This window comes from Neovison vison, chromosome 4, assembly GCF_020171115.1.
Source record: "Neovison vison isolate M4711 chromosome 4, ASM_NN_V1, whole genome shotgun sequence".
NCBI classification, from domain to species: Eukaryota; Metazoa; Chordata; class Mammalia; order Carnivora; family Mustelidae; genus Neogale; species Neogale vison.
This window is the reverse complement of record NC_058094.1, coordinates 54,079,514-54,151,602: the sequence shown is the minus strand read 5'-3', so window position 1 is coordinate 54,151,602 and position 72,089 is coordinate 54,079,514. Positions and strand designations below refer to the sequence as shown.

Here is a 72,089-nt window from a genome sequence, read left to right as displayed (position 1 = left end):
TAACATCATCAAATATCCAGCCAATGTTAAAGTTTCTTGTTGTTTCACAACTTGTTTTTTTCTATAGGTGCTTAATTTGCTTTGGGATCCAAATGGTACCCAAACATTACATTTGATTGCCATATCTCTTAAGTCTCTCTCTTTTGAAGAGCCGACACTTTATTAGGTTAGATAAGACCTACATAGTTACATTTGAAGTAGAAATTGACATATGACAAAAGACATGGAGAACTAAAGTAAAATAGGAATTCAGAAATAACTTTTGGTGAGAGTCACCAAGAATAATATTGTTCTGAAAAGAAAATACAGTGGAATAGTACATGATACCTATTACATCCCTTGTAAATGACAAAGGATTCTTAAACTTCTAAGCACTCAAATATCTTCCTGTATCTAGGAGATCCAATGCCCAAATATACACAAAAAGATGAAAATACATTTTTACCTACCTTGTTTACAAATTCCTAAAAACTTGATTATGGTAAATTTTAAACATATAACAGTAAACATAGTACCCTAGATAAGCTTCAACAATAATCATGACTAATCTTGTTTCATATATAGCCCCACTCATTTATCCTCTCCCGTATTATTTTGAAGCAATTCCAGACATGCTACCATTTGATCTGTAAATATTTTAGTATTTATCTCTAAAAAAGATAAGCATTTAAAAAAAATATAACAAAAGTCCCATTATCACACCTAAACTATTAACAACAAAACCTACATATCATTAACAATCTAGTGTTCAAATTTCCAGTTGTCATAATAGGGCTTCTTTCATACAGTATGTTTGTTTGACTGAAGATCCCAGTAAGGCCTACAAATTATAATCAGTTGATAGTTTCTTAAGCCTCTTTTACCGCAGAGGTTCTCCCTCCATTTCTCTTTCCCTCCCTTTTAATATACATATTTATGGAAAAAAACTGGATCCTACAGTATATTCTTGACATATTGGACTTTGCTGACTATAGCCCTATGATGTCATGTAACATGTTCTTCTGCCTTCTGTATTTCCTATTAACCCAGTAATTATCCTAAAGGATTGATCTTGTACAAGGTTGGTTCTTTAAAAAGATTGCTTCATAGGTGGTGTTATATACTTCCACCAGGAGTCACATAATAACTGATTATCTATCTACCTGGTATGTAGGCACTTAGTGATGATCACTGTCCACAGCAGCACTACCCAAGATGAATATAACATGAGCTACACATGTAATTTAGAATGTTCTAGTACTCTTATTTTTAAAAAGTGAAATTAATTTAATAATATATTTTATTTAACTCAATATATCCAAAATATTATCATTTCAACACTTACTAAAAATGATTGGTATATTTTATAGTCTTATTTTCAGATTAATTTTTCAAAGTCCTGTGCATTTTTTCCACTCATAGCTGGTGGGTGTTGGAAGCTGCTTGTGCCAGCCCATGAAGGCTGAGCATCTCATTCCAGCTTTATGGGATGGGATTCATGACATCCCACTGGGTGGCTAAAAACTGGCCACAGTGGTAGTATTTATATCACAGCAAATATCACAAAGCAGACTTTTTTTCTCCATCTCAGAGAGCCAGTTATTAGATGTTTACCAGCACAGCACTGCTTATAACACATATCACCTTGGACCAGCCTCATTTCAAGTGCTCAATGACCATGGGTAGCTAGTGGATATTGTACCTGCATAGCTCATTATGGCGCCTGCGGCTGAGTGTAATATGTTCTATCATTACTTCTCTGTTCATTAGCTGGAATAATTCTATAGATTAAAATTTTCCTCATTAACTATTTAACTATCTTTATGTATTGTAAATTTAAATTCTTTTCCTCTATTAATTAGTGTTCAAAATAATGAGTTGATTCCCTAGCAAAAGTACCCAATTCGTATTTTTTGGTAGTGTTATGAACTCATAGATTCTAACATATTTGACTGTTTCAATCCGTTGCATTTACTATTCTTATTGATGTCCATATTGTCCCACCTTTGGCCACTGGAAGCTTCCTGAAGTTCAGAGCCCACATTTCAGACTGCTAAGCTACCACTAACACCAGTCAGACTGTACATCTCATAATTTCAACCACTAGAAAGCGACTGACCTTATTTTCTAGACAAAAAGTTCAAAAAGCCTGGGATTTATCGGTCCAGCTTGTTTCAAGTGCATACCACTATGTCCAGCAGTGACACATGGGAACTTGGCAGCTCTGTTAGGAATCAAGGGAGGGGCTATCCAAGAACCATCGCTTGGTAGACAAAATAATAGATGTCCACAATAACGTATTTTAAAAATGACACAGAAAATTTTAAAGCACGTCGTCCTTTCCATGTGCACCGACTGGCTGCCTTGTTTATTCATTCATCACATATCTAACAAGAACCTTTGACAGGCCTGGAACTATTATTCCAACTGTAAAAGTTAATTTTAAAAAACATACACCTATATGAGATTCTTGAATCCCTAAAGGTTTTTACTTTCTCTAACTGAAAGAGAATGAGTGTTAAAAACACTGAAATGTTTCAGAAAGTAGGTATAGGTCCTTTGGAAAGTAGCAAAGAAGGCATAATTGCACATAGTTAAGACAAAGAGCATCCTTTTTGTTTCATATGAATCAAGGAAAAGGCATTTTTGACTCAGATTGCCCCTTGGACATGAAAACTAAATTTTACATTAAATGATCTCATTTTAAATTTATCTATGGTAAAAATTAAATGGGACAATAAAACAGCTCTAATGGAGAAACTGTGGCCCCTCAGACTTCTTAGTATCCTCCCACTGAAATCTCTGAAGGCACTAACATTCATCCAACATCCCTACTAATCAACTGAAGATTGGACAGTTGGGTATTTTAGTCATGGTCATATGCTTGTATAATTTTCTGAGAGCAAAATATGAAGAATTTATTTTCTAGTAAAAACAGAATGCACAATAACCAAAACATTCAAAGAATGAATTGTTAAAATTCACCAGGTACTCCAAAATAAGCAAAGAAGTATTTTCATGATTTCCTTTTTAAAAACAAAAATATCAGTAAGGTTTCAAAACTTAACTGACCTTAAAGTTGCAGTTGTCTTTAAAACAAAATTATAGTTGTCTTGTAATATTTAAGGTTTTTCAATAAACTTATTGCACAAGTACATTTGTAGATGATTTAACAAACACACACAACCATAAAACATGCTGGCAGGGAAAATAATTACCCTGGGGGAATAAACAGGGAAAATTAACCAGGCAAGGGAAGGCCTAGATTCCAAGACCTCCATAAACAAGAAATTGTTCATAAAATAAAATAAAATAAAATGGTTCATTTTATTCTAGAAACTTGGTTCTTTTTTGTGGTTGAGGGGAGGCCTAGGAGATAATGTAGGGAGCATAAAAATGACTATATTTACAATTTTTCATTCAAAATGGAAATACTATTTTTGGGAAAAATATATATACCTTTAGAACTCAAATGATGTATTTTATTGAAGACTAGCAATGAAGGAAAGAATAGAGCATAACTAGCCATTCTTTCTAATTTTGTAATACTGATTATTCTAATTGTCTTGTGTTTTGAATAACAGTAATACATGTGTATGCAAATAAAATTTCTTAGACTTTCTCAAAAAATTAATTAATAGATAAACAGTAATACATTTTTGCAGATTTCCCTTGTAAGAGGGGCTTGTACTTCTACAGGAAAATTGTTTCGGTTTTTTCTTTTTTCTTTTGGTCTAAATACTTTCATTTAGAAAAGTGTTATTTAATAGTTCTGATTTGGTTTGCAACCTTTAAATATCCTACTTAGTCATTTATGATAATTTGGCATTAAAGATGAATAATTATTTATATTTGCTATACTCATTTGAATTATAGGTTTCAGTGATTTCTAGGGGATTTAAAAGTACAAATAAGAGTTATTATCCTTGCTTAGTCACACATTTTATACTCTCCATATCAACATAATCTGTTGCAAATTCAAATTAATGATATTACTGCTTCTAATTGTGTTCTACTGCATGAACTAATAATGATACACTGTTATTTTTTCAATCAATATCTACAGAAAGACTGCCAATATAAGACACTATGTTAGTCTGTTATGAATCCAAAAGTAAATATGACATGATGTTCCTTTAGAGAATTCATAGTGTGGTGGTATAGGCAAATCGTATATAGTCATGTTAATCTAATATGGGAAGGGCAAAGATAAGTAGGGGTCCTGGGTATTACAAAGGCACAAAGGGATGTGTGTGTGGGTGGGTGGGTATGTGTGTAGGTAGATAGGTAGGTAGGCAGAAAAGACTTTTTTAGAAAGAGATAACTGAGGTAGGTTTTATCAAAGAATAATTAGTAATTAATCAAATGATGAGAAAGAGGGTAGAAAGGAAGGTGTTCCAATAGCACCACTGTTAGAGAGCAAAGTGAAAGATAAGAAGTGGAGGGAGATGGTAAGAGATTAAAACAGAAAGTCTGAGAGAGGCCAGATCATAGAAATATTGAATTCCATGGTAAGGAGCTTGAACTTTATCTCACAATGATGATGATTTACTAGAATGGTTAAACAGGGAGACAAAAGTGTAAGATAATGACAGGGCCAGAGCAGAGACTTAAAAGACTAGTTAAGAGGATGTTAGTATTCAGGATGAGAGAAGATGAAAGCCTAAACTAGGACAGTGACAGCAGAAGTGGGGAGTAGGAAAAGGATTCAAGAACTCATTAGGAAGTAAAATGCATTAACAGCTGAGGATTGATTGAATGTGGGAAATACAGAAAATGGAAGAGTCAAAGACAATTGTGAAACATAACACCAAACCCAGTACAACAGAGAATACAGGAGAAGGAGTAGTCTTCAGAGGAAGTGAGGACTTCAATAATTTTAGATTTGTTGAGTCTGAGGTATAACTGAAACACTGATGTAGCAGCCAATCAGCAGCTCTGCAGAAAGTTTTGAGGTATAGCTGTAGACTTGGTGCCATTACCAAGTGATAGCTAAAGTCATATCAACGGGTCAAGCAACTCAGAAAGATTGTAGAGGATTTTGCCCTCTCAACTCATGGTGAAGTTATACTTTTAGAGTGCTTGTCTCCACAATTAATTACAGACTTTATCTTTAATACCTACCATGACTGGATCAATCTACTTGATATATCTTGGAGGCTGTCTTCTGAGTCCAGACTTGGAGGCTCATGTTAAGTGAAGAACCACAGAACAACAGAGACAAGCAAACAAAATATATAAATTAAATGTATTGACAGTTCTTCATGACTATTTCTTACATTCCAAAGGCTCAACAATATTCCCCAACATACTAATTACTCAGTTTGTTCTACCTCTTAGTCCAGTTTTCTCATCAAACTCTATCTGGCAAAGATACCACTAAATTTTTAGTGAGTCAATTCTTTTGTCTATTAATACGTCATTGGACAATATGCTATCAAAGTAACAAACAGGAATAGTACCATAAGATTTCTTGTGGAAATTTCAAAGTAGCAACTGAATTCTTTGATTAGTTTAAAAAAAAACACTATTATTTTTGTTGACTTTTAAGTTAAATCAAAACTATTTCCTGAGCAGCTCCAAGGAAAGAACCATGAATAAAACTCTTATAATGACATTTCATAATCATGTGTGGCAATCATGCAGATTAACACTGACACAATTTCCAAGAGCTACTAAAGATAGACCTTATGCAATTGGGCAAAATAAGTGGGTGGATAGTGGATAATTTTTTTTAAGTAGGGCCATGACCTCTGAGATCTTCTGTTGTTTTCACTATGATCTATAAACTGAACAAAGTGCTATTTTCTTTCTCAGAGAAAAAGTCCATTACTTGTCTGGGACCAAGGCATTGTATAGGAATGAAGGTATAACTTCTGTTGTTTTTAGTGGCAAATATGGACTACCTATGCCTCCTCTCCTATGCCTCATGTCCAGCCAAGGTAAACAATTGCTATGGCAATTCATATTTCTAATTTTGGACAATTCTAATTTGCCACAACATTTTTTGATGATCTAGGACTCTGTTGCAGAATCCTTTTAATCACATTGCTCAGCAATAATTAAATTGCTACCAATCAATTGAACTGACAAGCAAGGTGGAACTTGACTGCCACTGCTGGTCAAGACCTTCCTTTTTCACACTTGATTTAAGGCAGGCATCAAATGTGATTTCCCTTGAGATGAAAAAGTGAACTGAGAATACAAAGATAACCAGAATTGCATTCTTCCTTCAAGGAGCTCACAAGGGAGTGGGGGTACAGACATGCAGAATAAGTGACATTCTTTCACATTCATGTTTTAATCTAATTCCACAATTTAAACCAGAAAGGGGAGATGGAAAAGAACACATACTTAATCTATGTCATCCTATGCAAGTACATGGGAGTACAAAGCTTTTACCTCCCACCCAAAACCGAGACCAGGGCAGATAAATGTATTTCATTCAGTCACGGTATTGAGAATGATCTCTAGGAAATGTCACTATCAAAAGGGATTTAATGTTAACAATAAATAAGAAAAAATAGTTAGTTAGGCATAAATAGCCAAAATAGCTGGTTTACTAGAGATCTGTATTTGACATGGAGCAAATCCAAGCACAACACTGGGATACGTGAAGTTACCACACAAAAAATTTAAGAAAAGTCTTCCATGATCCTCAAAGTGAATCTGAAAAGTACAACGTCCAGCAATGGACTCTGTAAGTTAAAGAGAGATGTGGAGAAAGTGGAAAGGATTCAACAGAGAGTCATAGAGATGATTAAAGGGTTGGGGAAATGGGAGCTAGAAATTATTTAGCCTAAGTTAGAGAAGACTACCAGGTTTCTTAATAACAGTATTCAAGCCTAGGAAGGGTTGTTATATACAAGATGATGAACAGTTGCTTTCTATCTCAACTGAAGAGTGGACAGAAGAAACAGACTTTGATTACAGCATGAAATATCTAAGTTAGACATAAGGAAGAACTTTCAAGAATGAGGGTTATTGGATAAGAGACCTTAGGGTCCTCTTATTACACCTGTTTCATAAATGATGCTATTTCACATGGTCCTTTTAAAATTATTCTTCTTTTCACTTTGTCCTTCATTTATTTCACTTACACTGATTTAAATTACCTATTATAACTGATAATCCCCAAACACATATTATGTTTGGGGTATTTATATATAATATATATTAGTGTATATCTAGTATATACACAGTATGCAGTATATTATAGTGCATAGTATATACAATATACACTATGGTATAGTATAGTTTATATATAGTATAGTACAGTAAAATTTAGTATAGCATATATACTATATATTTCTCCAATCCAGATTACTTTCCGAATGCCTCCTGGACATCAGGCTTCTATCCTTTACCTGTTCTACTGCAGTAGCATTGTAACTGATAACTGTCTCTCCAGTGTTCAATTCCACTCTCTGGTCTAGGTAATGGTCTCAACCCTTCTATTTACAAGCTAACCCAATCATTTCCCGGCTTACAATTTTCTGATAGATTCCCATCATTTACTTGTCTTCCATCATTTGGTCCCTAAACCTTTCCAATATCAACCCTGTCTTTCCCCCAAAAGTTATTAATTACAAGATAATTTCACTCCTTTTATCCCATTGTGCTTTTACAGGTCTGTACTTTTTAAAGTCTTGGTATGCTTTACCCCTCCTAGAACACACCTTCTGCCTTACTTCTGTGTCCAACTTCTACTCTTCTGTTCCAGAAATCCTCCAATGTGAGGATCACATTGGATTAGTGATCCTCAATAAATGCTTATGAATTTCCATGAAAAGTTGCCTTGAATACTCTAATGTCATAGTTAGTATTAGCAGGAGCTTTCCAGACTTCAGATTCAGTAACTGCTCATTTAGAAAACATCTAGGGAGCTTGCTGAAAGAATCTAGTGATTAACCTTCAAAAGTGGCATATATATCAGAGTCTTGTGTTTATCACACCTGATTCCAGCTGCTGCTTATCTGACACTCCTTGCACCATTTCCTCGGGCATTTCCACCTCACTGCCACTACTGGACCCAGTGCCTCTTCTTCCATCTCTTGGCCTGGTACAATTATGGATACATGCTTGGGCACTTTATGTGCATCCTCTCCAACTCATTTCTTACAATCACCCATTTTACAGGTGAAAAAGTCACCACCTACCCACAGATGATATCTATATCTATATCTATATATAATATATATATTATATATATATATGCATGTGTATATATACATCTATTTATGAGACATATGTATCCTATGAGCTGTAGCCTACTGAATATGCTTCATAAAGATCTCAAAAGAAACTCAAAATGAAATTTCCAAACGTGATTTCATAACCTTATCCCCAAACTTCGCTCTTCTGATGTTACCTGTTTTAGCGACTGGTGCCGGATACTTAAGAGTCATCCTCTGCGCTTCACTCTTTTTAATCCCCACATCCAATCCATCACCACTTTATAAAACTTTCCCTCCCAGATAGCTCTTAAATTTGTGCAGTTCTCTCCACCTTTACCCTTATTAATCTGGCTGAAGTTTTCATCATCTCTTATAATAGCCTCTATTTCCTTTGTCCTCATCTTTTTTTTTTTTAAAGATTTTATTTATTTATTTGACAGAGAGAGATCACAAGTAGGCAGAGAGGCAGGCAGAGAGAGAGGAAGGGAAGCAGGCTCCCTGCTTAGCAGAGAGCCCGACGCGGGACTCGATCCCAGGACCCTGAGATCATGACCTGAGCCGAAGGCAGCGGCTTAACACACTGAGCCACCCAGGCGCCCCATCCTTTGTCCTCATCTTATCTGTTATCAGCAGCCAAGATGATCTGAAAATCCAAATCTGATCATGCTACTTTATGCTGTCCCTTCTTCCTACTGCATTCAAAAGCCCCTTAGCAGCTTCCCATTGCTCTTATCAAAAAGACAAACTGAAAACTGCTATTCAATGGATCACATCCACTTCATCTTAAACCCACCTTTTCTTACATCTTGCTCCCACTCCCTCAACTACTCCTTACTTCTGGTGCTTGCCTTTTATCCTTCAAACCTGTGATGGCCCATGCTTCTGCGGGCCTCTGCACAGGCTGGAAAGCCATCTCTCTCGTCTCTACTTCACCAAGTTAACTCTTAATCATCCTTCAGATGCCACTTTCCTGGAGAAATCTTCTCTGATCACCCTCAAAAGCCAAGTCTTACCTATTACAAGCTCCAAAACCATGTTTTTTCTCCTTCTTTCTCTTCCTCCTGCTTTACATTTGCTTTTGTGATATTTGATTGTCAACCTCCTTTTAAGTGTCATGAGAGCAAGAACTGTCTATTCTTGCTTTTATCTCTAGTCCTTCTCTTTGCTATCTGGCATGTAGTGTTTGAAGAATTGAATAAATTAACCTGTTGGTTTGTATTTGCTAGGCATGAGCTAAGTGCTTTATGTGTATAATTTCATTAAATTTTCACAACAGACTTAGAAGGTTACTGTCTTTCTATTATTAGTTCTATTTTAGAAATGAGAAAACCAGGGTATAGAGATATTTGGTAATTTCCCCAAGTGTCGCAGGTTGAAAACTGAAGTCTTCTACAGTAAAACCATAAACCCATCCCCCGTGGATACCTTTGTAGACGTAAGTGTATTAACTAATGGGACATTCAGCACATGAGCAGGAAGAAGTCTCTGAATTACAAATTGATCATTTGTGTCTCTTCAGCAAACCTGAAAATCCTGAAATATTTAAGAGTCAACAACAGAATCCCACGGTTATTAGGTCAGGTTACTTAAACAGAAGAAAAAAGTAGGCTGGACCTGAATTGTACTTGTTCAGTGAGCCTAACTGTTCCACTGACCAGTGAGGCATAATAACTTAGCACAGTACAACACTGACTGTGACTGGCCTGGGGGAATGGATCTCAAAGCCGCCAAAAAACTTACCAAGCCAAAATGATTGAATTCTCATTTCACCAAAAGGAAAACAACTCACCTCACTCGTGTCAACTATCCTTGTTCATACAGAAGACTCTGCTGAGCCCTTCTAAGGAGTGCAACTCCTTTGCGCAGTTTATCCGAAGGTGATTATGAATTTTTCCTTTTCCAACCACACTGTCTGGTCCACTCATTTTGAGAACAGAAGGATGATGGCACAGCCATTCTTTATGACTCTTGTGGCAGGAGTATTATCTCAAAGGTTGAGGCAAATTTTATGTTGGTTGATCACGAATGCTTGGAAGAGCTTCATCTTCATTTCTGGAAGTTGTGTTAAGGATTTCTAAACTATCATTATCATCTTTTATGAAATTACTTTCATCGTTGACTACTGAATTCTCAATAGAACTGAGAAGCTGATGGATATGTAATCTTTAGGTTAGGATGGAGAAAATCTTTAGACATCCCACTAGCTTTTTCAGCTGAACTTCAAGAAGTAGAAATAATTTGTAGATCTCAGTAACAGTGTCTTAGATCTGCAACTCACTTGGAGCATCTCCAAACTGGGCTTGTTCACTATATTTAAAACATGTTAGATTTTGGACATGATCTCAAACCGATTTAGAAGAGATTGGCAATTCATTATTTTTCAGTAGAACATTTACCTGGCAGGGTAACCTACTTTGTTTATGTTTACTAAAAGAATTTCTTCCTATGGATGAATCTATATAGGAGGCCAAGTTAAAGATCAAATTGTTGAATGAGCATATAATTAGGAATTAGATGTTATTAAGAAGTGTCTGATTTACTTATTTCCTTGCTTAAAATGTCTTTTAGTCTTCCCATCACTTTCAGGATAAAAAAAAAAACCCAACTCTTTATTCATGTCTCCTTGTTCTTTCTTCATAAATCTCACCTTGAGCAGTTGGGAGTCTAAACATTCTGAACTACTTAAAATGGCCTTACTTTTAGGATAAATGCACTTTTATTTTGGCTAAATTCTTATGTTCATCTATATTCTCCAGCAATTCAATTTTTAAAACCAGAAACAATCATTCTATCCTCCATGTTTCCACAGAAATTTTATGTATCTCTATCAACACTTAACCATTATAATTATTAATTCACTTACTCCTCTCCCTCACTGAAAGATAAGTTTCTTGGAGGTTGGGACAATCATATTAATCTGCTAAATCCAGATGTTTAGTACACAGTAGAAACTCAATGTCTTTAAAGTGCTTGTTGGCTATGTCCACCACACTAGGTAGTAAACTGGCTATCTCCATTCCTAAGTAATTCCAGAATATTCTGTTTTATAAAATAAACATTCCTCTTTACATTCTATTAGACCAGTGATTCTCTCAGGGTTTTGAATTTTGTGCATTAGTAAAAATAACTTTTAAAAAACATTTTAGGGAGTATTGAAGAAAAGAACATTAAAAATAAAGCTACTGTCCATTAACACCATAATTTCAAAATATATCTTAAGTCTAAGCCATAACAAAGGATATCATTTAAAATAATAATCTTTTAAACTGAACAAATTTAACTTTATGAAAATTTTTCCTTATGAAAGTTTTTTTCTCATTTCACTATCAGCTTATGAAAAACAGGTCATGTCTTCCCCAAAATAATTTTGAAATACTATGTATTTTACACATTTTTAAGGTAGCATCTGAGATATTTTCATAGTAAGTTCAAGTTGTTGTAATGAATGTCATTTCTGGCATGTTATAAATACTGACACTACAAAATACCTTAGAAAACCTATCCATTGGATTCTATATACCATAGTTATTTAATACCCACCATTATTCATTTAAAAATATGAATAAGGGCACCTGGGTGGCTCAGTGGGTTAAAGCCTCTGCCTTCGGCTTGGGTCATGGTCCCAGGATCCTGGGAGGTCCTGGGATGGAGCCCTACATCTGGCTCTCTGCTTGGCAGGGAGCCTGCTTCCCCCTCTCTCTTCCTGCCTCTCTGCCTACTTGTGATCTCTGTCTATCAAATGAATGGATAGAATCTTAAAATATATATATATATATGAACAAGTAGTTGAAAAATTTACATAATTCCTTTTTATTTCCATTCCACTTCCAGAGTTTTATAATACAACATTTATACTTAGAAGTCAATTATCAACTGAAATCTAATTTAAAAAATTTCTGTAACCTTAAATGTTATAAAATATCCTGAAATGAGTTAGCATTATAATTACTAGCGCACATTTGGTCAAAGCAACATAAATAGATTGATATTAAACATGATATAAACACTTACTGAAAATACATTTCTTAGCTAAGTTTCTTCAACTAATTAATGTGGTCAGAATTTGTTTGCTAGGCTCAGAAAGGGTTTGTAAAATAAAATACATTTTATTCCTTTTTTTCCTCTTTTAGAAGATGAGCTGAGACTACTTGTTCATGAAAAATTATGAATGATGGAAATAGAAGGGGTTTTGTTTTAGCTACGTCCCCAAATTCTTTAAACGCCTTCCAAGCTATGTGCAAAAAAGCCTTAGTGATTTATTGTTGAAAACTATTTTTAATGATTAACTGATACTTAACTGATACTTTGGTTAAGTCCTTCTTCAGTTTCATTGAAAGGAAAAGCTGAAAACCATTTGCAAAAGGGTTGCTAGGAAGTAATGAGGGACATTTTACTTCTGTCTCTGGTGCCCCTTTTCCATCCTGGGGCAATGTTAACACAGTAAGATTAGGAGTGGGTGAAAGGTGTGCCTCTTTTTGGTGAAAAGAAAAAAGGATGATTGGGCAAGGTGAGGCAGATTCTTTAGCAGCTCAGTTTTAGAAAAACAGTGCATATGGAAGTTGAAAGCCTAACCACTAATTCTCTTAAAAAATATCTATGCACAGCTTACACATCTCTTAGAAATTCCTGGTATACCTCCCGAGCTGAGTATACCCCATTTTGAGGAGCACTGGACTAGAACTGAAAGAATACTAATTCCATTAGCTTTAGTTTCAAAGTGTGGTATTTTCTTTTTCCTTCTTTCTTTTATTTTTTTTAGATTTTATTTATTTGAGAGCAGCAGCACAAGTAGGGGGAGCTGGCAGAGGGAAAGGGAGAAGCAGATTCCCCGCTGAACAGGGAGTCTGATATGGATCCCAAGACCCTGAGATCATGACCTGAGCAAAAGGCAGACGCTTAAAGACTGAGCCACCTAGTGCCCCCAAAGTGTGGTATTTTCGGACTTTGACATTACCTCCAAATTCTGGGGGAAGTTAACTTATTTGGAATTTAAGCCCCCTATGAAATTATTGCATGAAGTTGTACAGAAAGTCCCACTTCAGGACATTTCTTCATAGCACTGGACCTTTATGTCCCTGACATCTTTCTCCCGTGTTTTCTCACATGGTCCTTCTGAAGGTAAATGGTTTGTATTTGTAAACTTATAAAAGAGGATGGGCATGAAATCTGTGGCTATGGATCAGAGCCTAGTTCATCAACTGATCAGGAAAATGAATTTGTGAGCCAAACAGTATCTGTAAGCTAAATATTGATCTCCTATAAAAATTGATATTGTATACGTGGTTTTAGTAATTGAATTTTCAATAAAAATAAATATTAAACCTCTACCCCTACTTCATTGTTCTCATTCTTTACAGCCAATATAAAAAATTCATATTGTAAAAATAGGCTACTTTTTTACAACTCACATACATGAAGAAGGCATTTTACTTTTTACTTTAACTTTCTCAGAAAACAGAGAGCTAACTCCTACTTGTGATTAATTAAAATGCAGAAATCACCTGAACTTAAAAAAAGAAGACATTCTAAAAAAATTAAAATGAAAAATAAAATGCAAAGTGCAAACACAACATGGTTAGCTATCATTAAATTCTGAATTTTCAAATATTTTTAAAATGCTACTCACCTAATTTTTAATTTTTTAAAAAAATTTTAAATTTTAAGTAGGCTCCACACTCAACATGGGACTTGAACTTATAACCATGAGATCAAGAGTCACATGCTCTACCAACTAAGCCAGTCAAAGCACCCCTGGATTTTCAAATACTTTTGATTAAAACCATAACTTCACAAGGACGCCTGGGTGATTCAGTTGATTAAACGTCTGCCTCAGGCTTAGGTCAGGACCCTTAGGTCAGAGATCCATCTGGCATCGGGCTCCCTGCTTGGCGGGGAACCTGCTTCTCCTGCTGCCTGCGGCTCCCCCTGCTTATGCTCTCTCTCTGACAAATACATACATAAAATCTTTAAAAATAAATAAAACCATAACTTCACACATAAAGTAACATTTCATTTTTGTATATTTTTAATGACCTAGTGTAGTAGCTATAATTCAATTATTTTTATTCAATTATAATTACTCTATAATTCAATTTATTTTTATACTACACTAGCTTTAGTTCTTAAAAACTTTGAAACAATCTTCCTACAATATATTTTATAGAAATGCCTTACATTGTACAGCATGCAAATTATTATCAATACCTAATCCCTACAGCATTTTTGCTCTACTAGTTTATTCTGTTCTGACCAATTTACTCTATGATTTAGCCTTTTGTTGAAAGTCCAAGGTTGTGTATACCTAGTATTTGCAAATTTGCTCATTCATATATTGATTCATTTGACCAATCCTTACTGATTGCCTGTGATGTCATAGTCCCTGTTTCTTGATGATGGAAATACAAATATTAAGCAAAACCATATATAGTCCTTGCCCTCATGGAATTTTGGTTTATCGGGGGAGCATGCAATAATCAAATAATTATGTATGTTTACAAACTACAATAATGACAAGTCTGTAAAAGAGAATTAAAAAAATGCTAGGAGACTCTGCAACAGGATATTTGAATAATGGTGGGTATGAGTGGTTAGGAAAATTCAACTAAAGATGAATGTGAATTAATTAGGAGAAAGGAGGGAAAAACATTACTGAGGGGGAACAGCCTGTACAAAGGCCAGGAAGGTAGGTAACAAAGCAAACACAAAGGAAAGAAAAAGGCTAGCTTTAGGAGGAGAGTGTCAGAGGCAGGGAGAAACCAGGCATGAGATGGAGCTTGAGTAGGAAAGTCAGCCAGACCTTGCTGGCCTGTACAGGCTGGCGAATAGAAAGTGTTTTGGGGGCGCCTGGTTGGCTCAGTGGGTTAAAAAGCCTCTGCCTTCGGCTCAGGTCAGGATCCTGGGATCCTTGGATGGAGCCCAGCATTGGGCTCTCTGCTCAGCGGGAAGCCTGCTTTCCCCTTTCTCTCTCTGCCTGCCTCTCTGCCTACTTGTGATCTCTGTCAAATAAATAAATAAAATTAAAAAAAAAAAAAAAAAAGAAAGTGTTTTGATGTGCACACCAACAGAAAATAATTGAGACCTTTGCAGGGTTTTAAGCATGAGTGTGGGTGGGGAGATAGGATCAGATTTGCATTTTGAAAAGATTACTGGCTTTGCTGTAGGAATGGATTAGAGGGCAGGGTGAGAATGTATGGTTTACTGAGATAGATGCTTCTCTGAACAAATGCATGTAAACTTGAGAGTTTGAAACATCGGGTTTTAAGGAAATTGAGATTTTCTAAGAAAAGAAACCCTGGTTTTTGTCTTTTAAATCTTTCATGTTTATTTTTTAGGGGCAAGGCAAAATTGGTTCACAGTGAGTAGAGAAAAGGAAGAATGAATAAAATTCCTTCCCAGAAGTCCTGGGATAAAGCATGTCATCGATTATCAAAGTTAACTTTTCCTCCCAAAATGAAAATTGCTGTATTTTTTTGGAGCATATACCTAATATAAATTATATTCTCAATAAACAGCAGTATAGAAAATGTGTCAAAAAATTTTTTTAAAAACTGAAATTCAACTACTGAGAAAATTAACGGCCCCATTCTGGTGACTATCCTTTTAAACTACTTCCATGCTAGTATTCACATATGAACTTATGTATATATTCTAGGGACCATGGTTATCAATAAACTTTAATAGAATGAATTAATTTTCTTATTATATATGTTAATACATTGCTTTTTTTTCACTCAACGATAAGCCATGGACTCATAAAATGCCACATTGTCCTTCCTAATGGTCAGTAATTCATTACAAACAAGTACCACAATTTAAGTAAATAACCCCACATTGATAGAAGCTCAAGTTTTTTAGGCACATAAACAGTGCTCAATGAACACCCTTGCACAGACATCTTAATATACCTGTCTAGGATAAATTTCTAGATAGGAAATTGCTGGATAAAAAGATATATACATACATACATTTTTTTTTCTATTTGGATACATATAGCCAAACAGCCTACCAGATAAGTTATTGTACATTCCCAATTATATTTATTTTACTATACCTCTGGTGGATTAAAAATTTACTTATCCACTGGTGTTTTTTATGCAACAGTCCTCTGGTTACTGGCCAACATATCTTCCCACATGTAATAATTTGTATTCTTTCTTATATGGTTTATTATGTCTTTTGCACATTTTTTTTTCTACTAGGTATGTGGTTGACCTACTGATTTATAAGAGACATCTGTATATTAGTGATATTGAACCTTTCTCATATATACCCCAGATTTCTTTTTCCTGGTACACCTAAAAAAATCTTTATTATGTCTCTGAAAAACAAGTTTTATAATTTTATATAGTCAATTATGTCAGAGTTTTTTCTTTAATGCTCTTGTTTATGTGTTCTACTTAGAACTAGGTCTTTCACAGAGAAATACTTCTCTAATTGTATTTTCTTTCTGTACTACTTACACTTTTGAGAGCATTTCTGGAGGGCAAGAAATAATACTAATGACTTTATTAAAATGTTTATAACTTTTGCAAGAAATTCCCCCTTTTGGATTTATCCAAAAGAAATAATAGAGACAAAGTTTTAGTTTCAAGAATATTCACTAAAGAATTATTTATGATGAACAAAAAATCTATAAACAATGATAAGCCCAACAATAGAAGACTGGTTAATCAATTATGGTATTCTCCATAGCCATTAAAATGACACTAAAAATATTAATAACTATAAACACAAATATCCTAAGACCCAATTCATAAATACCAAAAAACAATTTCAGCTAGGTACAGAAAAAATGACTGTATTTACACAACAGTAGTTAGTTTTGTTACCAGAAAAAATGAGTGATCTTTTTTTATTTTTTTCCCTTATGAGCTTGTTTAAAGTATGAAAAAAGTTTAAAATTTAGCGTAGCCTATAATTATGCAGATAAAGTGCAGCACGTGTGTTTTAGTAGGAAAGGGTGCCTTAGACTAGAGGTTGTCTTCAACCTTACAAGCATAACTTCTGCCTCATCCGATAATCCTGAGCAAGTTGGTTAACCCTTTTGTACTTGAGTTTCCTCATCTGTTAAATGAGGATAATAATACTACCTTAATTTAATTTAGAAGGCAGGGTGTAAACTGTAATTCACTGTAAGCTACATAGAAAATGGTATTCATAATATGATATTATTTATATTCAACTACATGATTATCATTGCTTTTTTGGCTTAAACCCTTTTCTTGAGGTAGGACTGACTACAAAAAAATATACAAACCTTTTATTTCTTTTATTATTTCCTCAAGGGTTTTTTCTTTTTCTTTTTTCTTTTTTAGTAATCTCTATACCCAACATGGGGCTCAAACTCACAACCCTGAGATCAAGAGTAGCATGCTCTTCTGGCTGAGCCAGCCAGGACCCCTGCTGCACCCATTTAACGTACACAAACTAATGAATATGGAAATAAGTACACATCTGTGAAACCATCATCACTTCCTATGCCATGAACATATCATCTATCGTCTTCAAAAGTTTTCTACTGCCCACTTTATTTTTACTTTTTTTGTGAAGGACACTTAATACCCACATCCTTAGCAAAATTTTATACAGTACAGTATCATTAAATAGGCATGATGCTATATAGTAGATGTCTAAGACTATTCACAGGGCATAGCTGAAGCTTTGTACCCTTTGACTGTCAGCTCTCATTTCCCCCTCCCCACCCCCAACCCCTAGCAACCATTACTCCACTTTCTGCTTCTAGGAGTTTGACTAAATACCTCATAAAATAGTATCATGCAGTATTTTTCCTTTTGTGTCTGGCTTATTTCACTTGCCATAATGTTCTCCAGTTTTATCCATGTTGTTGCAAATGGCAAGATTTCCTTCCTTTTTTTTTTTTAGGACAGAATAATATTCCATTGTATATGTATTTTTTTAAAACATAATTCAGTGGAAACATAAGCTCAGTACTTTAAAAAATAACATCTCTTACTTAATAAGGAAAGAAAAAAGAAGAAACAGAAGAAAAAGTTGCCTACCAAAACACACTGCAAGGAAAGATAAATTATTCAACAAACATTTCCTAATTGCCTAATATGTGCTAAGCTGGGATTGGGGTAGGGGATTACAAGAGTGAGTAACACACAGTTACCATTCTCAAGTACTTCATTCTGGCAGATGACACATGTCAATCCCACAGACAGAATCATACGCCATTGTTCCTAGAACCTAAAGAGTCCAAGTGTCTCTACCAAGGCAGTAAATGACAGTCATGTTGGCCATCAAATATCAGCTGACCAAGGTATAGGATCTCAGCCTCAGAGCAGTTCTAGTGGGCCAGTATCAAGATAACCTACAACACTTTTACATAGGCTCAAGTGAATTTAGGGGATAAATTGGTTGGGGAATGCCCCATTCTTGAGGGGTTCCCCTGGTAAGCATAAGGGGGAATCCCCTTAAATATGGTAGAACCCTCAACTGCAAATTTAGGGGCTAAGGGGAGAACAGATCCCTGCTTGCTAGCAGGAGACTGGAAGGGGTGGGGGAATTCTTAAAAACTCCATTTACACAACAGGAGATCCCCTGTTACTCAAAGTTCCCTCGTAGGGCTGTTTTTGAGACATTTGTGAGCACTGTCTTCTACTTTGCTTCTGATCCATCCTCCTTAGGGTTCAGAGAAAGACAACTGAATATATATTCATACAGAAAAAATGATAAAAATATAAACACATACAAACACCACACAGTCACACTATTTGGCTGTTAGGAGTTCAGTAGTCCTAGAATTTAAGTCATTCATTTGTACCATTTTAATCTAGTGTTCATTCCTAATTAGTTCATGTTTAAATATAATTCCAGACAGAAAACAAGATGGATTTCACAAAATATAAGGTAAGATATAAGTCTGAGAAAAACACAGTCCCGACACAGTTCACACCATTAAGGGATTCAAACACTTTCGGTGACTCTGGTGCTGCCTGAAAGCAAAAATAGTAATACTAGCATAAACTTTCAGAGCGCCTATTAGGTACTAGACATATAAGATGAATGAAAGCAAAGACATGCATTTTACAGTTTGGGAATGAAAACAATTTGTAAAGTTGAAATAAAAATTCGTAAGTCCATTTTCACTTACCATTACCTTAATCCTTAATCCTAGATAAGCAATTACCTTCAGTAATTCTTCTCTCTTTTTATAGTGGAGGCAGTGGTGGTCAAAATACAATAAATAATGCATTTATTTGCAAAGTGCCTGGAATTGAAAAAATGCATTAAGGACAAAGTACAATATTATTATAGCATTCTCCCATATATAAATATGGAAACACATATTATATGTGCCCAAGCAGGCAGAATCCTTTTTCTTCAATGTACAAATTAGGTCAGTGTCATGATTCTACTGTCTTAGATTTCCCAACTACTAAAACAAAGCAGGACAAAATGAGGAGAAAAAAAAAACCCACAAACAGTAACAATCTGAGGATTTATATCAGAATTTCAAGCTGTTGATCACTGGTAGGCAGATAACAATATGATTATTACTGGAAAAATAACTCAAAGCCAATACCTTTTTGTGGCAGGTTATCAGCAGCATTCTTTACATTAAAATTATATTTCATCTATAATATAAAACTAACATTTTCTTGATATATAATACTGTTTATTTTCATAGATACTAAAATTATAATGAATTAGGCAGAAGTTGCTTTGTATAAATCTGTACAATCAACAGTAATATGAGTCTCGATGTGCATGAATGTGCTTATCCATTGAAAAATATTACTACTAATGGTACTTTATGTCTGAGAAAAATGTTTGTTAAAATTAATCTTGAGAAACACACCATATTCCACACTCCACATTATATACTCAAAGCTATACTATCTATCTCGTTTTAGAAATAGAAATTTCAAGAGAACAGAATCATAAAACTAGAGGGCCTAAAAATTGTAACACATGCTCTTTATTAAACATATTACTTTCCTTTAATGCATAATGCAGCCTCTAACAATAATCTGTAGGTGTAAAAAGTTTGTGCATATTTTTTTTTCTTTGCACATCCCAAAGTATTTAACGTAAAAAGTATACCCTGTCATATAAACGTCCTTTTCCCCTTTTTCAACAGTAATTATCTTGAATATATTTCGCATTAGTTTGATTTAAAATATTAACATATTTCTTTAAAAAGTTAAAAGCCTCGCCATAGGTTGAAAACATCTTTTTTAAACCTGAAATAGGTTTGAATAACAAGAACTTAAGATTATTTCACATTTTAAAATAGTAAAACGAGTCCAAACACATTAGAATTTTCTAAATTTAGCCTACTGAAATTTCAGGAATAGGAGTATAAGGGGCTCTAAGTTGGACAACCTTTTTCTGAAAAACTCGACCAAGATTAGGAGTTTCATTTCCAGATCAGTCTGTTCTTCTAATCATTCTGAATTCCATATGCAATGTAAACAATTAAAAAATAAATCTCAATAACTAATTCTTGTTTTTAGATACACAGTCCTTGGAGTCGCACACAACGTCCGTAGAAACAGACTCCTCCCCGCTCCTGGGGAAAACCCTGCCTAATATTTATAACGTTATGACATACTGTAATACTCACAAGGTGGTTGTAGAAGTATAAACACGACTGGAGTTATCTGATTGGCTGGTGGTGATGTAACACCCATGTCAATACTTCCCAGTGAACGCACGTGTTCGACCTTTTATTTAAATTTCCATTTCATCACAGCAATAAGACACTCGGGGCGGTGCATTTTCTGTGAAATGATTATTGCCTTGGGCCCGAGGTGCTGCCTCGCACACACAATGCTGCAGACGAGGAGGTGTCGGTGGTTGTAACCTCCTCGCGTGAAAGGCACCGCCTGGTCCAGTCTTTGTGAAGGAACAAAATAAGTTCACTTCCTTGGGCACCGCCACCCACCCCTAGCAAATGACAAGGCTGGAGCGCAGCAGCTCCCACCGCACAGTTATTTCCAAAGTCCCAGGTGAACTCGTGGCGAGAGAAGGAAAATGTGCGTCCCGGGCGCGGGTAGGTGCTTGTGGGCAGCGGGGAGGCGGCCAGACCCTGACACTCGCCAGCTGTTTGTCCTCCGCGTAGCCCGGCCCCGGCCGCACACGCCCGCCCCCTCCCCGAGACCCCCAGCCAGACGCTCGGCCTTTTGTCCCCCGCCCCTCCGCCGACTTCCTTCCCCCCTGGCCGCACCCCCGCCCCCAGGCCGGAGGCGCGGCCCAGCCCCTTTCCTGGTCCCCTGGCGCCCCCACCCCACCCCAGCCCAGCCCCAAGCCCAGCCCCCCTCCCCCAGCCCGGCCCCCACCCTTTCCCCCTCCAGCGGTTACTGCTACCCCGGTGCATTGTGGGCGCACGGTCCGTTGTTCATTTGCCATTCGACCTCCGCCAGGGCCTGGTCGGACGGAAACGCTCCGCCGGCTTTATTGTCGGTTCGTTATGTGGCGGAGCCCAGCAGTTTAACGTGCCTCTCGCCCTCAGCGCCTGGGAAGCGGGCGACGGCGTCGGGACTCCTCGGCGCACCGGAGGAAGGATATCTGTTTGGAGGGTCGGTGTGTGCGCGCGGCTTTAAAGAGGGGCAGCGGAGGGTCTCCCCGCACTCCGCCTCTCAACTTCGAAGGCCCCACGCGCCCCCGGCTCGCTGCTCACCTCTCCGCCGCCCGCCCCCTTCTCCGCGCGGGACGCTGCCCGGAGCACAGCGGGGCGGGGGTGGAGGACAAGGAGGCGGCCGGAGGCGGCGGCCCGGCGGGCGGCGGTGGACGCGTGAGGCAGCCCCGGGAGCGAGCACGAGCCGGGCTGCCGGGCGGGAGGGCGAGGCCGAGCCCCGCGAGACCGGAACGCCGGGGGTGGGGGCGGGGGCGAAGCCGAGGGGGAGCGGCGGGGAGCGCGCGGGACGCGGCCCGAGGCCGGGCGCGAGCCGGGGCACCGGGCGGCGGCGGCGGCGCGCGCCATGTCGTTCAGTGAAATGAACCGCAGGACGCTGGCGTTCCGAGGAGGCGGGTTGGTCACCGCCAGTGGCGGCGGCGGCGGCGGCAGCTCCACGAACAATAACGCTGGCGGGGAGGCCTCGGCTTGGCCTCAGCAGCCCCAGCCAAGACAGCCCCAGCCGCTAGCGCCTCAGCAGCTCAATGGGCGGGGGGCCGACGAGGAAGTGGAATTGGAGGGCCTGGAGCCCCAAGACCTGGAGGCCTCCGCTGGGGCGGCCGCGGCCGCCGCCGAGGAAACCAAGGAGTTGCTGCTCCCCCAAGACGCGAGCGGCCCCACCTCGCTGGGCGGCGGTGGCGCGGGGGGCCCCCTGCTAGCGGAAAGGAACCGTCGGACTCTGGCCTTCCGAGGAGGCGGCGGCGGCGGGGGTCTCGGCAACAATGGCAGTAGCCGCGGCCGCCCCGAGACCTCGGCGTGGCCCCTGAGGCATTTCAATGGGCGAGGGCCAGCGGCTGTGGATCTGGAGCTGGACGCGCTGGAGGGGAAGGAGTTGATGCAGGACGGCGCGTCCCTGAGCGACAGCACCGAGGACGAGGAGGAGGGGGCGAGCCTGGGCGACGGCAGCGGGGCGGAAGGCGGCAGCTGCAGCAGCAGCAGGCGGTCGGGCGGCGATGGCGGGGACGAAGTGGAGGGCAGCGGTGTGGGAGCTGGCGAAGGAGAGACTGTCCAGCACTTCCCGCTCGCGCGGCCCAAGTCCCTAATGCAGAAGCTACAGTGCTCCTTCCAGACCTCTTGGCTCAAAGATTTTCCCTGGCTGCGGTATTCCAAGGATACTGGCCTTATGTCTTGCGGCTGGTGCCAAAAGACCCCTGAGGACGGGGGAAGCGGGGACCTTCCTCAAGTGGGGCACGATGAGCTTTCGCGAGGGACCCGAAACTACAAGAAAACCCTTCTTCTGAGACACCACGTCTCTAACGAGCACAAACTCCACGAAGCCAACGCCCAGGTACAGTATATCCTGCTCCCTACTTTTTCAGATCTTTTAGGGAGAGATTTATCAGCCAAAAAGCGACACACTCTTGGGTGAAGGCATCGTTCCAGTTGTGGAATTGCAGGGAGCTGTTGCGTGGGGGTTTAGAAAGCCTGGGAACAAGTTTTCAAAAGTAATCTGTGTTGGGAGGGGTGGGGAATGGAATGACAATTTTCTAATCGTGGCGCTGAATTTATTTATTATGAGTCCGTCCTTTGCCCATCAGAATTTTTAAGAAGTATAAGAAGGCAAGGTTGAAGGTTTTAACTCTAAAAAAAGTTGACTTGCGGTCAAAAATTTTATTAGCTGTGATTTTAGAAAAGCTGTCTTGTGTTTCATAGACTTTCAGCATGCTGATGGAAGTCAAATCTGGCATTTAAAGAATGAGTTAAACAATTTCCTTAAGCTTTGATGCAGACCCTTTCAGAAAAACATTCAGCTGAGAAAATTCTATATATCAGGTCTGGATAATGTGAAATGTGAGCGCAGTATGTAAATGTAGAGGAAGCTATTTGGATAACACTCCTTGTGAATAATATTACTAAATTCATCTCTCTTGAACTTTCTCTTACCAAAGGCATGGCTTTGGTAAACTACTGTAGTTTTTACTTGTTTCTTTCTACCCAGATTTTTGCGCTGAGATTTTCTGTAATCCTCCCTTTTAAGAAAAAAGTTTCTTGATGCAGTTTACTTTAAACTTTGTATATTAAGGATGTTTCGTGTGATTTTACTTTTATCAGGTAGTAGGCTGGTAGAGAGTATTTCCTAAACTCCTTGAAAACAGAAGTCCTTAGTTAGAAAACAGGCTATACTTCAGTTCCTACTTCTTGATTTAGTATTTCCAATTTAAAGATAGTAGGCTTACCATTTTGGTAAATCCTTTCTTAAGCTGAAAGAGATGTTGAGCCAGTTCTTGTTTTAAGTCTTTTCAGACAACCTGTATGGTAGATGGAATTGTATTGGTAACAAGTCACTGATTATAGAATGTCAACTTTCAGATGTTGTGATACCCTCTGCATGTTTATTGGAGTGATCTTGCTGTTCAAAACACTTATGCTGGAGTTAATTAGGTGCTATCCAATAACTCCATTGCACAGTAGTTTCTCAGAAGTTAACTTTAAAGCATAAGGTTATTTTTCCCATGGGAGAGTGGTAATAGTTTTTGCACAAATTTGAGTTGCCTAAGCTCTAGAAGGAAGGTCACTTAAAGATGTACAATCCCAAAAGGTTAAGTAAATTGTCCTAAGTCTTAGAGTCCCTGATGACAACTGAGACCAGAGCCTATAGGGAATGTTGTAATGGAAAAAGAATGGCTTTTGGAGTAAATCTGGGTTCAGATCTCAAGCTTTCTGCAATTACTAGCTTTGCGAGCTTGGGTAATGGAGTGATATAACTAACGTTTCCTTGTGTTCTGTATGCCAAGCACACATTACCTTACTCTGCAAAGTAATTATTTTATTTTATAGGCGTAGAGTTGGGGACTTTAAAGAGTTAAGTAAAACATTGTAAGATGATGGAGGTGGGGGACTTGTGAAAATGAAAGTGTACTTTCCTAAATAGGTTGGTTATTCAGAAAATTCTAAAAAGAAATATTCTTAATATACAGTGGACCAGTTACTCTTATCAGCATAGTCTGTCCCTGTAGGCAAATCTGAGTGGGAATGCAAAATATAATTAGCTGCTTAGTGAACCTGAAATCAGAGGAAGGGGAATTAGTTGGATAACCTTATGATAGACTTAGAGTGGTGTATCGTTCTCCCCTAGGCTTATCTGGATCAGGGAATTCGGTCCCTAGGTAAAACGTTTTCTAAACTTGATCTCCGAATTATTCCTCCTTTTCTCTTTGCCCCCCTCAGAAGTCCCCTTTTTAAGATATCATGTGCATGCCATCTTTCTCCTAGGACATTCTCTCATTAGGCTGAAGACAATACAATTTAGTAAGTCGTGTGTCTAAGGTTATATATTGGTTTCCTTGATTAGATTCTGGAGGTTTCTACTCTGAATTGATCCTAATTTCTCTGTTTTCATTGCAATGTCGGTTTGGGGTGTTAACCTTGCTGTTGACCCCAGGTACTACCAGCATATCTTTATCTTGTTGATTCGAGTGACCTTTTCAAGAATGGACTTATTCATATGGGCAGAATTCAATTAGGTGTGTTTTTTTTTTTTCCCCCCCCACTTTGCCCTGTAGCGTTTGACTACCTGTAGGAGGCAGTATAACACAGTCTGTAAGAGCATTCTGGGGTTGGTTTAAGGTTAGGGGGACTGAATCCTAATCCTCTACTTTCTGGGCAGGCAAATGAGTTTAACTTCTAGTTCCCCTATGTATGCAAAGTATATGTGCCAGCATGTAATCACTTAAATGCTAGCCATTATTATTTATCACGAATAACTACAAGTTTTGGGTAGCCTGGTACCTCGTGTGTCTCAGTGTTAAACCAATTTTTTTTTTTTTTAAAGATTTTATTTATTTATTTGACAGAAATCACAAGTAGATGGAGAGGCAGGCAGAGAGAGAGAGAGAGAGAGAAGCAGGCTCCCTGCTGAGCAGAGAGCCCAGTGTTAAACCAATTTTGATAGTTTTGCCCACTTCATCTTACGGGATCAATCCTGATTTTAGAGAATCCTAAATTTTCCTTTTCATACTTTCAGAGACTTTGACCATCCTGTTCTTTAAACATTCTGAGACTTTCTCATACATGCACATTTTTTCACTACTTCATAAGAATATCTTGCATTAGCTTTGTTCTATCTTGAAAATGAAATGAGAGTTCTGTAGTTCTTCAGGCAAGAATTCAGTTTGAGGCTAAGGGTCATTCACACCCTTTATTCCCCTCAACTCCTCTAGCTTTTTAAAAAGAGGGATGCTTTTTGAGAGGAGGTTGGCCAAATCTTAAAGTATCACAAGTGTTACTTTTCTTTCTTACACGTTCTGAAAGTAAGAAAAGTTCTTTTTCATTAAGTCCAGGGTGGCCAAAGAATTAAAACACATTTCTAGAAAGTTTGCTGTTCTGTAATATTGTTCATGGGAGAGTCAAAATAGTCTCAGAATCTGTTCTGAGCCTTCTATTTCAGAGAGATTCTTCTATTCTTCCTAAGGATGTAAGGGGTAACGTAACATACAGTTTTTATTTTAAGTAGTAACTGTCTTCATCAAGGAAAGTTAAGTGATTAGGTTATACAGGATTTGACCATTTAGCCTAGAGGACTTCAAAATTGCTTTAACAGTGGTTACCACTGTATCTCGGTTCAGATCACTTTCTACCTAATTGTGAAATTTTCATAGCCTAAATTACAATCTGTCAACTCTTTCCAGTTTACTAAATCGAAAACACACAGTCAGATATATTGCTGTAATTTCATTAATTTTTCTAAAAAGTAAATACTGAATTTAGGTCAGTGATCTGATAGACATTACCAATGAGAGTACGTTGAGGTCCTCAACTAAAGCAAAACTGACATGGTCCTGTCTGGAACAGCCTTCTTTGCATTTGACAAAGATAAGGCTTAAAGGTTTTTTTTGTTTTTAACAGTGTAGGAAGAAAGGCTGAAGAACCTTTCATTAAGAAATATTAAAGATGAGGGGCACCTGGGTAGCTCAGTAGGTTAAATGTCAGGCTCTTGATTTCAGGGTTATAAGTTCAAAGCCCCCATTGAACTCCATGCTAGGTGTGAAGCCTACTTTAAACAGCCAACCTCTGACTCATTAAATAAGCATTTTGTATAATATATAGGGTCTAACATTCATTATGTTTGATTTGTTAAGCTGGTTCATTTCCCTTTTTTTTTTTTTTTTTAAACTTTTTAGTAGTCTTTGACAGTACCCTACAGTGTGTGTAGGATTGGTTTCTTTCTCCCTCTTAAATTTACTTACGTGAGGTAGATCCACTGGAGCTAAAACCTATAAATCAGACATTTTCTCTGCCCTCAAGGAACTTGTAGTCTAGTGAGAAGAGGCAGACATAATAAAATGAATAGGTATTTTTTTAGAAGTGTGTTCGGGTTACGGTGAAAATGCAAAAGGAAGTCATCAATTCTGCTTGTGAAAAGTTGGGAGAAGCTTGTATAATTGGCTCTTGAACTTCATTGTGTTAAATGAATAGGTGTTGAAAGGGAGGGGTGAGCATTCCAAGCACTGTGATTGGAAGCAGGATTAACAAAATAAAATTGAGAAGTGGATAATTGGTTACTGAGCAGGATGAAAAATAAGTTTGAATAGGTAATAGACTATGGAGGGTCTTTTGTCATGCTAAAATGTTTGTATTTTATTCTGTTAACAAATGGGCAAACTATTTAGCAGTGGTAAGTGGGAGGATCATGAAAAAATATGTTGCTGTCATAGACGCTTGGTGTGTGTGTGTTTTGAGAAGAGTGCTGGTAATAAAGCATATCTTTGGTATCTAAAATTGGCTGAAGGCTAAAATCACCTGAAGATTTCCATTCCACCACTGATGTATAGAATTAGAATTTCCATTTTCTTCAAAAATTTGGATTCAGAAGTGGAATGATTTTATTCTTTAAATAAAGTGTTCCAGTGGGCAGCCGCAACAAAAGTAGTAAAGATTTCTTTTTCTTTTTCTTTCTTTTTTTTAAGATTTTATTTATTTATTTGACAGAGATCACAAGAAAGCCCGATGTGGGACTCGATCCCAGGACCCTGAGATCATGACCTGAGCCGAAGGCAGCGGCTTAACCCACTGAGCCACCTGGGCGCCCCTAAAGATTTCTTTTTTAAGATTGTATTTTTTTATTTGAGAAGAAAGATAGCACAAGTGGGGAGGAGAGGGAGAACAGGGAACCCAGTGCCAGGATCTGTCCATGACCCCGGGACCATGACCTCTGAGCCAAAAGCCAATGCTTAACTGATTGAACCATCCAGGTGCCCCAAGATTTTTGTTTTTTTAATGCTTTCAGTTTACACTTCCATGTTTCATATTGGAAATGCCTTTTTTCCTGCTAATCCATTTATTGAAAGGATTATAATTTTGAGTAGATAAAGTAAATAGTTGTTGACTTTTTAGCTAAATAGTATTTTCTTAACGTTTTTGGATTGACTACACATGAACTCACTGTTAGCAACTGAAATTCTCTCTCCAACTCTCCCTTCATAAGGGTGGGGGGATTAGGTGATGGTCTTGGGTTCTCTGCTGTTTGGGGCATTATCTAGCTGCCCAAGCTAGAGTGCTGAAGACTGACCCTACAATACCCCCACAGTATCTAGTATGTTCTGTTGATTTTTATCTTCCAGATATTTTTCCAGATTCTGACCCATTACCCCTCTCTCCATTAACATTTTGTGTCTTAGGTTAGTTAAGGTTCTGGTTTCTTGCAAGTATGTTGCACTATTAACAGTACCTTCATCTGGGTCACAGTATCTCTAGTTTTAGTACCCTGATACTAGTTCCCTACTTAGCTGTCAAAACCGTCTCTTATATTTTATAATCCAATCATATGTAAGGCACCTGTCACAGTCATATTTAATCTGGGGGGGAATATGATTCCCTTGATAACGGATGGAAGCTATAGCCTCCAAAAATATTCATAAGGGCATTAATTGCATTTCTTGGGCTTTGGGGGGGTCACCTGGAAGTTCTTTCATAAATCTGGAATTGTGAGGGTGCTGTAAGACCGTCTTGTTACTTTTTAATGCTGTTACATTTGCTCGGAATGCTCATCCTCCCATCCCATTTTTTCATCTTCTAAGACTCTGCCCAGGTACATCTTTGAATCTCCCCACTGCGCCCACCACCACCACAAATAACTGGGCTAGGTAGACTTTCTCTGTCCTCTCTTAACACCTTTGACACTCTTGAGTACCTTGAGTCTTGCCCTCTAGTGGTCTGAGCTCATTTTGGGTCTACAGTTGTAGAACTTGCCTAAAGTAGGCATCCACTTTATGTTTATTAAATAATTGAGTCAAGTCATGATTTTCGGAGCTTTTCAGCAACATTTTCCCCTGTAAGTAAAATATTTACTATTATTATTATTATTATTATTATTATTTTAGTTTTTCTGGAAGTTTAAAGATGCATATTACGTATATATTTTCTTTTTTATATTAATTTTAGAAGAGTTGATTCTAAGGTCTCTTCCAGATCTGAAATCATAATTTTATTTATGGGCATCTTTACAAATAAAAAACTTGAAGACTTTTCAGATTTATAGAATCTTTGATGTAACAGTTTGTCTCATTTCTGAAGTCTGAATATCCCTTTTTTTTTTTTTTTTTAAGATTTTACTTGTCAGAGAGAGCTTGCATGTGCACATACAAGCAGGGGGAGAAGCAGGCTCCCAACTGAACAGGGAGCCCAGTGCAGGACCCAATCCCAGGATCATGACCTGGGATCATGAGCTGAGCCTAAGGCAGATGATTAACCCATGGAACCACTGAGGCATCCCTGAATGTCCATTTTCTTAAAATCTTGTTTAGCCAGTTTAGATGAATGTCTGGGCTACATTGTGTTTTCCATTTTGGGAAAAGGAACAGAAAAGTTTCCCAGCATCTGAAAAGACCAGTTCTAGAAATACTTAAAGCTTTTCATCAGTGTATTTTTTATATCTCAGTGAATTCATCAGTAGACTCAGTGGGCATTTAGAATGTTAAAGAAGGAACCAGAGGCAGAGATGGCATGAGTTCCTTTGGAAACTGCTTTAAGATTTTTATGTTTATTACTAAGATTTTCTCAATAAGTTTAGTTCAGCAAATAATACCAGCTGTTTGTTTTTAATGTTATGTCCTTATTTAAGCTCTGATTTACCCAAGTGCCCAAATAATACTCCCTTTTCAGAGTACACATACTCTTTTTTTTTTTTTAAGATTTTATTTATTTATTTGACAGAGAGAGATCACAAGTAGACCGAGAGGCAGAGAGAGAGGGGGAAGCAGGCTCCCTGCTGAGCAGAGAGTCCGATGCGGGACTCAATCCCAGGACCCCGAGATCATGACCCGAGCCAAAGGCAGCGGCTCAACCCACTGAGCCACCCAGGCGCCCTGAGAGTACACATACTCTTTTTTTTTTTTTTTTTTAAGATTTTATTTATTTATTTGAGAGAGAGAGACAGTGAGAGAGAGCATGAGCGAGGAGGTCAGAGAGCGAAGCAGACTCCCCATGGAGCTGGGAGCCTGATGTGGGACTCGATCCCGGGACTCCAGGATCACGCCCTGAGCCGAAGGCAGTCGTCCAACCAACTGAGCCACCCAGGCGTCCCCATACTCTTGATTTGAGAGTACACATACTCTTGACTTGGAAAGCCTTCATTTTAAAGAGCATATTTAATAGGTGCTACAGAAACGAGGCACAGTCCTCTAATCAGTAGCGAAAAAGAAATTGGCGGTGGTGCTTATAAAAGCGAGGAACATTACTGTTCTTTTAAAACATTAACAAGAAATAGTGGTTGAATAGTTGTGTTTGATTTGTATATTTTGTGTTAAAATAGAATGGGCAAATATTTTGGTGGCTAGGCTGTTGTCTGAGTTATTTTTAAAAATTAGGACATTTGGTCTGATAATGGCTGAGAACTTCAGACTGGCCCAAAAAATGCAGAACACAGTGACCATCGCCTAAAATGACTGTATAGTTAAGACACAGCCGCCGCCTCAAAGGTTTGAACTGCCAGATTTATAAACTTTAGGTGGCTTCTTGATTTGTAAATGCTAATTCATTGCTATCACAAATACTTCATTATGTGCTGCCAAATTTTGATCAGTGTTTAAAATTTTGCTTCTTCCAAGTGTATATACTGTTATTGCAACATCAGAACTTTGAACCAAATGAGCTTTGCTGGACATGTATGGCATACATACAGCAGTGCTTAGTTTCAGGCCTGCATTAACGGAAGGTTCTTCAACTTTGGATATTTCTTCATTGAGTGGAAAGCATAAGCAAATAAAAAGTCTTATTCAAAGGGACATCGGGGCGCCTGGGTGGCTCAGTGGGTTAAGCCGCTGCCTTCGGCTCAGGTCATGATCTTGGGGTCCTGGGATCGAGTCCCGCATCGGGCTCTCTGCTCAGCAGGGAGCCTGCTTCCCTCTATCTCCCTCTCTGCCTGCCTCTCCATCTGCTTGTGATCTCTGTCTGTCAAATAAATAAATAAAATCTTTAAAAAAAAAAAAAGGGACATCAAGTAAATAGTACTCTTTTACAGAAATTGATAACTGTAGCATTAATTGTAGTTTTTAGTTTTGATTTAGATCTTTATATATTCACACATTTTCATTCCCTTTTGGTAAATAATTTAAAATTTCACATTTACAACATACTGGTTTATGTACAAGCTCCAAGGTTAAAACAATGCCTTTTTTAATCTCACTTCCTTCACTTCACACCTTCAAAAGCAAAAATTTGGGACTAGTGAATTAATTTGTTTTGCTTCTTTCCCTTAAACCTGCCAGTTGTTCATGAAGATTGGGTGTTTGGTAGGAGGTAAAAAGGCTAATTTAGACCTTGAGACTTGAGATAAGCATGGGGAGAGTAGGATGTTACAGTACTAGGGCATTATGTCTTCGAGGCACTGAGAGCTAGTAGACTGCCACTGGTCTGAGCTAGTAGACTGCCACGGGTCTTTTGGAAATGAAAAGGAAAATCTCTACCTCCCATGCATCGTTCTATAGTGATCATATACCCCAGAGTTCCAGCGTTATCTGTACTATTCCATTACCCCTGTGGGAATACTGAAGTGGCCTGGAATTCTAATATTTGATTTTTCAGTTGACTTCTCATACTTGAAAGCAACACAAAAATTCTTAAATGGATCACTGACCTGGTTTAGTTTCAAGGAAATTGATCCTACTTTATGTATGGCCTCCTGTGTTCAGTACTTTGACTTAACCTACTGTTTCTGTAATTTAGCCATACCCGTGTGGGGTTAAATGGAGTTGTGGGATTGTTTGGGAATCTCATCACCAATTAAATTATCCCCATGAAAATTCTTTTGCAGTCTTAACTGTGTTACCAACACCTTTCAGTTTTTTTCTTAAATTCTTCCTCTCTCCTCTTCTCCAAGCCTATCTGTTTTCTCAGCGTGTTTTACAATCTAGTATGTATCTTCTCATGTTTTATTCCCATAGTCATGGATGTTTGTCATTTACAGAAATGGCCTGTATTTAAATTATTATTTTATGCAAAGAAAATATGAATTTTTAATACTTCAGGGCCAGGAGTTTCAACCATCTTTTCTACCAGAAATACCTAAGAACATTTTTGACTGAAAAAAATGATTACTTGATTTCTCTAACAGCCATTATTGTTTGTTTGTTTGTGTTTTAAGATTTTATTTATTTATTTGACAGAGAGAGAGAGACTGTGAGAGAGGGAACACAAGCAGGGGTGGGTGGGAGAGGGAGAAGTAGGCTTCTTGCCAAGCAGGGAACCTGATGAGGGGCTTGATCCCAGGACTCTGGGATCATGACCTGAGCAGAAGGCAGATGCCTAACAGCTGAGCCACCCAGGCGCCCCTCTAACAACCATCATTAAAGTGTGCTGTTGTTTCATGGGAATTACCATAACTTAAGAGATGCTAAACAGAACTATAGTGAATACTTGTCAGATTGATAAGAAGATTTATAAACTTTAAAGAGCTTTTAGTTCCAGGGTGCCTAGCTGGCTCACGTGGTAGAGCATGTGGCTATTCATCTGGGACTTGTAAGTTCAAGCCCCACATTGGGTATAGCGATACTTAAATAAAATCTTTAAAAAAAAAAAATACAAAAGAGAATTTTGAGTTCAGGAATTTTACTTTACATTTAGTATTTATGCCCCTAAAAAGACAAGAAGACATTTTGAAAGTTAATTGGAAAATTATATGGCTGGGTATTCCTATAGTTGAAACACATTTTCTTACCTAGGTCTTAACTCTTTAGATTTAATTTCATTGACCTATTTGATTGGATGTTTGCCAAGACTAAAAATTTACCTTTTTAGTACTGTTAAATAGGATGAAGTACCCAATATTATAACTTAAATATTTTATAATTCAGTGAGGGACTGTTGAATTCTTATTAGAGATAAGGCAAACTAATTTGATTCCTATATATGAAAGTTCCTTTTCATAGGAAAGTAATTGCTATTTTAATTTTAAATAATTCTGGATCCATGTCCTTGGCTTATACACGATACATGCTATTTTTTTTAAAGATTTATTTATTTGTTTGTTTATTTATTTGAGAGAGAGAGAATCAAAGAGCATGAGAGGGGAGAGGTCAGAGGGAGAAGCAGATTCCCACCAAGCAGGGAGCCCAGTATGGGACTCAATTCCAGGACTCCCAGTATCATGACCTGAGATGAAGGCACTAAGCTTTTTGCACTTTTCTCCTCTCAGTATTTGGAATTGTGAACACTACAGTGTCAATAAATCATGATTGCTAACAAAGTACTGCATTTGATAAACGCTTTTTAAAAAGTTAAATTGATATTTTCCTTCATTTGGGGATTTGTAAAAAGTAAATAAAATTTAATACTATTGTTTTCCATCCAATTACAGGAGACAGAAATACCATCAGAGGAGGGGTACTGTGACTTTAATAGTAGGCCAAATGAGAACTCTTATTGCTATCAACTTCTTCGACAACTAAATGAACAAAGAAAGAAAGGTATTCTTTGCGATGTCAGCATTGTGGTGAGCGGAAAAATCTTTAAAGCTCATAAGAACATCCTGGTTGCAGGCAGCCGTTTCTTTAAGACTTTATATTGCTTTTCAAACAAAGAAAGCCCTAACCAAAACAATACTACCCATTTAGATATTGCTGCAGTTCAAGGTTTTTCAGTCATCTTGGACTTCTTGTATTCTGGTAACCTGGTGCTCACAAGCCAAAATGCCATTGAAGTGATGACAGTGGCCAGCTATCTTCAGATGAGTGAAGTTGTTCAAACTTGCCGAAATTTCATTAAAGATGCCTTAAATATAAGCATTAAATCAGAAGCTCCAGAGTCTGTAGTTGTGGACTATAATAATAGAAAACCTGTTAATAGAGATGGTCTGTCTTCATCACGGGATCAAAAAATTGCCAGTTTTTGGGCAACTCGGAATCTTACCAATTTGGCAAGTAATGTAAAAATTGAAAATGATGGTTGTAACGTCGACGAGGGCCAAATAGAAAACTACCAAATGAATGACAGTAGTTGGGTCCAGGATGGTTCACCTGAATTGGCTGAAAATGAATCTCAAGGTCAAACAAAAGTGTTTATTTGGAATAATATGGGCTCCCAGGGAATTCAAGAGACTGGCAAAACAAGGAGGAAAAACCAAACTACAAAGAGATTTATTTATAATATACCACCTAATGAAACAAATTTAGAAGATTGCTCAGTGATGCAGCCACCTGTTGCCTATCCAGAAGAAGATTTATCCTTCATCAAGGAAGAACCAGGTAAATACTTTATATACAAAGGTATCTCACTTTTCATGCTAATTAACTATGATTAATTGGATATAATTTGTTGGATATAATCGAGGTATATTTGTAAAGTATTTCTTAAACTATAGAAGTAATACACAGATACTAAATTTGAGTGTTTATAATAGAAGGGAGAAGATAACTCAAACAATTTTGGTATGTTTTTTCTCTCTACATGTGTATGTGAGTTTTTCAAAGTTGGTGCTAATAATCAGGTATTTGCTTATAATATTTATGGCGTGTGGATTCTTCTTCATTTATAGTTCTTTGACTTCTCTGATCTTTGGTCTCTGTAATCACTTTTTTTGTACCCAGTGCTGCAAAAGATAAAATGTAATCTTAGTTAAAATCTTAGTTGTAATATATAATCAGTTTGTGATTTCAGAATATTTTTAAGACCTAATGAACATTTTTTATCCCCAGTTTGGGGTGGGTTTTGGGGGGTAATTAAACATTTAAGCGTTTTTTAGAATTTTGCAAATGACAGTGGGATTATTCCAATTTGTTTATTAGACCTACTGTTCTTACCATAAATCTTAAAGAAGCTGAAATGTTTTAAATTTGTCCCACTGTCCCCTCATTTTCATTCTCATTAATCAAGACAGGACTCTGAGACATTTCTCCTCACTATGTAACTAAAAGAATATATACAAAATCTGCATGTCACAATTGTACTGTGGACTTTTTTTTAATGGGTTTTAATGGGGTGGGAGACCATTGTTACAGTGTATAAATAGAAACATTTGAAACTTAATTGCCTTTGCTTAACTTAATTGTACTTGAAGAGTACTTCAAGTACTGTTGATTTGAGGTTTTCCTGTGCAGACCCCAGACTTAAGGTATATGTCTACCATTGTCACATACGATTCCGTGTTTGTTTGGCTGCCTCAAAGCTCAGTAACTATTCAGTGTCTGATTTACATCATGGTGATTATCTAGGGATGGAATACTTTGTTAAAAAGAATCACTGTTTCTAGTTCTACAGGACAGAATGCCATAGTAATCCTATGAAATGATTTCTCTAACCTTTTAGGTGTGGATTTAGTTTCTATTGGTTTTCGGATTTACTTAGGTGAAAATCAGCATACTTGCATAATGAATATGATTTAGTGATCTTTGCCCTCATACTTGCTGACTATTACATAATTAAATCCTCAGAGACAGTTTCTTTAAAGTATTAAGGGTAGATTTTCATAGCATCACTTCATTTTGGCTTATTTTTAATATAGAAGACCTTGAAATTCTCAAAGATGAGCTACATTGTTTTTCTGCTGCAGAGATTAATCACTTTATAGTATGGTGGGAACCTTGTGTTTTTTTAAAATACACACATGGCACGTGGGCACACACATAATTTAAGGGCTAAGCAGGTTTTGGGGGTAGTATTGGCAAAACCTATCAGAGCTAACCCTTTCTTAATGCCACATACTATTGGAATAATTCAAAGGAAAGCACTACTATTGAGCCACAGGGCATAGTTTACAAACTGCTTTTTTTTTTTTTTTTTTTTTTTTTATTAAAGCACAAGCGGGCAGAGCGAGAAGGAGAAGTGGGCTCCCCGCTGAACAGGGAGCCTGGCATGGGGCTTGATCCCAGGACCCTACTGAGCCACCCAGGTGCCCCTACAATGCATACTTTTAAAAAACAGCTTTACTAGCTATTATTTCGGCAAGCACCCCCTCAGCCGAGTTTATTGATTGAATAGATGTATCATAAATTTCTGGCAGTATAATATGCTTTCAACTTTACCTATTAAATCTTAAAACTTAGAAAAATTCTATCACGTTAGGGGTATCACTTTGGTGTCTCAATCTTGCCTAACTGACATTTTATCAGTGATAATGCTATATTGCAGCTGTTAAACTTGCTGCAACTTCTCAGTGCCTCTAAATCCAACGTCATTGAGTGCCAGGAAATAGGGTGTCTTACAAGGATATTATGATTAGGACATAATATGATACAGAGCCAGGGTTTGGCAGATTTTTACTGTAAAGAACCAAACAGTAAATATTTCTGGTTTTGCTAGTCATAAAGTTACTTAACTCTGTACCATTGCAGTCCGAAAAGTGGTCACAGACATTAACTATACACAGAAGATCATGAATATGCTTCAGTAAACCTTTATTGCCAACCCTTGGTATAGGGCAGTGGGATCTTTCTTGACTGCATATTGACATTACTTGGGAACTTTGAAGACCATGATGCTTGGGTCTTTGCAGTAGAGATTGAGTTAACTGGTTCTGGGATTTTGCCTGGTTGTTGGAATATTTATAAGCTCTGTAGGTGGTTACACTGTGAATGAAGTTTGAGATCCACTGACAAAGAGGAAAGAGCCAAAATTGAGTCATGATTTGAAGGATGAGCTCTGTACTTAACTGTGTGACTGTGACCAAATTAAATTAACTCCAGTATTCAGTTTCCTCATCTTTAAAGTGTGGTACTTATTTTAAGGAATTAATTAAGAAAATTAAATGACAAAAGCACAACTGTCAAGGTCATTACAGATCCCCCTTAAAATGGGAGATTTGAGATTATTTAAAATGAGTTTTCCAGTGAAGTATGCTTTCTACTAGATTCTAGAAGTTATTTTATTTTGAGCCAAAATGCGTTCTTTTAAACTTCTTGATTCTGCCATTTTGAGTAGTATAATCTGACCCTAACCTATTGACCTGATAACCAACCTTTCAGATATTATAGATAATTTATTAAACTAAGTGAATTCCTTATGAATTCCAAGTCCCTTTACTATCTTTTGACAGTCCACCTGTTTGTTTTGTTTTTTTTTTTTCACCCAGAAATTTTGGTGTACAAAATTAACTACAACTCTGGAGGCAAATTCTAACCAATAGAGAACACAGTGGGTCTGTGTTGATCAAGATTAAGGCCTGTCTCAAGGTCATTCAGCTAGTAAAAATAGAGGCAGGTTTCATGTTTAAGACCGGCTTACATTAAAACCTTGCAATTAATGAACTGGTAGACTCAGCCTTTTTTAAAAAAAAAAAAATTGGTCCCTTTTAAAACCACAGACATTTTTGTGAACTGCACCATCATTGGTTATACTTTGATTTCCACTTATTGAGAAAATACTGATAATGTTCAGTGATATAAATGCTTTTAAATAAATTTAAAGTTCTGTAGGCAAATATCTGAAAAGACATACTATGAGCAGTGCTTGGCATATTTGGACTTGTGGATCCCCTTAAGAACTATGACTTCCCCAGACTCTAGTTAAGCCTAGAGTCTGGGGTGCCTGGGTGGCTCAGTTGGTTAAGCTACTGCCTGACTGCCCTCGGCTCAGGTCATGATCCTGGATTCCCCGGATGAGTCCTGCATTGGGCTACCTACAACGCGGGGAGACTGCTTCTCCCTCTGACCCTCCCCCTTCTCATGCTTGCGCTCTCTCTCTCAAATAAATAAAATCTTTAAAAAAAAAAAAAAAAGTTTAGAGTCTGTAAACCACAACTCTAAATAATATCTTCTTGCCACATACTAATGAAGCTTATTTTTGGATGCCTCATAGAGAAGTGTTTTAAGATACCAAGATAAGATGGTATACCCAGAAATATCAGGGATTTTATTTAGATTTTTCTTTTTTAATTTTAAACTAGTATATTCATTCTTTGACTCAGTACTGCAGTTTGCTTCAAATCATTTTTTATATATGAGGGTATTTGAAAGTACAGCTTAGGAAAGGTTAGAAATTTCTGTCCTTTTTACTGTTTTATTGGAGTTTATGGGAAAATTAAAACTGTCAGGAAAAAAATAAATTCTAGGTAATAAAATAGGAAAAGAGGTGATATTAATGGTTTCCTCTGGTAGTATAAAAATTTCAAATCTTTGTTTTACTGATACACAACCAGAAAACAAATGTCTGCCAAATAAAGTATTTAAAAATACGAGATTAGGAATTAAATTATAGGAGTAAACATAATACCTAAATTGTTTTACAGAGTGTGTTCACACATGCTGTTGTATTTAATCAGAGCAAGTCACGTGTTAATCTTACTGTTGATCTTTTGATGCTCTCGGATTATTTTCTGAATCTAGATTTTTCAGTTATGTCAGCCACACAAGTTGTACCCATTGTAAGTAACTGCTCTGCATGTGTACACATACATAATTTTTGCGTGCATACATAATTCATTTTGAACAGACATTTTTTAAATGGCAAGAAACATCAGGAAAACAAATAAAATACAGCAATAAGGAAGTTAAGTGTGCTAGTAGAGAGTGTTACTATAGTTGTCCTAATTAAGCTTTTAATTGGCTCTAAGATGCTAAGCAGCCTCTCAAAGGAGGAAACATGCCAGTTTTGGAAGATGACAAACTTCTCTGGTACTGAATTTTGGGTTTTTATACAGTTGATACCATGTAGCATAATAAACAATATCCTCAAAAATATTTTAAGTAAACGAAGCAGTAGATTATATAATTGATTTTTTTTATCTTTAATACAAGCTGATAAAATTCTGTATAGATGATTTTTTTTCTTACTATCATCCAATATTCAGTTGCAAGGTGATTTTACTTGAGCAAAGAATTTAGAGTTCTTTTATTATTATTATTATTTTTTAAAGATTTTATTTATTTACTTGACAGAGATCACAAGCAGGCAGAGAAAGAGAGAGAGAGGGAAGCAGGCTCTCTGCTGAGCAGAGAGCCGGATGCGGGGCTCGATCCCAGGACCCTGAGATCATGACCTGAGCCGAAGGCAGAGGCTTAACCCACTGAGCAAGCCAGGCGCCCCATTATTTTTTTTTTTAAATAGACTTTTTTAAAGATTTTATTTATTTATTTGACAGAGATCACAAGTAGGCAGAGAGGCAAGCAGAGAGAGGGGGAAGCAGGCTCCCTGCTGAGCAGAGAGCCTGATGCGATGTGGGGCTCTGTCCCAGGACCCTGAGATCATGACCTGAGCTGAAGGCAGAGGCTTAACCCACTGAGCCACCCAGACGCCCGCTAGAGTTCTTCTAAATCTAAAAGTTCCTTTTTTTTTTTTTTTCTTTTTTTTCCAATTTTATTTAATTGACAGAGATTGCAGGCAGGCGGAGGTGGGGGTGTAGCAGGCTCCCTGCATGAGGCTTGATTCCAGATGCGGAGATCATGACCTGAGCCAAAGGCAGAGGCTTTAACAACCACTGAGTCACCCAGGCGCCCCTAAAAGTTCCTTGCTTTCATCTGTACTTCTGGGGAAAACAGTATTAAAACATTTACAAATTTTTATTAATCCTTACAAGTAGAGTTGAAATCAGGTTTCAGTTTACAGTTTCAATTTGTATATTTGCCTTTTGGTTAAAAAGCACATAATTTGAATATTTGGAAGACAACCTTGAACAGAAAGCCCGAGATAAATATCTTTAAGATATTCTAATGAGTCATATTTGAAGCAATGAATTATTCTATTTATAGTCAACTCTTTAGAGTTCTATTCAGCACTTCTGCTCTTCTATTTTTTGGATGATAATTGATACTTGACATTACTTTCAGATTTTGCAGAATCCTAAAATGCTTTCTAAATTATTAAATTTTTATAATTTTGAAAACTGGCCATCACATTTGAGACTAATATTTTGACCATGTCCTATAAATTTACTGTATAAACTATTTTAAAAATGTTTAAAAACCATGGAACTTAGCTTTGTTTAAGGAGATCTGGGCTTTCAACTCAGTTTTACTTGACTGTAACTAGCCTTGAGTGTATCCCACATTAGGACACTAATGGGCAAAAAGAAAAATTTCATAATTCTGGCATCTTGAGTAAAAACTATCCAGAGCTTTTTCTTAATCATTTTGGCAACAAAACCCAATCCTCAGCAGCAAAACCAGCTATTTATATCTTTTTTACTCATTTCTTTAAATGTGAATATTCATGTTTTGTGCAGAAATACTGTTCTGATTATAGGATGCTACCCTAGACCCCACTGGGAGTATCGTAGTTACTATTTTCCTAAAATCTGAAAATTACTGCATCCTACATCTTACTCTAAGCATTTCAGATAAATTTATGGATCTGGATTAGTTTTTCTTTGTTCTTTTATCTTAGGGGGTTCCAGATGTTCTCCTCTACCTTTCAGGCATCCTTTTGGTTGGATGTTATGAAGGATGTGCTACAAATGACAATGTTAAATCACTTTCCTTCAGAAACTGTTAAAATTGGGTATTAAATGGTAGTTTGAAAGCCTGATGTTCATTTTAAAAAGTAAAGGTCCATCAGTACTTTATGGGCTACAAAATATGCTAATATATAAGAATCTTCCAATGTTAAATCTTAAGAGGATGACAGTAGGTAGTAGGAATATTCTTTTTTTTTTTAGATTTTATTTATTTGACAGGGATCACAAGTAGATAAGAGAGGCAGTTAGAGAAAGAGAGAGGAGCAGGCTCCCTGCTGAGCAGAGAGCCCGAAAAGGGGCTCAATCCCAGGACCCTGAGATCATGACCTGAGCTGAAGGCAGAGGCTAACCCACCGAGGCACCCAGGCACCCCGGTAGTAGGAATATTCTGACCTCTTTTTACCCTTCTTTACTTTTCTTCTGCCAAGTGTTCCATTCCTTCCCTATCTACCATGTTTATCCCGAGAGATGAAGGTACTCATTATTACCTATAAGTTACAAACATTAAAGAAATAATCTGTGTGGCCAGACCTGGTGTTGAAGAAGCCTATGGACCAGTTTTAGAAAAGCATTTTTTGAGTTCTGCCTGCTCACAATATTAAGTTATCTAAACCCTTTTAGTGTAGATCCTTGAGAGATCTGTAAAACTGAAATTTTAATTTCTGACACCGTCTTAATATTCTGGGGGTGTCTTAAGTCTTCATGCATCATTTTACATTTCCAGAAAAGTTACATTATAATCAAATGCTACTTTCCTGGGATACCAGAAGATCTTTCCACATCATGATAGGAAATTTAGTAATTAAATTTTTTTTAATCCCCCCCCCCAAAGTAAGCATCTTGCCAGATGATGTCAAGATTGAGGAGTTTCTTACCTGGAACTTGTTCATAATAGGATTGCTGTGGGGTAGAAACATACCCAGTGTCATGTGACCAGTGTTAAAATAGTAATTACGGCAAGGGGTTCAAGGGGAGACTTGATGAAAGCTATATAGAGAAGGCAGTAATAAGAATTGGATCTTGTGTAGAAGTTTTCCAGGAGAGGGAGAAGGGCATTCACTGACTACAAGGTGGCAGGAAATCAGGGCAAGCAGGTTAAAGAATAGAAAGAATGTAATGGGGAATGAGGTTGCGTTGATACATAAGAGCCAAGTTGTGATTCTCTTTGTTCTGCATGGTAAATTTGTGGATTTTTATATACTGAGGCCATGGGAGATTTTTTAACTAGAGATTAGGTCTGTTTATATTTGCCTTTGGGAGAAAACATTTGGAGGGTGTTCATGGATTAAAGTTGGGTAAGTGATCTGGATAGACCTTTTAAGGACTAATGAGAGCAGAAATAACAGCCTTGTTTGGGTAGTACAAAGAAGAAACAGTACAGCTTAGTCTAAGATGGGGCAGTCACTTGTGAGTCAGTGGGGTGTGAATGGAAACTACTATACGTTGAGTCTCTAGGCTGCTGTAGGAACTGTCAAGGATGCTTTATATAATATATTTATTTGTAAGTGAAGTTAGTCCAGTGAAAAGTGGAAAAAAACAGATCACAATGAGTAAAGAAAAAAAATTATACCTGCTTATGAAAAACAAAATAGTTCTAAAACTGTCTTCAGAGAAGAGAAACTTGATGTTGGTATATATTTAAGTGAAAATGAAAGTGAGGAAGATTTTACTGAGTCTCTTGAGCTTTGTGCAATGGAGTTATTTCTAAAACCTTGATTTCTTTCTTCTCTCATTTATTCTTAAGAATATTTGTCTTTTAAGAAAAAAAATTTTAATGATTTTTTAAAAATATTTTTATTCATTTGACAGACAGCGAGAGAAGGGAACACAATGCTGGTGGGGGCCGGGGCGGGGGGGATGGGTGGCCGGGAGGGATGTAGAAGCAGGCTGATGGAAGGCAGGGCTCCATCCCAGGACCCTGGGATTATGACCTGAGCTGAAGGCAGCCGCTTAATGACTGACCCACCCAGTCACCCTTAAGAAAATCTAGTTGGTCGTCACCTGCCTCATGTTTGGAATTTTGAGAACCAGAAGAAAATCAGGGAAACCTTCTTCCCAACTTAGTTCTGTTCAGCACTTCGAGTCAGGTGCTGTGCTACTCCCTACCAGATGATCTGGAAGCACTGCTAACCTGTAATCCCAGGGAAACCTGTAACCACAGGCACCAAGATTAACCTCACTTAATGACACCTAGATTTATATTCTACTTTACATTTTACTAAATATACTGATGTCACTTTTCATAGCAGCTTTGTGAAGTGTGCAAACATGACTACTCTTTTTTATGTGAGGAAAAAGAAGTTGATTGTTAAAATTTTGAGGAGTAGGAACTGAGATTTGCTTTATCATTCCTTTTCTTTCCATCACATGTTAATATGTTTTTTTTTAATCCATGAATAAGAAGTCTTTTTTAAAAATATGCAAAATAGGGCGCCTGGGTGGCTCAGTGGGTTAGGCCGCTGCCTTTGGCTCGGGTCATGATCTCAGGGTCCTGGGATCGAGTCCCTCATCGGGCGCTCTGCTCGGCAGGGAGCCTGCTTCCCTCTCTGTCTCTCTGCCTGCCTCTCCGTCTACTTGTGATTTCTCTCTGTCAAATAAATAAATAAAATCTTTTAAAAATAAATAAATAAATAAATGATTGAATAAATAATATGCAAAATATGGTTAATCAGAATTCTTTAAAAATGAACCTGAAGAGAAGACTGCTTTCAAGGATAGACAAAAATGTATTAACTATAAAGAACAATAATAGCTGATATCTTGGTACACTTAAGATTTTGGAAATGGTTTTATTAAATAAAGAAGTTAGTAAAAGTGAGTCTTGGTTTATCCCAGAGTGTAAGGTTTATTTTTTCATTTAGCAAAAAAGTATATGAAATATCACTAGGAAAGTAAATTAGAGATGGGTGTACTTGACTTCTTCGCTTTTATTTCTAGCATTGCAGATTGTGGGGTTTTGTTTTTGTTGTTGTTTTGGGTTTATTACTTGGTATGTGCCAGGTCCATAGCTTTGGTAGATCATTGTTACCTCCTGAAACTGTTCTAATAGCTCTTCAGAAAGGTCTTTTGCTGTTAGCAGAGATACCTTAGCCCTTTTTGCTAAGTTTAAATGAAGTGAAGGATTTCCATAGAAAGGTCATGAACGTCAAAAACCAAGTATAGAAGAATTTATTTTTTAATCCCATAATTTGGAGAAAAAGATAATGACCAAGAGTTACTGCTTTCACTTCCTAGGGAAGCAAAATTCATTTCTATTTCAAGTGAATGCTTGGTTGCCTCACTTCTATCCCACTTAACATCAGCTGATTAAAATGAGTTTCTAGGCAGGTTGGCTGATTTCAAATAAGCTACAACAGTGATACGATGTATTGATTCCTGAGTTAAGTGTGCTATTTATGAAAATTACTGTCAACCTGGAAGAGCTCACCTGTTCTGAGATTTGTTTTTGATATCAATAACCAAGTGATACCTTTCAAAAGAGTTTGAGAAAAAAACACGGTACAAAGGAAGAATATATTTGTCATCTGTTAAGCTTTCAGGTTGAGGTGTTCCGTGCTTAGTGTAGGATTAAAGACCACAAATTAAATTCTGATACTTAAGGGGTAGGGTTAGGAGACAGGAAATACCTATTTTAAGAACTAGCTGAGGAAGCCTTCAACAAATCACTATAGAATGTTACATAAATAGAAGCACCCTGCCTGTATTTACAAACCCACTTGGCAGAATTTTAAGAAGTGCCCTCTGAACAGACTGTACACTCTAGAATAGTGACTTTTTTTTTCCCCCCTAAGATTATACTTGAGAGAGAGAGCGTGAGCTGGATGAGACGCAGAAGGAGAAGCAGGCTCCTGGCTGAGCAGAGAGCCTGATGTGGGGCTCAATCCCAGGACTCTCACATTAATGACTTGAGCCAAAGGCAGATACTTAACCAGCTGAGCCACCCAGGTGTACCTGGAATAATGAGTTTTTAAAAAGATACTGGGAAACCTAGTAAAGTTGTTGAATGTTGATTTAAATTTATTATGGAAATATATTCAGCTTTTCATAGGAAAATAAAGCCACTAAATTTCAGTTAATCATTTTCAGTTTGTAGTTATGTTTTAGTATTACTATAGACCAGAAAACTGAAAAAGTATTCTTTAAATACCATTAATTAAAACTAAACTACTAATAGAGGTTGCAGAGAGAATATTCAAACCAACATTTATTTGAAAAGCATTTTGTCAGGGTGCTTGGGTGGCTCAGTTGATTAATCTCTGCCTTCAGTTTTCAGGTCATGATCTCAGGGTCCCGGGATCAAGGCTAGAAGTCAGGCTATCTGCTCAGCAGGGCATCTGTTTCTTCCTTTGTGCTCTTCCTCCTTCTGTCTCTTTTTATCAACTAAATAAAAATCTTCAAGAAAAAAAAAAAGTGTCTTGTCATGCATTGTGATGAGTGCTGGGAAAATAAAACCTAATGAGTACCCCTCCTCTCAGGGGACAGGTAAAGGAATCTCTTTGCTGTTGCTCTTCTCCACCTGAAGTACTTTTTCATTCTCCTGACTTCCAAGCCATTTACTCTAGGCAGTAATCTCACTTTTTACTCTTTAGCTTTTATTTTCCCTGTAAGGTGGTAGATGCTGTCCTTAAGTACTTCAAACTTCTCTCTATATGTTGATTGTCTTTGCTGTCTCCTAAATACCCACACATTTGCTTCAGGATTCCAGAATCCTTCTCTTGAATTTCTTCAGTACTTTTAACTTGTCCCTTTCTTAGTGACTTCATTTCAGCATTTAAATGTTTATTACTTAATTTTAAAAAAATACTCTTACTCTGTGTCTCCCCCTTTGCAACCAAATTTCTCAGTTTATATTATGTAGTTCTTCATCTTCTATTCACAATACAGGCCACTCTTAGTTTTTTCACCTTGCCCCACTGATGTACCAGTGTCACTTGCTCTGAGATCACCAGTGACCTCCTATGTGTTCAGCATTTGTTGAATGAAAGTATTGAATGTTTCAGTCCCTAGCTTAAATTTTTGGCAGCATTGTCATGATGGACTACTTCTTGAAATAACTCTTTCCTTAAAATCTGTATCATTTTCTGGTTTCTTAAATGCTAGGATTCCTCAACATACTGATCATAGTTTTTTTCTCATAGTCTCATCTGTTGAATTCCATGGCCTTACTTACCACACACATTCTGACAACTCATTTTTATCACCAGTTTAAGCATTATATCTGTATAGCCTTTGATGCTAATTTCCCCACTTAGGAGCTTAAACGAAAAAAAAAAATTAAAATTTTGAGGTATGTAACAAAGCTGAGTGCTTTTCTTTATTATCATTTGGTCCCTGGATAATAATAAATATAAAGTGCATAGGTCTTTCCCTGATAATTTCCCTACTTTTATAATAAAACAGTTCTCAATCTTTAGTAAGCATCAGAATCACCTAGAAGGCTTTATAAAAATGCAGATTTCTAGGCCCCACTTGCACAGTATCTGATTCAGTAGGTTGGGATGGGGCCTGAAATTTTACATTTCTAGCAAGTTTCTGAATAATGTCCATGGTGCACATTTGGGAACTATACTTTGAGGACCACTACATTTAAAAAGCAAAATAACCTGCTTCACAACTGTCACGCTGCTGGGATATGGCAGAGCTGAGACTTGGTCCCAGGTAGTATCTAGTGTTTACCTATTTAACCTACTATTCCCACTCCAAACATACAAACTCCTCTTTGTTAGGTGTGTCAGACTCAGTATCTTCATAACTACCTAAAACCCGTCCTCTTTCATTAGTATTAATATAGGATGGAAGCTTCCCTCATTACCCTGCCTCTCCCATACTCAGTCTCACCAAGCACTGTTGGTTCTTCTTCCACAACTACTTCTTCCATTTGCTGTTGCCATCAACCAAGTCAAGGCCACTATTGGTTCTCATCTGGATTTCTAAAATAGCTTCCTAACTAGTCTCCCTGCGTCTACTTTTGACCTCCTTTAATCATTCATACAATACCAGGCATAGTCTTTTTAAAAGGTAAATGAGATTAATACTTTGTTTAAAATCCTTTCACTGGTTTTAGAGTAAAGGCCAAAATCTTTACCATGCAGTGGTAAAGATCTTTACCGGCAGTGCTCTTAATTATGCCTGCTTGAGGATCATTTAAACTGTTCTTTCTCTCCTTCATTATGCAATTATGTAATCCTACTGGCCCATTAGAATATAAGTGCTAGAACTATTTAGTGTTTTGGGGTTTTGTAACTATGCACTAGAACCATTATTAGGTGGTATTCTATTGTATAAATGTACCATGGTTTTATTTGCCACCATCAATTGTTTTTTGAATCAAGTACCTGCTGTATATGTAAAAAGGAATTTGTGTGTTTTTTTTTTTCTTGAGACTTGTGACAGAGGACAGATTGTCCATAAAAAGTGGCATTTTAAAAATGTCTTCATATACTTTTTTAAAGATTCTATTTATTTATTTGAGAGGATAAGTGGGAGGAGGGGCGGAGGGAGGAGAGTAATCGCTGTGGAGCAGGGAGCCCAACCTGGTACTGACCCCAACATCCTGGGTTCATAACCTGATTTGAAGGCAGACGCTTAACCAGCTGAGCTGCCCAGGTGCCCTGTCTTCAGATTCTTTTAATTTGGGGAAGTAGATAGTACCAGTGGGATGATGCTAGGTACACTAGTAGGAGCCCGAGTATTAGGACCCTGTATTCTAAACTAAGGAGTTTGAAGGTAAGCCTAAATGCTGTGGTGAACCATTGAAGATTTTTAAATTAAGGGAGTAATTTAGGATTTATGTTTTAGGAAAATCTCTCTGGCATTATGAATATAAGTACTAGCATTGTATTTTGAAGCAAGGAGACCAAGAAACTATTTCAGTAATTCGCTAATCCAAGAAAATGGTGATGGTAGGTACCTGAATTAAGGCAGTGGTAGAGAAACAGAAGGAATGGAACAGATTCAAAAGAAAACAGATTGTAACCAAAAGTATTCATCTCATTAGTATATCTTTTCTTTTAAGCTCTCACATCCTTTCCATACTTCAAGATTAAGGAATTAGTTTTTCTCTTAAGTCTACTATTCTAGCTTTAATTTGTCTTTTTCACTTCTGAATCAATACAGAAACTAATGTTTTACACATCTAGTACTTAATACTCACAGTAGCCCCTGTCATTGGGTGTCAAACTCCTTAATTTGTAACACTTGACTTGCGTTATCTAATTAATCTCTTTTTTTTAAGATTTTGTTTACTTATTTGAGAGAGAGCAACAGAGCACAAGCAGGGGGGGGTACAGCAGAGGGAGAGGAGACGCAAACTCCCCGCTGAGCAGGGAGCCTGATGTGGGAGTCGATCCCAGGAGCCTGAGATCATGACCTGCGGCAAAGGCAGCCACTTAACCGACTGAGCCACCTAGATGCCCCTAATTTAATTTCTATATCAAATCTATGATGTGGTTGGAAGCATATACCAGGAAGCTGAGGCATATCCTCACAAAGCCAGTAACCTAATTCACCCTGCCTTCTTAAAGGGTATTCTTACCCAGTACGCTCTTCTTACTGTTGAGTGTGCATTTGTTCTTGTGGTTGAAACCATGTCTTAGGGTTTTGTGCCTTAATAGCATTAAGCACATAGTAGATACTATAACTTGCAGATATTTTTCTATTTAGTCTCCGTAAGAAATGGTACCAAGAAAGGAGTGGTTGATGATGGCTGTAGTGTGGTTGTAAATAACAGATTATTATTCATCTTCTTTTCAGATCTGGATGGTGCTCTACTCTCAGGGCCAGATTGTGATAGGAATGTGAATACAAATTTATTGGCTGAAGCCGGCTCCAGTCAGGATGGAGGTGATGCTGGTAGGTACAGTAGGATTTTAGTAAGAGTATATTAAAAAAGGATCTGAAGATGGGGAAGTGTTTGTGTACATGATTAAGGAGCTGTTGCAATTTCTTTCTCCTAAAGGAGAGTATTAAATGTAAATACCTTAAACCTGTGTTAGCTGTGTTTATGATAAGACTTTGGAAACCTGATCAATACAAATGGAAGGGTGTTTATTATTGTTTGAGGGAACCACTTATTTAGGGCTTTAAAAATTCTTAAATATCAAGTAATTAATAGAGCTGGTGACTTTCTGCTAGTATATGCGTAGCATGAAAATGGTCATTATCCAAATAGTTGATTATTTAATTGACATTGATGTAAAATGTATGGTTGGTAATGGAGATAGAAAATGTTCATTCTAAATAGCAATATTTCTATCTATTGTACTTTGGGGGGAGTATCCTACACATAGAGGCAGAGTGCGTGAATACTCCAGAGAACAACATGAGTATAAATAAATAGGAACAGAAAAAGCTTTCTTTAGAGAAGAATGCCAAGCTAATAAATACAGAATCACAATTGAAAAAAATACCCCACAGGATATAATTCAAGATCATCTGTGGATGATGTTAAGCCACTATTGATGGGCTTATCACAATGATTGGGCAAAAGGCTGTTGTAATAGCATATTCACATGGTCTCCATATAATCTCATAGATTACTTCAGTTACAAAGAGGGAAAGTGCTTTATAATAAAAAAAATTGGAAATACCATGCCTCTTGTCATAATGCACTAGCCACCACACATCACCCATGTAATATTCATCACCCATCACTATGCAGAAGGTTTAACCCAAATCTAATCATGAGAGGGGAGAACATCAGACTAGTCTACACAAATCCAGCTACTCTGGATTTTAAAATGTTAATGTCATGAAAAACAAGCAGAGGAACCACTAGATTGGAGCAAACCAACTAAATGCATTGTCAGTCGTGATGACATCAGGATTCTAAAATGACTAGGGGGCATTTGGGGAAAAGTTGGAAACTTGAATGAATAGTATGGATTAAATGATGGGACAATTTTAAGTTTCTCAGATGTGATAAAAGTACTGTGGTTATGTAGGAGAAAGTTCTAGAAGATACTTGCTATATTGAGGGGTGAAGCAATGATGGGAAGATTTTCAAATAATACATAAAAGGTGTGTGGATTCATAGAAAGCCCATGTGGCAAAACTAACATTTGTCAAAGATACACAAAGGGATATAGATATTCATAGATTAAACTTCTCATAGCTTTGGAATTCTTTAAAAAATTGATGGGGAGGGGGGCAGCTTAGGGGTACTCCATTTTTATAGGCTTCTGAATCTAGTATGCACTGACCACAGTTAAGCCATGTAATTTTGAAGGAAAGAAATTGCCTTAAGGTAGTTTCTCTTAATTGTTGAAACTAATTTACAGAAAAGTTTTGAAATGTGCCATTTACAGATCCATATAGGTTGAATTTTGAAGACCTTTTCCTTCTACAAAAAAATCACAAATAGTACAAGGTATTTTATTTTTGGTTTAGAAATCTGGTTGAAGAATGGGTTTTGACAGGGTATGTGAATTCATACACAGTTTTCATTTCTCCACATAAATATTTTCAGTGACGAATAGTCCATTATCATTCATCTCCTTTTCAGAAAAAGTAAACTCTTGATTTAGAGTCATTTCTCTTTAGGGGACATTTTGATCCATTTTTGTTTTTGCAACTGAGACCAGCCTTTGTCTTCTGATTTTGACTTCAAAAGAACGCTGCTTTCTTTTTAGTTTGCCATTATGGAAGAACGGACCCTGAAGGATACTACTGAGCAGTGAGCACAATTTTCAAGTAGAACTTGAATGACCTTAGTGATCTTTCAGTGATTGAATTACAAAAGCAGTACCTTTGTCAATCTGCTCATACACTTCTAAATAAGGAACCTCTACTGTAAGACTTTGGCCAGATGAAAGAAGTTTGGGATGAGGTTTTTTGAGTTACCATTTTGTATTCTAGATACGGTGTCTCCTGTTACCATGGATGCTTTTTATTAATCTATGCTATAGGTTATCCAAAGAAACATAGAATTTCAAGTATTAGGAACTTCTAATTCTGAATTTTGGGTTATCAGTTTTTAGGTTTTTTTAAAGATTTTTTTTATCTGAGTGCAAGCATGAGTAGGGGGGAGTGGTAGGGGGTGAGGGAGAAGCAGACTCCCCACTGAGACCCTGGCATGAGTCCCTGGCATCTCAGGACCCTGGCATGGACCTGAGCTAAAGGTAGATGTTTAACTGACTTAGCCACCCAGGTGCCCCCTATAAGTTATTTTAGGGCTATTCTGTTCTTATATGTAATGATAATACTAACTTGAGGGTCCTAACATATCCAACTTGATTTCTGGCAGTTTTTAACAAGTATTTTGAGCAAGTCAAAAATACATATATGTTAGTATTTGCTAGATAACACTCAACAAATAACTGAAGGGGGTGTATACTTTGGACATTAGAAATACAGAAATATTAGAAATATTAGAAATACAGTGAGTAAAACAGGCACAGCCCTTGCTCTCAGAGCTTAACTTTTTTGCACTGATTTGATCAAGAGATATGAGTCAAAGCTCAAGCTTTGTTTAGAAATGTAAAGCTGAAAATTGATAGATTGGTGTTCACAGGCTACTACCCCTGTCCTAATTTCCATCACCTGCCCAGCCCCCACCCCACAGATACAGTGTCTCACTTCAGGATTCTGAAAACTTTCCCTCAAACAAAAACAGATTGTAGTTTAATTATATAATTATGAAATCAGAAGGCTTTCCTAACATTTAAAAAATGGGTGAAGGTAATCCAAGTATAAAATAATTCACATTACTAGTAATGGAATTTTTAAATACCTTAGGGACCTGTTTGCATTGTTGGGTATTGATACTTTCACCAAAGAGGAAATACTAAGTTAGTTTAATTTTTAAGAGAAGTGGGGCATCTGGCAGATAGATGGAGGAAAATGAATTTTTAGAAAACCTATTTTTGCAAGCATTCTTTATAAAATCCATAGTTTTCATGGAAGGAAAATTAATAAATTACTACACAAGTAATCTAGCATATAGCCTGGAAAGGAGTGTTCAGGCAGAGAAAAGAGTACAAAGGTCTTGCTGAGGGAGCCATTTTTCCATGAAGGAACAGTACAAAGGCCAGTATGCCTGAAGCAGAGTGACCCAAGGGGGTGGTTAGATAAAGGGCTAGATTTAGGTAAGGCTGTATGACATACTGTCAGTCTTTGGTGTTTTTATGTTTGAGATGGGTAGTCCTTGCTTTTTTTAAGTGCCAGGTTCTCACTTAAAAGTTCTGAAACAATTTCTAATCGGTGTGTTGAGAGCAAACTGTAAGAGGGCAACAGTTATGAACTGGGATGGCTCTGATGGCTGTTGAAAATAATCCACAGGCAAGAGTTAATGGTCGATTGGATCAGGGTGGCAGTAGCTAGCTATGGAGAATTCTGAATGTTTACATTGCCAAGAGGATTCCTGGATCCAGGTAAAGACATACATATTCAAGAAGGAATCCTATCCAGGGGGCATCTGGCTGGCTCATGCTGGAGTATGCGACACTTGATCGCAGGGCTGTGTTGGATCCTCAGCTTTTGGGTGTAGAGATTACTGAAACATAAAATCTTTTAAAAAGGAGGGGAGGTGAGGGAATGCTATCCAGAGGAGATAATTTTTATCTTCGCTAGTCTGAAGATCCTCAGGTACAGATTCCTTAAGGGACATTGATTATTTTAATTCTGCCTTTTCGATTTTCACTTATTTAAGGATGGAGTTAGAAAAATGTTTTGGTGGGCGCCTGGGTGGCTCAGTGGGTTAAGCCGCTGCCTTCGGCTCAGGTCATGGTCTCAGGGTCCTGGGATCGAGTCCCGCATCGGGCTCTCTGCTCAGCAGGGAGCCTGCTTCCCTCTCTCTCTCTCTGCCTGCCTCTCCATCTACTTGTGATTTCTCTCTGTCAAATAAATACATAAAAATCTTTTTTAAAAAAAAAAAAAAAAGAAAAAGAAAAAGGTTTTGGTGAACCCCACGAGGGCCCAGTGTGTCTGAAACAACAAGCAAGGGTATAATACAGCAAGAACCTTGCATTTGTCATTCCTAGTATTTATATTTTTCATTCTTAGTCCATTTTTCTATACTGCTAAGTCTTAAAACAAGATTATGTGATTATTTTGGAGGCAGTAAGGGGACTATCCTCCTGTTCCAAAGCTGTGCTGTAAGACGACAATTAAGATAGAGTTCGGCTTGAATATGTTTGAAATTCAGTATAGAAGAGTAGTTTCATGTGGTCTCCATATACTGTTAAATATTATTGAAATATATTTTACCGAATTTTTCTCTCCCTATGGTTGTATTTTAAATTTTAGTTCTCCTATTTAAGATGCTTTATAATTAGGGTATTTTGAATGAAGTATGAAGACATTTCTATTTCAGACTACAATGTAGAGATTTTTATCTAGCTGTTTATAATAAGCTGTCATAATACTCATACAATAAAGTTATTTTCTGGGTTTCTTCAAATTTTGGTAAGAGATCTTCATTACCATCATTACATCAGAGTCACTTTTCAATTGTATTAGGTACTTCACATGATTTCAAGTATGGCCTGATGCCTGGACCTTCAAGTGATTTCAAGTATGGATTGCTGCCAGGTACTTCAAATGATTTCAAGTATGGATTGATACCAGGTGCTTCAAATGATTTCAAGTATGGATTATTGCCGGAATCTTGGCCAAAACAAGAAACTTGGGAAAATGGCAAGTATTAGTCAACTAAACATCTACGGGAATTTTAAAATGATTTTTCACAATTAAAAGCTTCCGTGTCCTGGGTTTTAAAAAATCAAGATACTGGTAGTCCTGTGATAATCCCTTTTCTTAGATATAGACAAGCTTTTGATAGCAAATTTTGTTTGCTATATAATTGCTTTTGTGTGTGTGTGTTCTTTTTAATTCTTAAAGGTGAATCATCTCTAATCATGAACAAGTTAAAATGCCCTCATTGTAGCTATGTAGCCAAATACAGACGAACACTAAAAAGGCATTTGCTCATTCATACGGGAGTCAGATCATTTAGCTGTGATATTTGTGGAAAACTGTTTACTCGCAGAGAACATGTGAAAAGACATTCCCTGGTAAGTAACTTGAAATATATATAACTGGTCTTTGAGATTAAAATGTATTTATGTCACTGAAGTTTAAGGTATTTTACATGAAATTCAGGGAAGGTTGGTTGTTAAATAAATTGCTTTAAACAAAGATTGATTTATGAACTGAACTTGATACAGAAAAACAAAAGCATACATTCACTTAGTGTTAAATGGGTGGTTTAATTGAATGGTTCAAACGCATTATTGTCTATAATGTCCTTAAATTGGATTTCTCCCCCCTTTAATTAGGTGCATAAAAAGGATAAAAAATACAAATGTATGGTGTGTAAGAAGATCTTCATGTTAGCAGCCAGTGTTGGAATAAGACATGGATCTCGACGCTATGGTGTTTGTGTAGACTGTGCAGATAAATCACAGCCAGGAGGGCAAGAAGGTGTAGATCAGGGACAGGATACAGATTTCCCTCGGGATGAAGAATATGAAGAGAATGAAGTAGGAGAAGCTGATGAAGAGCTGGTTGATGATGGAGAAGATCAGAATGATCCCTCTCGGTGGGATGAATCAGGAGATGTTTGTATGTCTCTAGATGATTAACTGACCTATACTCCTCAAGGATGCTGCATTTGGACATAATATGAATCGACAATTTGAATTGTTGAACTTGAAGGCTTGCAAAATATGGTACATGCTGGATGGTAGTTATGTTGCTGTGAAAACTGTAGGGTCAAAAAGCCTTATAGCAAAAAAAAAAAAAATTTTTTTTTTATATTTGCACAGGACTGTACAGCAAACAACCTTGTGGTTGGATTACATGGAGTCCCCACATCTTCAGTCAGTTATCAAAGTAAAAATATTTTTTATTTATAGGATATACAGTAACTATTTGGGTCCTACGAATATATCGTACCTATCCTTAAAGAGCTTACATTCATGTGTCAATTTAACATGAATGAAGAAAATCCATTTATAAGACTACAGTGACAGCTGACCCAATTACTCTGTCCATCAAACCACTCAGGCTAGTTTGTACTAGTAGAGTTTTGTTTCTATTTTTATTTTTATTAATTTTATTTTTTTTTAATACAGATTTTCAGTGAGGGGCTTTTTCAACCCCATTGGTTCTACTTTCCTGTATTTTTCCATTTTAATTTGCTTCATAACTTAAACCACGTCTCTTCTAGTTAAGGTATTATTTCTCAGTTTTGTGCTGATGGGCATGTTTATAAGAACTGGAGAGGTAATTTATTGGAATGAACTAACTGACTTCCTCCATACCCCCTTTCCTTTTTGACATGAATTTTACTACTTCACAAATGAAGAAATGATGTTGCAAAGTTAACATGGCGAAGTTGACAAATACCACTAAAATGATTATGATTTAGAAGTAACTTTCTCCTGCTGCTCTAATCTGATAAATGGTTATTACATGACGTTTTCTGACAATGGTATTCGGTTTTGGGTATCTGTTACTTTGGCACTATTCTTGTTTGCCTCTTTATATTTTTGCCAGTGTACTATACCTCAGTCCTATTTGAAAAGACAGAAATCTAATCAAAAGAAAAGTCATAGAAACAATAAGTAAAATGATTTGTTTCCTAATTTGACCTCCATGTCCAGTTTGGTTAGCTTGTTATGCAATATAAGTGAAATATCAGGTTTTTACTCCTGTGCCCTTTTTATCATTAAAAATAACATAAAAAGTGCATTCTCTTTGTTTGATATTACTGGGATATTGAGCGTTTTGAAATTATGATAGATAAATATTTTTTCAATTCCTCAAAGTTTTGCTACATCTTCATAGATAGTCTTTCTGGTAGTCACCATGATTCAACTGTCGGCAAAAGTCTTACAAATAAAATATTGAGAGGCTTTACAATTATTCTGTTAACTAAATTCTTTAGGGTACAGGGGGTGATATATTAAATTGAAATGATCAGATTTATTGAGTCTGATGACAGATGAATTAGCTGATTGTTAAACTGACAGCAGCATTTCACATAATACTAACACGCATGACATTTATCAGGAACATATTGTATATTATATAAGATTGAGGGATATCCTATTTTCAGCTTTCTTTTAATAGAAATTGAGTATATTTTCCTATTTTATATCAGGTCACTAAATTATGCTATTTGTGTGGGAAAAATTGCAAAGTACACTTTGACAGACATAATCATTTGGTGCTCCATCTGATCAAAGTTGCAAAGTTGATAATTTTTTTTTTAAAGAGACAAACTTTCTCACTGTCTCAGATTTCGGTAGTGTAATGATTTCATGTTAGACATGGATGTTTCTGCTAGGATGAATCAAGATAAAAGCACGGTTACAGGCTTAGATACATCTTCTGTCATCTAAACTTTATTGTAGTTTCTACATAACTATAAAATTGACAGGAATAGTTTGGTTTGATTTTTGTTTAAGACTGAAGAGTACATCTTATTCTCCGTGTTCTAGACAAATGAGTATAATGTCATTCTGGTGGGGTCCAAAGTAGACGTTAGTTGGGCAAAGATACTATGAATGAAAAAGTATTTTAAACTTAAAATGTTCTGCTTTGTGAATATGTAAGTATAGTATAAAGATTTCTTTCATCCCATTTATCCCCCTCCTTTAAAATAAACCATAGTTTACAATTGGTAGATCTGTCTATATATAAATATATATTAAAGAGAAAAGATATATATCTGAAAATCACCTAAATCTGCTTTATTAGACTACAGTTCACTTATTACATAGAAACTGGACTTGGCTTTACATTCTTAATGTACTTTTACTTTTCCTCAAGATATGAACTTACACTCTTTAAACTGAATTTTCTTTTACTACTTAAATCATTTATGTATATCTGGTAAATTATGACCAAATTTTTGTTAGACTGCATACAGTAAATTGAAATACACACTTGGTACACTACGGGATTGTTGTGATTTTGTTTTGGTTTTAGTTGGAAACAAAGTTTGATGTAGATGGCTTATTACTGTTAATTTAAAATATTCTATAATTGTCCATTACCTTTTATGTTGTGTTGTGACAGATTTGGCTATATTTTTAGTCAACTGAAATATACTTTAAAAGTTTGTTTTTAGAAAGGTAATCCAAAGGAATGTTTATACTCAAATATATTAGCCTCAGCCTATATAAAAATTTCTTCTTTAAAGTAAACATTTTACCAGAAACAGAATTGACAGATTTTTCTACTTGCTGACTGCCTAACTTATTTGTTTCATGATCTCGAGGGACTGCCTTTTCCCTTCTAGGTCTTTTTAAAAAATAGTTTTAGTACTAAGGTATACTACTGGACGTTTCTATTTTTTTTTTTTTTAAGTATATTCTTTTTCTGACTTACAGTACAATTTCAGGAAGTTGATAGATACTAAGAACTTATGATTGGTCTCAGAGGTGACAATGGAATACTCATAATTTTGTCTGTGGAGCCCTGGCAGAATTATGTGTTAGACATTTGCTGAATTTTTCTCTTGTAACTTATATTTTAAATGAAACCTATTTTAGAGCTTGTAATTTTAATGAAGAGGAAAAATATAAACTGTTTTCTTTGCTATTTACTCTAGTAACAGACCCTCTCATATAAATTAAGATCATGTAATCTTCCTTAGGATTCTCAGAGACAGTTACTTCCATATGGTCCCTGCTTTGTCATTGTTACTGGCCCTCATTTTTCATATTCACTAGATATGTTGCTAATCGTAGCACCCTAGCAACTAAGAGCTTAAAAAACTGTAGGAAGGGGAAACTGAACACTAATAAATAGCTTTGAAATTTGGTGGGGAAAACACTAGCTGGTTTTGGTAGAGCCATCCTGATGGAAAAGAGGAAGATAGAACAAGCGAATTCACAAAGTGCTGCAAACTCTGGTACACATAATAGGGGCCTACTACATCTTCGTTCAGTAACGTTCAGTAATAGATGCAAACCAGGAGGAAAGGGGGAGGAGACAAGATGAAAGGATCAGGGTTGGGAAACTATATTCATCCAACGAAGTGTAAAAGGCCTGAAGATGACTGGAGTAGTATACTATGGGGGAAAATGTGATGGAAGAGGAGTTTTAAAAAGTCACAAATTTCAAAACTTCAGTAAGCTTTATGTGTATTTTTAGGGTTTTGTCAACATAAGAATTTATTTTTCTGAATAATTCCAAAAGCTACTTTTTTTTTTTTTTTTTTTTTTTAGTGCCTACATGTGCCATTGAGCTTTACATTATTTTTAATTCCCGATAAGGTAGGTGCTACTGTCTCCCTTTTATGGAAGAGAAAGTCTCCAAGAAATCTGCATAATATAACTTGCCCAATATTAAGTGGTAGAGCTAGCTGGGTTTTGACCAGATTTGATTCTGAATGAAGCCCATGCTCTCTTTACGGGGCTCTATTAACTGCCTCATTAAACAACTTTTGTAGAATTTCAGTGCTTTAAAGAAATTGCTCTATGGAGACCTATTTTCCCTGTAAACCATCTACATTAGGAATTTGAGTGTCTAATCTTTCCTTCCTCAAATACCCTTATCACTCTTTTCCTCCTAATTCAGCAGTTTTGTCACTTGACTATAAATAAGATACCTGACCTCAGTGTAGCACATGCTATTAATTGGCTGTGGCATTTTTATTTTTAAAAGGATGGTTTTAAAGTGAAGAACTAGATGTGAACCCCAGTTTTTGTGCCGTTCAGTCACCCAGATCCTTAAAACTTAACTATGGTACATAATATATGTGCTTAGAACTAACAGGTGTTTTTTTGTAGTCACTTTAGGATTTAAAGTGGAAAAATTTTTTTCTGCTGTATCCCTGCTTTCAAGTGAAGTTGAACCGTTCTAGATAGTTTAAAATGTGTTAGGGATAAGCACACTTAGATGTTTTCTAGCCCTGAATTTTAGGACATTGGGTACTTATTTGGAGTACACTGGCTATTGAGAACAAGATTTTGGGTTGAAGAGAGAGGGATGGTTGAGGCCATGATGAAATGGGAGAATCAGCATTTTAAACACTGTAAACATAATGCTTTCTTCTGCCTGCTGTTTGTAAAAGCTCTTTGGGAAGATCTTTTACGAAGACCAATTTTTTTAAATGTAATTTACCTACCTAGTATAAGTGTCCTAAGACATGTATGTAAACTTCCAGAACTGTTTGTCTGTGTATTTAGAAAATACACAAGAATCTTTATCAAACCTAAAAATATAAACTTGTGAGCACTAAACTTGCTTCTGGCTTTGTGAATTTTGTTGACTCTGACATTTAATTCAGATTTCTTTGCATTAAAAGTGTACTAATTTAGACTAATCGGGGTAGCGGAACACCTTTGTAAATTTACAATTATCTTTGTACTTAAGGTTTACAAGTTTGAATTACAGAATATTAGGGTTTTTTGGGTTTTATGTCTTTATATGAAGTGCATAAATGACTCAGACTACCTCCTAGTGATGCCTGGAGAGCTGCTCTAATAGGTGATAGTGATTTGTAATCAACATTTCATCTATTTTTTCATCTTTATTACTTGTGGGAATTTTCTACAGGTCTTAGAAGACATTAAGATATTTCCCCTCTTGTTTACATGTGTGCGTAATTTTGGAAGTGGTTTAAAAAGGAAATGTAAATTACTTCATCCCATCTTTATTGCATATTAGCAGACTAATAAATTACTAGTAAATACATGTTTCAAGTCTTTGAAACTTTAATAATATAGAGAAAACATTTACCTGGGTGTGTTTAGACTTTTGTGGTGGGGTCAGTAATAGAATAAAGGAAATCAGAAGTGACTAGATAGACTTTACTAAGGAAATGAGAGTTTTGTTTGGAGAAGGCTGTCCATGTAACACATAAGGCTTGGTGTATTAAAATTGTAAAAGCTGTCATGTGGCAGAATGATTAGGTATACTCTGTATGGTTCTGAGAGGTTAAGACTGGGACCACTTGGCTCAAGATTAAAAAGCAGCTTTTAATAATCAGCAAAAGATTAAATGTAATTGCTTCAGAAAGAAACCAAATCTGTTGTTTGAGATGTTGTAGAACATTTTGGCTAAGCTAATATTGACCAGACATTTCTATCTATAGGTTTTCGGTTTTTTGCTTAGAAGTTTACGGACCATTGTAGTTAACCAGCTTTTTGTTTTGCTTAGCAAAAACACTGATAAAGTTGCATAAATATCTCATGACACCAGAAAGACACAGTGGGAATTTAGAAATCGTGCTTAACTGTATAGAAAAAATTGCTATTTGAGCTTTTTTCTTTTTCACTTTGCAAATCATCACAACCAATATTTGGAACCTGGTGTAGGAAATTAAATTACTGGATCCATGGTTAAATGAGAAAGTTAACCTTTGGGTCATAGCCCTTTGTCATAAGTTTTTTTTGAGTTTTGAACTAAAGGGGAAAAAAAAATGAACCACAAATCTATTCTGTTAAAGTGAATAAGGAAATAGTTTGTGTGAGAGCATGTTGTCTTTACATGCTAGCGATACTACCTTCTGCCTGCCAGCCAGATACTTTTTCCCAACACAACCAAAGTTTAGCAATAAGAAATTACTAATCTTCCAAGCATAATTAAGTATGTTTTAGAATATTAGTGGAAGATAAGCAAAAGACAATTTTCTTGGCACATGTCGCAACACTTAGTAAGAAAACACACAAAATACTGCAAGATAATTGTAGAATGTTTCAGGTTAAAACTTTGAGAGCAAAAGGAATTGATCCCCAGAGAGGCTACTACAGTACTTTTACAGTCAGTTTTGGGATCCAGGATTTCTGAACTTCATTTCAGTATTTTACCTGTATTCACACCTGTTTGATAAATGATTTAAGATTGGGGAAGACTGAAATTTGGAACTACAAAATATATTCAGATGTAATCCCTGGCACATAAATCTGAGCTCAAAGTTAAGTGATTATTAAGAGATGTCAGCAACTTTTTTATGATTTTGCTTGTTAGTATCTAATGGCATATAGTTAACAAGTTAATTTGGTTTACAAGTAGTTTGTGTTGCCAAGCACAGGGAACGTGGCATCTCTTGGGACGTACCCCTCACCCTCTGCTACGCCCCTCCGTGACCTTACCGAAGACCTAATGACCAAACCCAACCTATAGCAAATATGACTATAGAAATCTCAGTGCAAGTAGCCTTTAGGTTTTTTTTTAACTTAGATCATCTGCTTAACTTGGAGTACTTAGTGACAAAATTAATACTAGCCATTTGCTGCAAAATATTTACTTGAAAATAATGGCTGGCATGTCCCCACTAATATCTTAAGTGTCTCATAATATATATAATGAAGATGTAAAACCTAGAGGAAACCCATTAGTGTTTATACCTTGATGTAGAGTGCAACAGTGTTGCTAATCATTTTTGTATGTGTTTAGAAGCATGTTGAGTGGGCATTAATATTTCACCATGTGCAACACAAATGTGTGTTCATGTGGAAGATGGAGCTGAGTATATAACTGTCACCCTCACCCTCTTCCCTGTTCTTGCTGAGACCTGGATCCCTAAACTGGGATGTTGGCATTTACATAGACAACGTGGGTAATTAATTCTCCAAAGTACATTTTACCACAGTAATTTTTTAATGGTCACCGAAAGCGTTCAATCAATTCAGTCATTCCAAGGAAGAGCAAGTCTACAAACTGAGTCCTCTTCCAAGAGTACTACTCCAGGGAATTACCGTCACCCATGGCAAGGGAGATTTGAAACAGATTTTTATGCATTGGTATGGATTCTTTTTTTGGGGGGTGGGGCAGTTTTAAATTTGTCTCTTTTAGGATTTTGTTGTTTCACAGACCTAAAGATGTTTGTTAGACTCCTACATTAGATTTCAGGCAGCTTTTTGGAGGCATTCTGAGCTTTGGCCCTTATTTGTGCCTTCTGAAGGTAGCAGACTTATTGGCACCCCAAGTCTATTTTCTGGCCCTTTGTTACTGCTGGTGACTTACTCTGTATTCAAAATGTGAGCTCCCATTTTAGCCTATGGACTCTTCTCCTTGGCTATATATGTATTCAACAGATAAATGTCCAAGACTCATTTGTGAAAAAATGGTTATCTGTGATGGATAATGACTTCATGCTGTATTATGTTCTCAATTATTACATGCCATTTGCAGTGGAAAAAGATTGAAAAGCAAGCAGGGAACCAACAGGCCTTTGTTTCAGTGGTTTTTGAAAAGCAGGAATGATTGGGAATTGTGAATGTATAGGATAACTAAAGATACAAAGTGGTGCAGATTAAGAAAATGCATACATGGCACTTTGCATTATCTCCCTTCAACATGATAGAAGGAGAGAATACTTTTATTACCTTGAAAATATGTCTTAAAGTCACAGGGAAAAAAGATTTGCTCCGCATACAACTTTTGCATGGACCTTAATATGGCAAACAAAAATGTTTGTGTCAGCTATTTATCTTTTCCTGGGATAGGACTATTACTACTTTCTAGGTGCCTCCTAGTTCTATAGGACAAGAACTGTATTAGACAAGTGTGTAAGATCTTATTCAGAAGATCCATTTATGTACTCAGGGAAACTGACACCTTAACAGAGTCTACCTCCTATTTGGGGGTGGGGGAGTATGATGAAGTTACTTGGACCTAGAGAGGAGTTTTCCTATCCAGTAAAGAAGTTCAATACAAATGCAGGCCTTTGGAGTTAATGTTCAGTCCACTTACTTTTGGCAGAGGGAAAGAACACCTTTTCTCAAAGGATGAAATCACGAGCTTCTATAGTCCCCCCCCCCACCGCCCAACTCCAAGTTAATTTTTAAGGAAAGTAATAGCATGAGTATCATTCAATTTTAATGCACCTTTTTTTTTTTTTTAAAGCATACTATATTTACATCTCATTGAGTCTCAAATAGTCCTCAAAACTCCAATCTTCACTTCGCCCATGTTTCCGCTGTATTTTACAATTTGTTTTTTGGTCAGGATTCTAACTGTAGGGAGTCTGCAAGCTTTTTCCTTATAGGGCCACATAGTAAATGTTTTTGGCTTTGTGGGCCATAAGGTCTCCATTACAACTAGTCAACTTTGCTATTGTATCATGAAAGCAGCCACAGATAGTATGTAAATGAGTAGTGTGGCTGTGTTCTGATAAAGCTTTCCTTTCAAGATGCAGCAGCAGGCTGCACTTTGCTGACCCCTCATCTTTAACTTACCACCGGGCTCCACATGTATTCACTCTCTCTCTTTTGCTCACTCTTTCTGTTCTTGCAATACATACATTAAATAATGTTGTGCCTTCTTAATATCAATTATTTTCTTTCCAGAATTATAGACCTGGAATTACAAGATGTAACACTTTCATGGCACCATTTTAGCAGAGAAGGATAAACACCTTACATCTTGGCTCTGATTAGACAGCAAGACCTGTTTTAGGAACCTGGTTAAGTACTGTATTGCAGTATAGGGTGTTCTCCCCCAGCCCCATTTCTTGGTTCCTAAAGAATAGATCCAATTCAGAAATACATTCAGTGTTTAATAAATAGGAAACCCTGCTTGTTGATAAAAATACATACTTTTCTAATCTAGACCCTTTTATTGCCACTTTATCAAAACCATGTTAAAAGATTATTTCACATTAGGCTTCAACCTTAATTGAGCTCTACAGTATTGACTATCCATAACTTTTAGAATGTAAACTACTTGGGAATCTTTAATATCTCCTTTCATAAAAGATGCCAATAAATTAGACTTGTCAGTCATCTTGGACATAGCTTGAAAATGCTAAGCTTGTGAGTAAATGAGCCAAAGAGCCTGACCTGAAAAGTACTTTCCATTAAGCCCTTGAGCCCAAGACTAAAGACTACCAAACTGAACCAGAAATCTGTCATTGTTTCAGACACACTAACTCCCCATCTTAAGCCCTACTGAGGATAATTGTGTGGTCTTGTGTTGCTGAGTTTCCTGCAATAGCAGGCCTTCACTAAATACATGTCAACAAGTATTGAACACAGTTCTTCATAGTAAAAATTTCTGTTTAATACACGGTTTCAGGGGCGCCTGGGTGGCTCAGTCACTTAAGCGTCCACCTTTGGCTCAGGTCATGATTCCAGAGTCCTGGGATCGAGTCCTGCATCAGTCTCTAGCTCAGCGGGGGGAGCCTCTGCTTGCCACTGCCCTCCACTTGTGCATAGTCTCCCTCTCTCCCTAGTAAAATCTTAAAAAAAAAACAAAAAAGTTTCAACGACTTAAAATTTAATCTCAAGAATTTTTTCTTTTTAAGGCCCAAATTAATCAGAGGTCTGATCTACGAAATTTAGAAAAACTTTTGTCACTCTTCAAATAGGATACTGTCCCATCAGGAGCATCAAATATATTCAGAAGGGACATATGATACAACTCTGAAAAGAACATAGTCATTTAAGAATGCAGCAGGGTTCTTTTCTGGGCAGAACGTTCACTCAATCCACTGTAACCTCGATTGCAACTTCAATAATCGAGCAAAACTATCCTGATAAAGTCCACTGATGACTGGTTGCCAAATCCGCATCTCTGTAGCATTTGGTTCTGTTAATGACTGGTCCCCTTCATAACACCCTTCCTCTTACTTGACCCTGTAAGTACCAGTATTCTCTTAATTCTATGTCGGGCACTCCTCTAGTGTTCTTTCCCTTGATGTTCTTATTCAGCCCAAACTATCACAATGACAAGCCTTGGTGACTCTCGTAACTGACCTCTGTTCAGAGTTTACAAATATTTGTTTAAATGACAGCATGCATCGTTGTTTGAAACACAAAGGATTTTCAATCACAATCCTCATTTGGCTCACAGTTCTTTAGTTTCTCTTGGATGACCTCAAGTCTTTAGGTTTATATTCTACTGTATGGGGTCTTACCATGAGCTGATACTCCATTGCAAAGGCACCTTTAGAAAAACTAAAATCCTGGTTTCTCTGGAGATACTTAATGCTTCCAACCAGGTTAACCCTTGATTTGGTGAGGTGGTATCTAGCTATTGTATCAACAAGTATGTACCTCTGTTAATTATACAGATAATAGAATCTGTGAACTGAAGTAACCTTAGAAACATCTGCTCTTGATGTTTACCCAGCCTCTGCTTGATTTCATTCCATAACGTTCTTCTCTAGCTCATTAACTCACATTGCAGGTCATATTAGCCTGAGATGCTTCTCTATTCTCTAAACTGAGTAGAGCTGAAGTCCGCTTATTCCATCTCTTAATGCTACACAGATTCTCATCCTTCCATGTAATAGTCTCCATAACAGTGGAAATTGGAAGGTGGAGGGGTGAGTATACACTATAGTGGAGGAGTACTTAGGGACAAAATTTTTCCATTTCTAGGGGTGCCTGGGGGCTCACTTGGTTGAGCCTCCCAACTCCTGATTTCAGCTAGGTCCTGACCTCAGGGTCGTTGGATCGAACCCCACATAGGGCTCTTTGTGGAGTCTGCTGTCCCTCCCTCCCCACCCTTCCTCTCTCTCTCTCAAATAAAAATAACTAAAATTTTTTTCCATTCCTAGAAAACAGTATTGTACATTTTTTTTAAGATTTTATTTATTTATTTGACAGAGAGAGATCACAAGTAGACAGAGAGGCAGGCAGAGATAGAGAGAGAGGGAAGCAGGCTCCCTGCTGAGCAGACAGTCCGATGCGGGCCTCGATCCCAGGACCCTGAGATCATGACCTGAGCCGAAGGCAGCGGCTTAACCCACTGAGCCACCCAGGCGCCCGTACTGTACATTTTTTTTAAAGATTTTATTTGTTTGTCAGAGAGCACACAAGCAGGCAGAGGCAGAGAGAGAAGCAGGTGCCCTGCCGAGCAAGGAGCCCAATGTGGGACTCAATCCCAGGACCCTGAGATCATGACCTGAGCCGAAGGCAGCGGCTTAACCGACTGAGCCACCCAGATTTTCAATCCTGTAAATTAGTACCAGAAACTCAGGCTGTTCACCCTTTTTCAATTTAATTGTTTCACTCTTAAGGCTAAGAATTTAATATAAAAAAACAAAAATATTTTCAAGAAAAGCATTCAAAAATACTTCTTATAAAGTAGCATATTAATTTGCTGGCACTGGTATAGAACATTTAATATAAGATTAAACTTGCTTCTCCAAGATAAAATTAAGTTTGCAGCATGATACAAAAATTTAAATGTTGCTTAATCCTAAGCTTTTAAGAATTTCATAATTAACTGATTTTAAATGCAGTATAATTTTAACACATATAAATTTAATGATTTAACTCCCTTTAGAAAATGTATTACAAGGAAGATTACTTTTTTTAATTGCATTTTAGATCATAGAAAGAGGTGAGAAATTTTTCATTTTTATTAAATTCTTACAAAACTTAAGGTCCTTCAGGCCCAAACTATTCCTCTCCTTAAATAGCAGGACAGATTTATAATTATGGCTGTTTTTATTTTTATACTTATTTTGAAAAAAATTATGAGGCCAGTCCTAGTGCATTTATGTCACTAAAATGGAAGAATGGAATATTATCCTTATTAGGGTAGCCATTAAGTCTTAAAAATTACTCTGCTCCTTAGCATAATATTTTTTCTCAATGTGTGAACTTTAAAATTACGAATCAGGAAACTCCATAAAAATAGTTACCAAAAACACATTTTGTGAAGTTTATCACGTGCTGTTTGAAAGTTACATCATATCCTTCATCTTTGTCTCAGCAGAAATCCTAGCTCTGAGAAACTGAGGACATTTTGCCTAAGTGCAGGTGATGCATGTCATTGCCATTTTCAGACATTTATGGATATGAGAGAAAAAGAGGGATGTTTTCACTCTTGAAGCATTTATCACTGCCATGCCAATTTGTTATAACTTGAAGGTTTAATGTAAGCACTTTCTTTGCAGTATTACTGGGACTCTAACGAATGGCCATTTTGGGGAAACTAAGCATAAATGATGCCAACGTCATATTTTCCGCAAGCAGAAAATAAATGTGAGTTAGCTTGTTTTGCACTCTTAACAGTCTGTGTTCTGCAAAAGGAAGTGACTTGAAAATCTGATTTGAGAATTTCCCCAATATATCATACTGCCATTAATGATCTGCTTTTTAATAGGATCTTTTTTCTTATATTCTCACCTTTATTAACATAATTCATTGTTGGAGATGATCAGTAAGACAACTGCATTTTGCATATCTAAGAAACTGTCAATGTTATTTTTTAGCCATAGGTGCAAACAGAAAGCCAAACTTAAGCACGACAGTAAAGCAAAGTCTTAGGCAACTGAAACAAAAGATTAATGTACTATATAATTGCATTCTATTGTAATAATTGAAGTATGTTTAAAGTATTTTCCTTGTGGGTGAAAAATGAGAATATGGTATATATTTAAGCCCTTTAATATTTTAGTTTCAGAGTTGAAAGCTTTCCAAGGCTTCTAAGAGGTAAAGCTCTAACTCATTTCTGTGGCCCTCTTACTCATAGACATTGGAAAAGGGACTTATATAAGCCTCACAAAGTACACTGTATTAGAAAGAGGATTCCTCAAACGAAAGTTTTCATGATTTGTAGATGTGATTTAGAAAGTTTTTAGAATAAATGATTGAGCTTCATCGGAATTTTACATGCTTGAGCAGGTAAACTTGGTGAGTAATTAAAAAACGTTTTCCTTTCATGTGTCCATTTGGTATATGAGATTGTTATTATCAGTCAGATCAGATACATTTCTTTAGCTCTGTTAGAGACCCTATGTTTTTTCTTTACAGTGATCCAAATTACCATATTTGCTGTTGCATTCTATGGTGACTAATTAGCAGGAACTCTTCAAATCAATCAAGACATTTCTATTTTAAAAATCCATCTTTAAAAGAGAAAATATACTTCATAGGATAATTGCTAGTAACAATATTCATTTTTTAAAATAAATAATACAGTAAAATTATTTATAATGTGAACTTCTTGCAAACTGAATGTGTTGTGGGAACACTTTATGTTCCCTGTCTGTATTTATGCTTAAATAGGCAGTGCCACATTCTCTACCCTCATTTCTGAGTTTCCTACTTGAGCTCCTTTTTTACCTTCATCTGATCTTTGGCCAACTTCTCTCAACTGTATCCAGCTGTATGTTAGATACAACACAGAACTAAGGATCCACTTCATTCTCAAACTAACCTGAAGTCCATTTTAATCTTATTTGCCAAAAATAGTGTCAATTAAAGATTTTTTTATTCTAATGGTAACCATGTAAATTTACTGCCTTGTATGTTTCTCTCTACCTTAAATTTGACCCTTTTGCCCTGACTGTGACCTTTCTTAGTTAAGCCCAACTGGCTAACAAATGCAGAGCAAACCTCAAAAGAGGAGCATTGTTTTCACTTCTAAATAACCTTCAGGGATTTTTCAAACTGTGCTCAAGGATTGTAGGGGTTCTTTGAAGATGCCTCTCTCGGTGTGGGGTTAGCTGGAGTAGAACAGGCGGGGCCCTGGGCCTTCAGCCAAACCTCTGCACAGCTTCACTTTTATCTGATTCCTTATGCTTTCACAGCCTAGTGTTTTTTTAAAAATTTGTAACTGCCAACTTAATTTTAAAATATTCATGGATGATAATAGAAATAGTAGCTTTTATTTATAGAGTGCTTATCATACATCAGACCCTGCTTTAATTATTTTCTAACATTAATCCATTAATCTTTAAAACAGTCCCTAAGCTTAAGCATTTTAGTATCCCTATTTACAGAGAAGGAAACTGAGGCTTAAGGATATTAACTTAGCCAAGGGGTCACGGCTGCCTGGTGTGCTGATTAATGTCTTAGTTTAAGTCGGGAATGGTGAACGTAAGATCATTGCGCCACGTCCCGTTCTCCCACACTGGAGGCTGACAGGGCAAATGGCTGAAATCTCTATTTCTCAAGGATCACCAGCACAGCCTTAGAATCCCCCACAAGGGGCCATGGGCAGTCACTTCTGATCCATTGGTGTTGGCATTCAAGATAAGACCTATTTACTTCTCCCCACCTCCCCACTGTAAGGTGAGATACCTGCGACCTCACACTTGTGATTAGAAAGTCTCCTCCAAGTCCAAAAGTGTTGCCAATGGCAGCCAGAACATTGGTAGTAGAAAAACACCAAATTATCTTTGATCCAGATGTCATTTTTCATGTTAAACCTATTCTATGAACAAAAGCCTAGTTATATCATCCTCACTTTTACCAACTTCTAATAGAGGATTTTTATTTCTGTATTTATATATTTATAATTTGTGTAAATTGATCATTATAAACACTATACAATCCTCATAATTATGACAGTTAGGATTTTTTTAGTATATGTGCTGCCGAAGCGAGCACGACAGTTAGGATTTTTAAGCTTCTCTTCGAGTGCCTACTGGAGTAAGAACCTAAAGTAATTAATATTCTGAGAACTAATGTTTTAAATGTGGGGTGGAGGTAGAGGCAGAGAGTGGGGAACTTGTGCTTGGGATGAGTCTGCCAGTTTCCATATTGTAGAGAATTTAGTGGTTTGAACAACCTTCCCTATTTCCACTACCAGCAGGCCCAGCCCAGGAATGTCATAGCTATAGGACTGGGTGAATGCCCAAACATTTAAAAAAGCAACACACACACACCCCAACCCCCAGCTGGATGCTCTTGCCAGGAAGTAACCAATAGTTCCTGTACTGTGCCCATTCTTACCAGGGAAAGCTGGGCTCAATTAAAATTTTTCCTATTAGGTGCAAGACTTTTTAAATGACTCACAGCAGCTCCTGTGCTCAAGACAGGGTCACAAGAGGCCCAAGACTATATTTAGAAACTTCTCTCTGTTCTTACCTGTCAATCTCAACCAATTTTTTTTCAATACAGTATATATGGAGAGTTAGTAGCAAGTAATTTATAACTTTCAATACATGAAGACATCTTAAGTCACTTTTTTGTTGCTGTAAACAGGTATTGAAATCCAGATTTTCTTAAATGGATAGAAATTTCTTCTGTGAAATTATTTAACATTCATTCAGCAAACACATTAGTATATTGGAATGATCTTCATATGACCACTATCATGAAACCCATTAAATTCTTGTTCATAAAAATGTTTGAGTATATGTCTTAAATGTTCTCTATATGAATAAAAAGTTTCTTCCTAAAAGCTATTTCTGATGCTTTCTCTTTCCAGTTACTTGTAAAAGTAGAACTCGCTGAACAGTGGTCAGGGGAGTGAATCATAGTGACCGGCTCCCATGACACTGAGTCTACCAACTAGGAATTTCTTTGAAGAGTTGAAAGGAGCACCTACTGCTGGTGAGGGTGCTGGAAAGTTCTATGGTTGCAGTGTACAGTGAGCTCCACGTGCCTCTTTTCTCCTGGGCTTTGCTTTTGTCAAATAAGAAATTAAAGCAGCCAACTGTAACTTGTCCTATTCGTAGCTGCTCAGGGCTTGCAGGAAAAGTCAGCCACAGCCAGCGATTCAGTTACATGAAGGAGCATTAATTAGCATTGGTAGCACACATGAAGTAGAGAGAGAAAAGCCAACCAAAGAACTGTGTGATTCTGAGAGAAGATTTTATAAATGGAGAAAGAAACAGTATAAATTAAGACTGGAGATGATACCAGGATTATATTGAATGTAGCACTTAAGGTTTGGTGAGAAAGGGTTAGTTATGTGTTTCAAAAGCTTGCTCTCCTTGATAATTCTGTCACTTTATTAAAGAATCTAAGTCTAGTTTTGGTGTGTGTGTGTGTGTGTGTGTGTGTGTGTGTGTAGTAAGAATCACACCTCTGCAGTTACCTGATGCTACCACATACTAACTGCATGAAAAATACTCCACAGAAAAAAGTTCTTTTGGATGTGAACTTACAAACATATATATCAATGGCAAATATCATGCTGGAAGTTGAATATAGTTCTTTTTATTCCCTAATGACTTAGTAGAATAATTATGATCTAGTCCTAGTATCAATATCAAAAGTTCTTTCTCACTTAACAACTGAAATTAAAATACTGTAATATCAGAATATGACCATGTGGTGGACTAACAGAAGGCCATCACTTTTGGGGGGAAAAAATTTACAGAAATAAGAGCTACAGATAAAGTTCTTCCTTAACCCTACTTAAAAAAAAAAAGTGTTTTAAACCTTTCCATAAATTTCTCGCCCATTATTTATCATATAACTGACATCAGGATAGTGCTCTGATAATAGCACTTGCCATCAAAATGCCATTTACATAGCAAATAAGCATACAAAGATAATTCAGTGTAACTAGTCAAATATAAATTAAGCATTCTAGAAAATGGATGATGTATTTTTTAGAATTGTAATACTCTAAATTGGCAAGTATGAGGTTAAGATTATTAGGACTCCTAGAAGAGGTTTTCTGGGAACAATTTGGTAGTATTTTCAAGAGTCATTAAAAAATGATTATGCTCCCCCAAATGCACTTCTAGAAAACTGTCCCCCAGCAGAGATGATTTTTATACAAGGATGTTTTTCAAAATGTTACTTACAAGAAAAAAAAAAAAATAGGGGTATCTGGCTGGCTCAGTTGGAACATGCAACTCTTGATCTTGTGGTTGTGAGTTCAAGCCCCATGTTGGGTGTAGGAATTACTTAAAATGTTAAAAAAAAAAAATAACATTTCCAATCACGTAGGAATAAATAAATTATGATAGCTTCTCATTATATATTAGGTACCCATTAATAATACTTTCAAATATTTGATAATCTAGTGTGTTATCTAAATAAATATTAAGATAAAGACAAGCTATAAATATACAAAAATGTTAATTTTTAGGATAATTTATTTTTTTATCTCTTACTGTGTTTTCCAGATTTTCTTCAATAAACATTTATTTTAATCAGAAAATTATATGATAAATAATATATAAATCAAAGCATTTCTTATTATTTTAGGAAACAAACATCATTTCCATTTCACAGTTTATGGAAATTATGCTCTTTGAGTGATTAGTTGTTTGCTTTATCATTTTCCAAACAGACACAGATTTTTTTCTTTTTCCTGATTATAAGGGTAATGGTGCTGTTAGTTTAAAAAAAAAAAAAGAAAGAAAATACAGAAAAGTAAAAATAAATAAAAAAGAGACATGAAAAATTACCCATAATCTCACTACCCAGAAACAGCCATTGCTAGCATTTCTCATCTATTCTTCCAAATAACACTTATGCACATATGTCTATTTGTAGGGCTGGTTTCAGGGATATGCAGTGATGAATAAGCATATCAGCTATTTACAACTGGCAGCTTTCTGGTGGTTTCATGTCCATGCCTACTGGTAGCAAAATACGGTAATTATCACCCTTTCGCAATCAATCAGTTGGTTGATCAATCCACTGGCTGATCTGTTTTTATATTTTAAACAATGTGATCATATTATCTGCTCTGATCTATAAGCTGCACCTTTTTTATGTAACCACACAGTAACATCTTTTTATATTAATAAACAATGTGGGCCCACTTCATCATTTTAACAACCGCATTAGATTTGACTGTGTGTTTAGAAAGACCTTCTCCACTTCAAAATTATTAAGACAGCCATCAATATTATTTTTCAGCTAAGCTT

The 72,089-nt window shown here is 36.9% G+C and overlaps 1 protein-coding gene across 2 annotated transcripts; it reads left to right on the top strand.

Moving 5' to 3' along the window:
- The first annotated feature begins 21,063 nt into the window (after positions 1 to 21,063).
- Positions 21,064 to 56,517, top strand: ZBTB10 (zinc finger and BTB domain containing 10). Of its 2 annotated transcripts, none has more exons than XM_044245400.1 (6): positions 21,064 to 21,177; positions 33,590 to 34,475; positions 48,368 to 48,466; positions 53,072 to 53,248; positions 53,453 to 53,625; positions 53,890 to 56,517. In XM_044245400.1, exons 1-6 carry the CDS (start codon positions 21,079 to 21,081, stop codon positions 54,193 to 54,195), a joined length of 1,740 nt encoding a protein of 579 aa, XP_044101335.1. In that variant the 5' UTR covers positions 21,064 to 21,078; the 3' UTR covers positions 54,196 to 56,517. The 2 variants fall into 2 exon arrangements, with proteins under 2 accessions (XP_044101335.1, XP_044101334.1); XM_044245399.1 differs by lacking the exon at positions 21,064 to 21,177 and adding an exon at positions 22,080 to 23,086.
- The last annotated feature ends 15,572 nt before the right edge of the window (positions 56,518 to 72,089 follow it).

Excerpts from the sequence above, each read along its gene's own strand:
- ZBTB10 (XM_044245399.1), top strand. The coding sequence starts at position 22,106 with ATGTCGTTCAGTGAAATGAACCGCAGGACGCTGGCGTTCCGAGGAGGC. Across the intron at positions 23,087-33,589 it reads TCCACGAAGCCAACGCCCAG|GAGACAGAAATACCATCAGA; the intron begins GTACAGTATATC and ends ATCCAATTACAG. Across the intron at positions 53,626-53,889 it reads ATGTGAAAAGACATTCCCTG|GTGCATAAAAAGGATAAAAA; the intron begins GTAAGTAACTTG and ends CCCTTTAATTAG.